This window comes from Neoarius graeffei, chromosome 17, assembly GCF_027579695.1.
Source record: "Neoarius graeffei isolate fNeoGra1 chromosome 17, fNeoGra1.pri, whole genome shotgun sequence".
NCBI lineage: Eukaryota > Metazoa > Chordata > Actinopteri > Siluriformes > Ariidae > Neoarius > Neoarius graeffei.
The window spans coordinates 2,426,733-2,487,680 of NC_083585.1; the positions used below are offsets into that span (position 1 = coordinate 2,426,733).

At 43.7% G+C, this 60,948-nt stretch overlaps 4 non-coding genes and 2 pseudogenes across 4 annotated transcripts; 4 read left to right on the forward strand and 2 right to left on the reverse strand.

The window, feature by feature from the left end:
• The first annotated feature begins 12,796 nt into the window (after positions 1 to 12,796).
• Positions 12,797 to 12,911, forward strand: LOC132865127 (U5 spliceosomal RNA). Its single transcript, XR_009650297.1, has one exon. It is a non-coding gene; the product is annotated as a U5 spliceosomal RNA (small nuclear RNA).
• Positions 12,912 to 14,998: 2,087 nt separating this feature from the next.
• LOC132864555 (uncharacterized) lies at positions 14,999 to 17,689 on the forward strand (annotated as a pseudogene).
• Positions 17,690 to 38,040: 20,351 nt separating this feature from the next.
• On the forward strand, positions 38,041 to 38,155 carry LOC132865133 (U5 spliceosomal RNA). The gene has a single exon (XR_009650303.1). It is a non-coding gene; the product is annotated as a U5 spliceosomal RNA (small nuclear RNA).
• A 121-nt stretch (positions 38,156 to 38,276) lies between these two features.
• LOC132865114 (U2 spliceosomal RNA) lies at positions 38,277 to 38,447 on the forward strand (annotated as a pseudogene).
• Positions 38,448 to 40,845: 2,398 nt separating this feature from the next.
• Positions 40,846 to 41,027, reverse strand: LOC132865112 (U2 spliceosomal RNA). Its single transcript, XR_009650289.1, has one exon. It is a non-coding gene; the product is annotated as a U2 spliceosomal RNA (small nuclear RNA).
• Positions 41,028 to 41,144: 117 nt separating this feature from the next.
• LOC132865136 (U5 spliceosomal RNA) lies at positions 41,145 to 41,259 on the reverse strand. Its single transcript, XR_009650305.1, has one exon. It is a non-coding gene; the product is annotated as a U5 spliceosomal RNA (small nuclear RNA).
• Between the last annotated feature and the right edge of the window lie 19,689 nt (positions 41,260 to 60,948).

Sequence of the window (60,948 nt, forward strand, 5' to 3'; positions counted from 1 at the left end):
AACCTACTACGCCACAGCCTACACCTAGCTCTTCCCATTTACCTACCCAGCCACCACACTTTTGACGTACATACCATCATGCATCAAATTGCAAAGAAAAATTAAAGCATTGGTCCATCGTAGCACAATGTCCCGTGCTTTTTATAGGGGATTCAAATTTAAACAGGATCCCCACATTTCCCAACCTTAGAATCCAAAGTGACAGCTACCCCAGTGCTACCATTTACCATTTCCTCAAATTACTGGAACAAACTGCCCCTCTCTCCCAAGTGGAGTTGGTGGTCTTGTCAGTGGGGATTAACAATCTAGATCACGACCCCAAAAACACAAGCACAAAACAGTTTTCATTACTCTATAAACAGGCCTCCACAATATTTCCCAATGCTATCATACATATCCCACTGAGTAACTTTTCATCCCTTCTTACACCACCGCAAGCACGTAACCTTACCCAGATGAACACGTACATTAGCAGACATTTCCCCCATATACCCACTTTTCCACCAGAAACATTTTACGCCACACATGACAAAATACTCCGGACATCCACTACTGCACATACCATTTTTACACACTGGTGCAATTACCTAAATTTAACCTATTTCCCACCATACCCCTGGATCCCCCAAGCTACTTCCCATCTGCACCCACCCTCCTCCCACAAGACCCTGACACCACAAGACAGCTTAATCATGAACCTTTCCACCTCCTTCCACCTCACCCTTTCCAAAGCATCCCTCATGGAGAGGGGGGTTGAAATTCATTCCACACACTTCACACCTCCACCGGGTGGAGCTGCATAGGGACATCCACGATTACTATCGCAGACTTAAATTAATCAATTACTTCTCCTCAGATAACACCCATACCCTCACCCCATTCATTTTCCCCTCTATCTGGGAACCAACGCAGTCCCAGATAAATGGGAAACTCTGTCGCCTTATCCAACAGGACACAAACACACTTTTCCATTTCCTCAGGAACCCCCCCCCTTCCCACACACACACACGATTCACCATAACCTTTCAATTTCTGAACAACAGGCCATCAAACAACTTCAACACAACAAAAATATAGTCACAAAACCATAAATATAAATAAAGATAAAGGTTCAAAAATCATAATTATGGACATCCACCACTATCTACAAGAAGCTAACAGACAGCTATCCAATCAGAAATATTATCAATCCATCTCTCATTCCACACAACTCGTAGCACAATATCAAATCAGTCAATTAATCACCTCCCTTCACCAGCAACACAATTCACAGGATTCTAACTAGACCAAAATATCTACGTAGTGGCACCAGTCATAATCAGACAGCTATCAGACATAATCAGACAGTCATAATCAGTCATAATCAGACAACTATCCAATCAGAAATATTATCAATCCATCTCTCATTCCACGCAACTCATAGCACAATATCAAATCCGTCAATTAATCACCTCCCTTCACCAGCAACACGATCAATTCACAGGGTTTTAACTAGACCAAAATACCCGCATAGTGGCACCAGTTATAATGGCCAGGGGTTTGGGGGCCACCTCAGGCCCCTGAAAGCTCACGGGTTCTACATGCTCGGAAATGCATTCTAGCATATTTCCTGGGACTTGCAGGCCTCCCTGAAAGTTACTCTTTTTTTTGGTAATATTAGATTTTTTGCCAAAAGTCGCTGTGATTTGTTTTTGATTGAAGACTTATTACAATTAATATTCAACTATATAAGTGACATTTATGAAATAAAAATAAAACAACCAGTTCACCAAGTGTCACATACATTAGCAGACATTTCCCCCATACACTGAGTGCAGAATTATTAGGCAAGTGAGTATTTTGACCACAACATCCTTTTAATGCATGTTGTCCCACTCCAAGCTGTTTAGGCTTGAAAGCCTACTACCAATTAAGTATATCAGGTGCTGTGCATCTGTGTAATGAGAGGGGGTGTGGTCTAATGACATCAACACCCTATATCAGGTGTGCATAATTATTAGGCAACCTCTTTTCCTCTGGCAAAATGGGTCAGAAGAGAGATCTGACAGACTTTGAAAAGTATAAAATTGTGAGATGTCTTGCAGACGGATGCAGCACTCTTGAAATTGCGAAGATGTTGAAACGTGATCACCGAACAATCAAGCGTTTCATTGCAAATAGTCAACAGGGTCGAAAGAAGCGTGTGGGGAAAAAAAAGGCGCAAAATAACTGCACATGATCTGTGGAAAATCAAGCGTGAAGCTAACAAGCAGCCATTAGCATCCAGTTCTGCCATATTCCAGAGTTGCAACATTCCTGGAGTGTCAAAGAGTACAAGGTGTGCAATACTGAGGGACATGGCCAAGGTAAGGAAGGCTGAAAAACGACCACCACTGAGTAAGGCACACAAGATAAAACGTCAAGACTGGGCCAAGAAATATCTTAAGACTGATTTTTCTAAGGTGCTGTGGTCTGATGAGATGAGAGTGACTCTTGATGGGCCAGATGAATGGGCCTGTGGCTGGATCAGTAATGGGCACAGAGCTCCACTCCGACTCGGACGCCAGCAAGGTGGAGGTGGAGTACTGCTATGGGCTGGTATCATCAAAGACGAGCTTGTTGGACCTTTTCGAGTTGAGGATGGACTCAAACTCAACTCCCAGACCTACTGCCAGTTCCTGGAAGAAACCTTCAAGCAGTGGTATAGGAAAAAGTCAGCATCTTTCAAGAAGAACATGATTTTCATGCAGGATAACGCTCCATCTCATGCGTCCAAATACTCCACTGCGTGGCTAGCCAGTAAAGGTCTGAAAGGTGAAAAAAATAATGACATGGCCCCCTTGTTCACCTGACCTAAACCCCATAGAGAACCTGTGGTCCATTATAAAACGTGAGGTCTACAAAGAGGGAAAACAGTACACCTCTCTGAACAGCGTCTGGGAGGCCGTGGTTGCTGCTGCACACAATGTTGGTCGTGAACAGATAAAGAAATTGACAGAATCTATGGATAGAAGGCTTTTGAGTGTCCTCATGAAGAAGGGTGGCTATATTGGTCACTGATTTGTTTTTGTTTTATGTTTGAATGTCAGATATGTTTATTTGCAAATCTGGAGTTGTCATATCAGTGTACCTGGTGAAAATAAATAAGTGAAATGGCTACATATTTGGTTTTTATTAAGTTGCCTAATAATTCTGCACAGTGAAAGTTACCTGAACACATACATATTCTCCTAAAATGGCCAAAACTAAAAACACCCCACTCTAACTTCCATACATATTCAGCTTTGATATTTATGAGTCTTTTTGTTTGATTGAAAACATAGTTGTTGTTCAATAATAAAACTAATCCTCAAAAATACAACTTGCCTAATAATTCTGCACTCCGTGTATACCCACTTTTCCACCAGAAACATTTTACACTACACATGACAAAATACTTTGGACATCCACTACTGCACATACCATTTTTACACACTGGTGTAATTATCTAAATTTAACCTAGTCCCCACCATACCCCTGGATCCCCCCCAATCCACTTCCTCTCTGCACCCACCCTCCTCCCACAAGGCCCTGACACCACAAGACAGCTTAATCATGAACCTTTCCACCTCTTTCCACCTCACCCTTTCCCAAACATCCCTCTTGGAGAGGGGGTTGACATTCATTTCACACACTTCAAAATAAATACTACTATTGACCTTTAAAGCACTGAATGGTCTTGCACAACAGTACCTGAGTGAACTTCTGGTCCTCTATGACCTGCCACGCCTACTTAGATCAAAAAGTGCAGGCTATCTGCTGGTACATCGTACAGTGAAGGCTACATCAGGTGGCAGAGCCTTTTCTTCCAAAGCCCCACAGTTATGGAACAGCCTTCCAAGTAGTGTTCGGGAATCAGACACAGTCTCAGTGTTTAAGTCTAGGCTGAAAACATATCTGTTTAGTCAAGCCTTTTGTTAATGGTGTTTATGAGGTAAAGGTGTAGCTCTGGAGGGTCCTCAGACATAGTGTGTTTTGGTAAACTGGGATGTATGGATACTGTCAATCCCAACTCGCTTGCTCACTTGAGTTTGTTGACTGTGTAGTGGCTGGCTGCTTTATATCCTGGGGCTCCCTCATGCCTGTGTTACCTTCTGGCTCTCCTCTTTTAGTTATGCTCTTATAGTTAGTTGCCGGAGACCCTGCTTGTACTCAGTGCAATATGTATACTGTTCCTACTTATTCAGGTGACATTGGGCATACCTAACAACCTATGTTTTCTCTCTCTTCTCCCCCCCCTCCCAAATCTGTCCCTCTGAGTTACATGTCAGTCCTGGGATCGAGAGTCTGACCTCTTCTGCTCCTCGAACCTGCCTGATCCGTCCTGGTGCCCTGTGTCTGGCTGGAGTCTCATCGCATCGCTCCTGTGGAGGGCAGCCCCATGTGGACAGTTGGAGGACAATCTGGACTCTTGCAGTGGTGCTTTTGTGGCTGGGGACTGCAGTTGACTTGCTGACTTTGGGACTGCAGTTGTCGTGGGCAGTTTTGTACTCGGGTTTCCGTCGGTGGGGGGTTTATAGCATCAACGAAGCTGACTTTATGTTAGGACTGTTAATGTTATAGTTATATTGTCTGTTGTTGCCCAAATGAGGATGGGTTCCCTTTTGAGTCTGGTTCTTCTCAAGGTTTCTTCCTCATGTCATCTGAGGGAGTTTTTCCTTGCCACTGTCGACACAGGTATGCTCATTGGGGATAGATTAGGGATAAAATTAGCTCATATTTTAAGTTGTTCAAATTCTGTAAAGCTGCTTTGCGACAATGTTTATTGTTAAAAGTGCTATACAAATATACTTGACACCTCCACCAGGGGGAGCTGCAAAGGGACATCCACAATTACAGTTGCAGACTTAAATTAATTGATCACTTAATCAGATAACACCCACACCTCCACCCCATTCACTTTCCCCTCTACCTGGGAACCAACCCAGTCCCAGTTAGATGGGAAACTCCGTTGCCTTAAGGCCTCTGCATGCTCTTGTGACAAGGCTTTCGCAGATAGCTTTTCGCAGACAGTTGTAATTTATCGTTGAGGGAGTAATAGGCGTGCGCGATGTTATTCACCGCCACAACGCAATGGGGTGCGAAGTCGTGAAATCGCTAGGAGTAGTTGGTGGGTGTGGTTAGTGGAGTGTTTATCCTCCAGTTACTTATAATAACTAGAACTGGAGTTGTATAGATGTACGTACTTCCTCACTTCCTCAATCAACCGCTCTTTGTGCTGCTCCATCTTCGCTCGTGTTTTTAAAAATGGCAGTCGTGAAAACAAACCAAACCGGGAAAGTAGGGAAGCGGAAGTGCGTGTACAGCGGATGTAGAGTGGACCAATCAGAGCCCTCTTGTCTGCGACACTGTCTGCGAGGCTTCTGCGGTGGTCACAATTTTTGGGAGGTGCGCGCAGAGCGTCTGCGAAGGTGGGGGGGCTACACAGACACTGTCTGCGACGCTATCTGCGAGGACTGGGTTGTCAGCATAAATTGGCCTTTATCCAACAGGACATACACATACTTTTCCATTTCCTCAGGACCCCCGCCCTCCTCACCATAACCTTTTCAATTTCTGAACAACAGGCCATCACACAACTTCAACAAAACAAAAATATAGTCATAAAACCAGCAGATAAAGGTTCAAAAATCATAATTATGGACATCCACCACTATCTACAAGAAGCTAACAGACAGCTATCCAATCAGAAATATTATCAACCCATCTCTCATTCCACACAACTCATAGCACAATATTAAATCAGTCAATTAATCACCTCCCTTCCAGGGCCGTAACCAGGATTTTTCAAATACCGAGGTCAAGCATGGCTGACAGCACCGAAGCCCCCACCACCACCACCACCACCACCGGCACAACTTAAATAAATAAATAAATAAATAAATAACAAACCAAGGATAGATTTGGTGGCGGACACATTTATTTTAACAATTCTAAAACTGTGGCACCATAACTGTGGTGTTTTATCTGACATAAAAGTAGAAAGGTAGTGAACTCTTGGACTGAGTATACATACCTAAAGTACCATTTACCTAAAGTATTGGCATTATTTACATTGCAGCATACACATGACAGAAAGGGTGTGAACTGCTGAATTGTAAGCTTTAGTATTACACCTTATAATAATAGTGTGAGTGTGTGTGTGTGTGTGTGAGAGAGAGTGAGTGAGTTTGTGTGTTATTTGTGGGTATCTGTATGTGGAGAGACATTCTGAGCAGTAATGTAAAGGCATCAGTCTATCTGGCTGTCTTGAATTGAGATCTATTTGCATGCATTCTCTGAAACAGAGTGTTCTCACCATTGCCTGTAATGTAAGTTTGGCTCACAACACATCTAAAACTGTGCCATCATAACTGTGGAGTTTTGTCTGACATAAAAGTCAAAACTGAACTGAACTGAGTGTATTGCTCAGCTACCTGAAGTATTGGCATTATTTACATTTCATTATCTTAAATTACATTAGAATGTAGGGCTATTAGTTCTGTGTGAAGACTATGTTTTAGAGAGAGTGTGTGAGAGTGTATTATTTGTGTGTATGTGTGTGTCTATTTGTGTGTCTGTGAGTGAGTGAGTGAGTGAGTGAGTGAGTGAGTGAGTGAGTGAGTGAGAAAGAGAGAGAGAGTTATGTGTGCTCTATAATGCGATGTGACTATTAGCCTATGTTAGGTTAGGTAGGCGTATGTGATAGAGCGTAGACTACACCCTGCCTGTTTTATCCAAAACCCAACTTCCCCGGCCGACACTAGTATAGGCTACGTCACGTGATGCTGGGTTAGACAGGGCAACGATAGAGATAGAGGCTGAGAGATTTCAGATGACATTAGATGAATGTGAATTTTATTGGGGGGAAATACAGATGACATGTGGATGTTGACGCTGCATTTTACATTGATCACTGCTCGAATTCAGCATAGACCAATTTGAAATTTCTGAAAAAAATACCGAGGACATGACCTCGGAGTACTCAATGGTAGTTACGGCCATGCTCCCTTCACCAGCAACACTATCAATTCACAGGATTCTAACTAGACCAAAATATCTACGTAGTGGCACCAGTCATAATGGCCAGGGATTCGGGGGCTGCCTTAGGCCCCGAAAGCTCATGTGTTCTACATGCTCGGAGATGCATCCTAGTGTATTTCCTGGGACTTGCAGGCCTCCTTGAAAGTCACTCTTCTTTTGGTAATATTATTTTTTTTTTTTTGCCAAAATTTGCTGTGATCGTTTTTGATTGAAGATTTATTATAATTAATATTCAACTATACTGGTGACATTTATGAAATAAAAATAAAACAACCAGTTTATCTTCACCAAGTGTCAGCTGTATTTTCAGCTTCAGCCATTCAATTACAATACCATGTAAAAAAAAAAAAATAGCCGGGGACCAGCACATGCATGGAGTGCAAGCGTTTCTTAACACGGATGGCACTTTACAGCAAACACAGCATAAGGAAGGAGGTAAATCGGACTAGCATGATCAGTAACAATCTCCATGCAGAACTACTCAGGCAGCTATGCACTGTGACATTTTCGAGTCCATCAAGGAGAATAGTATGATCAATGGTGTCAAAAGCTGCGCTAAGGTCAAGCAGCACATCCCTGATCAGGAGCCGATAGTCAGTCATTTACTACTTTAACCAGTGCTGTAGCTGTGCTATGATGAGGTCTAAATTCTGATTGATAACTTTTATGTATGTTACTCCCATGTAGATATGAGCATAAGTGTTATGCCACAGTTTTTTCTTGGCGCTTGGAGATAAAAGGGAGGTTTGATATTGGCCTATAATGGAACAGCTGACAAGGGTTGAGGTTAGGTTTTTTAATCAAGGGTCTGACAACTGCTAGGTTAAAGGATTTACAGTGCTGCTTGAAAGTTTGTATACCCTTTAGATTATTCTATATTTCTGCATAAATATGACCTAAAACATGATCAGATTTTCACACAAGTCCTAAAAGTAGATAAAGAAAACCCAGTTAAACAAATGTGACAAAAATATTATACTTGGTCATTTATTTCTTGAGGAAAATGATCCAATATTACATATCTGTGAGTGGCAAAAGTATGTGAACCTTTGCTTTCAGTATCTGGTGTGACCCCCTTGTGCAGCAATAACTGCAACTAAACGTTTGCGGTAACTGTTGATCAGTCCTGCACACCAGCTTGGAGGAATTTTAGCCCATTCCTCTGGACAGAACAGCTTCAACTCTGGGATGTTGGTGGGTTTCCTCACATGAACTGCTTGCTTCAGGTCCTTCCACAACATTTTGATTGGATTAAGGTCAGGACTTTGACTTGGCCATTCCAAAACATTAACTTTATTTTTCTTTAACCATTCTTTGGTAGAATGACTTGTGTGCTTAGGGTCGTTGTGTTGCTGCATGACCCACCTTCTCTTGAGATTCAGTTCATGGACAGATGTCCTGACAATTTCCTTTAGAATTCGCTGGTATAATTCAGAATTCATTGTTCCATCAATGATGGCAAGCCGTCCTGGCCCAGATGCAGCAAAACAGGTGCAAACCATGATACTACCACCACCATGTTTCACAGATGGGATAAGGTTCTTATGGTGGAATGCAGTGTTTCCCTTTCTCCATACATAACACTTCCATTTAAGCCAAAAAGTTTGATTTTGCTCTCATCCGTCCACAAAACATTTTACCAATTGCCTTCTGGCTTGTCCACGTGATCTTTAGCAAACTGCAGACAAGCAGCAATGTTCTTTTTGGAGAGCGGTGGCTTTCTCCTTGTAACTCTGCCATGTACACCATTGTTGTTCAGTGTTCTCCTGATGGTGGACTCATGATCAATTAACCAATGTAACCTCCTTTGTTCGTGCCATGATACACTTCCACAAACATGTGTTGTGAAGAGCACTGATAGATCCCTGTTCTTTAAATAAAACAGGGTGCCCACTCACACCTGATTGTCATCCCATTGATTGAAAACACCTGACTGTAATTTCACATTTAAATTAACTGCTAATTCTAGAGGGTCACATACTTTTGCCACTCACAGATATTGGATCATTTTCCTCAATAAATACAACCCTGATTCCAAAAAAGTTGGGAGAAAGTACAAAATGTAAATAAAAATGGAATGCAATGATGTGGAAGTTTCAAAATTCCATATTTTATTCAGAATAGAACAAAGATGACATATCAAATGTTTAAACTGAGAAAATGTATCATTTAAAGAGAAAAATTAGGTGATTTTAAATTTCATGACAAAAACACATCTCAAAGTTGGGACAAGGCCATGTTTACCACTGTGAGACATCCCCTTTTCTCTTTACAACAGTCTGTAAATGTCTGGGGACTGAGGAGACAAGTTGCTCAAGTTTAGGGATAGGAATGTTAACCCATTCTTGTCTAATGTAGGATTCTGTCTTAGGTCTTTTTTGTCATATCTTCTGTTTTATGATGCACAAAATGTTTTCTGTGGGTGAAAGATCTGGACTGCAGGCTGGCCAGTTCAGTACCCGGACCCTTCTTCTACGCAGCCATGATGCTGTCATTGATGCAGTGTGTGGTTTGGCATTGTCATGATGGAAAATGCAAGGTCTTCCCTGAAAGAGACGTCGTCTGGATGGGAGCATATGTTGCTCTTGAACCTGGATATACCTTTCAGCATTGATGGTGTCTTTCCAGATGTGTAAGCTGCCCATGCCACATGCACTAATGCAACCCCATACCATCAGAGATGCAGGCTTCTGAACTGAGTGCTGATAACAACTTGGGTCGTCCTTCTCCTCTTTAGTCCGAATGACACGGCGTCCCTGATTTCCATAAAGAACTTCAAATTTTGATTCGTCTGACCACAGAACAGTTTTCCACTTTGCCACAGTCCATTTTAAATGAGCCTTGGCCCAGAGAAGACGTCTGCACTTTTGGATCATGTTTAGATACGGCTTCTTCTTTGAACTATAGAGTTTTAGCCGGCAACGGCGGATGGCATGGTGAATTGTGTTCACAGATAATATTCTCTGGAAATATTCCTTAGCCCATTTTGTGATTTCCAATACAGAAGCATGCCTGTATGTGATGCAGTGCCGTCTAAGGGCCCGAAGATCACGGGCGTCCAGTATGGTTTTTCGGCCTTGACCCTTACACACAGAGATTCTTCCAGATTCTCTGAATCTTTTGATGATATTATGCACTGCAGGTGATATGTTCAAACTCTTTGCAATTTTACACTGTCGAACTCCTTTCTGATATTGCTCCACTATTTGTCGGCACAGAATTATGGGGATTGGTGATCCTCTTCCCATCTTTACTTCTGAGAGCCGCTGCCACTCCAAGATGCTCTTTTTATACCCAGTCATGTTAATGACCTATTGCCAATTGACCTAATGAGTTGCACTTTGGTCCTCCAGCTGTTCCTTTTTTGTACCTTTAACTTTTCCAGCCTCTTATTGCCCCTGTCCCAACTTTTTTGAGATGTGTTGCTGTCATGAAATTTCAAATGAGCCAATATTTGGCATGAAATTTCAAAATGTCTCACTTTCGACATTTGATATGTTGTCTATGTTCTATTGTGAATACAATATCAGTTTTTGAGATTTGTAAATTATTGCATTCCATTTTTTATTTACAATTTGTACTTTGTCCCAACTTTTTTGGAATCGGGGTTGTAAATGACCAAGTATAATATTTTTCTCTCATTTGTTTAATTGGGTTCTCTTTGTCTACTTTTAAGACTTGTGTGAAACTCTGATGATGTTTGTCATATTTATACAGAAATATAGAAAATTCTAAAGGGTTCACAAACTTTCAAGCACCACTATAGGTACATAGCCACTGCTAAAAGAATAACTGATTGCTTTTCAAAGAAATGTGATTGCTTCTGGTGTTCTGTTTGAAGAATCATATAGGTAATGGGTGAAAAATAATTGTATCGGTAAGTACACAAGTTGAAGATTTTGATAAGGAAATAAATGAAATTAGTTCAGTCTCTCTCAGGGCTGTAAAACACAAATCATTGCTCTGGTGTAGTTCTATTGTTCTCTACAGGGATACTTATCAAATTGCCTAGTTTCAAATTAATAGTTTGATATTTTTGTCTGATATTTTGAATTTTGCCATTGAAAAAACTACATAGTCATCGCTACTACATATTGAAGGTGTGCATGTTACTTTGGTGGTCTTATTCCTAGTTCATTTTGCTAAAGTATTACATAAAAACAGGAACGGGGACATGTGGAGCAGGAAAAGACTTGCAGCAGAGCGTTCTTCATTTCTGGAGAAGTGAAAGGACAAGAATACCAGAAATTGAACATGAAATGCAACAAGATTATAAAATCTAACACTAACCCAATGTAAGGGAGCATTTTTACTGAACCGCAAACATTCAAGAGTCTACATGAATCAAGACTGGAACAAAAAATAAGTTTAAGGACTAAGATATAGCAGCCTCTAACTACAGTGGTACTTGAAAGTTTGTGAACCCTTTAGAATTTTCTATATTTCTGCATAAATATGGCTTAAAACATCAGATTTTCACACAAGTCCTAAAAGTAGGTAAAGAGAACCCAGTTAAACAAATGAGACAAAATATTATACTTGGTCATTTATTTATTGAGGAAAATGATCCAATATTACATATCTGTGAGTGGCACAAGTATGTGATTAGCAGTTAATTTGAAGGTGAAATTAGAGTCAGGTGTTTTCAATCAATGGGATGACAATCAGGTGTGAGTGGGCACCCTGTTTTATTTAAAGCATATACGCAGAGCCATGGCCTCACTTTCGTTTATAAACGCCTTGAGACCTCAAGAATGGCATAGGAATAGTTTTAAGCATCAACAATAAATCTAATATAGTAATTTTTATGATTCAAGTGATTTCTATAGGTAGCGGTTTGCGTGAATGACCTTCACGTCCGTAACGTGAAGTCTATTGGTCTCATGGCCATTTCCGCTATACTAAAACACAGAGCTGACTGCAACTCCAATCCTCCATTTTGAGCCAATTGATCACCATGCCATGTAGATGTGTTTCTGGCTGGTGCAGCAACATGACAGAAGCTGGATGGGTCAAGAATGTTCGAACTTAATTTTTTTTTGGCCAAGTCATACACTGCTGAGTATCTGAAGTGTTTCAAGGGACTAGAAGCCTATAACCAGATGTGCTGTAGCTGGGTCAGGGAACGAAAAGCATGGAAATTTGGTGACAAATATCTGGTGAAAACAAAGGTGTGTACTGTGTACATTACATGTACAGTGATATACTGTAGATCATGAGTGCACATCCCCTGTGGGCCTACCTCAGCTGACAGCAGATGGCTGATTGTGATTTTTAACTTTAGCTTACTCTCAAGAGAACATACAGAAGCACCATCACGGCTAGACAGGAGAAATATGGTGTTATGTTTAATTTTAAGTCATAGATCAAAACTTGAAAAAAAAAAACCTCATACCTGATACAAAGTGAACTGAACACACTCTTATGTTGTGCGGATTTTTGTCAGTCAGATCCTGGTTTAGTGTGGCAAGCCAGAGATGATGACACTCCTCTGACAATTTTCTGGTTTCCTCCAGCTGATTTTTGATTATTTTAGGTAATCGGTAGAAGTGCAGATGTTTCTCACAATCTGAGCAATTGTGGCAACCCAAAACTGTGCAGTAATTCACCATTATTTGGTTTGTTTATCGAAACATTCACAAAGATTGCTTTGCTGTTGATGTGTCCAATGCCTCCAATATGGCCAACTTCCGGTTTGATGACGTCACGTGAAAACACTCTATACAGTTTCACTAGCCTGATCCAGTGTTAAGTGTAGCTCAGGTTTCTCTTCATTGAAGCATAAATCTTTCGCCTTTTACGAAAGATTTCTGTGGAGAGGAATGTTAATGAGATCAACTTATTTTTGCAGGCTTTGCTCTGATAGAGCTGTAAATTTTTGGTGGTCAAATGTTAAGCTAGCCGCACACTACGCCGATTTTCAGCGTACCGAGCCAACTGAAGTCGCGAGTCAGGCATAAAGACTAGTTTTCGATGGTACCGATTCATCTCACAGCCGATTCAAAAAACTAATCGGGAGCAGAGGCGCATCTTGTCACCAGTCAAGGCAGGCAGCTGCTTGGGGCCCCTGATCCACTAGGTGGTGAAAGAGAGTCGAGATTTGACACTTGTGTTTTGAAAAGTCATTGCGCGTATTAACCTGCAAATAGAAAATTGTGCCTGTCGTACATAAACCAGCTATTCTTCTAATTACGACGTCAAGAAGAAAATGAAGAGGAGCTATCCACCCAGGAATGTAAAAAGAAAAAAGAAAAAAGAGGAAGAGGAGAGAAGAAAGCAAGACAGTGGTAAGTCAGTCGAAATAATAATGAATGATGTAGTGCTATATAATGGTGCTAGTCTAGTTTCACTCATGTTAGCATGGCCATACTTTTCTTTTGTTGATTTTAATGACTACTACAGTCACTGCCTGGTTTAATTTGACAGCAAAGTTAGTTAACTTAAGTTGGCTCTCCAACAGACCGCACGGTGTGCCATGCATGCCCATACAGTGTGATTGGTCAGCCAATGAGGACATGGTCACCGCATTTGCACAAGCCAAGGCCCGGAAACAGATACTGTGAAGATATCCCTTACACAAAGGCTAAAAGCCTTTAAAGTTTTTTGTTTTGTTTGTTTGTTTTAATATAATTGGCAATTACCTTGCACTGTCTGTTAAAATGAACAGAAACTTACAGTAACTTAAGAAATATAGAAAACGCTGCTCACAAATTGTTGTTTTTATGAAACATTTATGAAAATGCTGACATCTGTTTGTAACTTTTTGTAACTTCACTTTTTGTAGTGTGTGAAATAAAAAAACATTCCTGTTCACAATTTGTTGTTGATTTATTGAACTGCATGTGTTCGTAACTTCACAATTTGTAACTTGTGAAATAAAAAACTATATTGCTTAGAATTTGTTGATGTTTTATTAAAATAAAGAGTTTGCCCTAGTGAATTTTTGTTGTGTGGGGTGGGATGGGGGGGGATTTCTGCTTGGGGCCCCACCAGACCCTAGAATCGCCTCTGATCGGGAGCCAGACTGATCGGCAAGAGTCGCTAGCAATAACCAATCATATCTTTCGCATATAACACGTGACATCATTAAACACAATTTCTAGCGCGAGAAATACGTGTTGGTAGCACCTAATGCAGGTATATACTGTAATTCCATAGACTGAAGCTTTATCCATAGACACAGTGGGCTGGAAAGCCACTCTGCTCAAGTTGTGTGGCTGAATTCCAAATCGCTTTAACTCCCTTATATAAGTGCACTATTTAAGGTTCGAAATAATAGCTCATGCAACCTAGATAGTGCGCTACATATTCCATGTTGTGTCATTTGTAATTCAGCCTGTAGCATCTTCAAGTGTTGGATTTAACAGTAACTATATCCAATAGCCAATCACAAAGCTATTAAGTTGTCACGTGATATTTAGCGGAATGTTTGTTATGATGCTTAGTTTGCATAATCTCGTTTGGTGTCGCTTCAATCGCGACTGTACTCGTCAACAGTCGTGAGTTAGTCGGGGATATGTGCGTACCCTGTCGGGAGTCGGCTCTGAAATGGGTCGGTTCAGTACTGCGTGGATCGGCGTAGTGTGCGGCTAGCTTTAGAAATATCAAGCTTTTTGCATGGACCCCCCCACACACACACATACACACAAAAGCCCCTTTCACCATATTTTTTTTTTATATGAATTTGATCTATAGCTGTCAAAGGCCTCTGCCTTAATACTGGTTACCGCTGTGACGTCACGCACTCAGGGCTGGTTGGCTGGCTCAGTGGGGCAGCTCGAATGCCAACTTTGTGGTCAATTTTAACTCTCAAAAATATATATATTTTTATTCCCATTTTTGCAACAAACAAAAGGCAAGGATGGAGATATTATCCACTCAGAAATGTATTTAAAAATAAAGGTTCTGCGTATCTCCTTTAAACATGGTAGAGGATTTTTGTTTTTTTTTAAATTAACATGAAAACGTCTACAGAAGTAAAATTGTGCAATCTGAAACAGTGCAGGAAGTTTTAAGATTTTTAGACAAAAAAAATACACAATCATGGTGTATTAGTCAAGGACTTTACTATTTTAGAATTGCAAAACTGTCTTCAAGTTTTTAAACAAGGAAAGTCTCCAGGAGGTGATGGACTCCCTCTGGAATTTTATCAAACCATTTGGGATGTTTTAGCAAATGACATTTTGACTGATTTTAAAGAATTTGAAAGACTGGCTCGATTTCCAGACAGTTTTAGGATAGGGATAGTTGCTTTACTGTGCAAAAAAGGTGACAAGACAGACTTGAGGAACTGGAGACCGATCATCCTTTTAAATTTTGATTGTAAGCTTTTTAGCAAACTATCATGACATATGCCGACAGTTTTAGATGTGATCCACCCAGATCAAGCCTGTGCCATCCTCCTGAGGAAGATCACGGACAGCCTAGTGCTTGTTCAAGACGCCATCTGTTTTGAGAGGGACAGAAACTTTTGGCTATTAGTTATAAATTTAAACTTTGAGAAAGCCTTTGATAAGGTCTCACACCAGTACCTTTTTCAGGTACCGGAAAAGATGGGTTTTCCAGGGAGGTTTTTAGAGTGGGTGGGTCTGCTGTATCAAGATATTTGCAGCAGAATTTTGGTAAATGGGCGCCTCACAAAAGTGATTGATGTTCGCTCTGGTGTCCACCAGGGGTGCCCGTTATCTCCACTCCTGTTCATAGCCTGTATTGAGCTGCTGGTGCAGATCTTGAGAAAAGACAAATTGATCAAAGATCTAGACTTGCCAGGTGGACTAACTGCAACCTGTACTTTGTACATGGATGACATCAATCTTTTATGTTTGGACATTTTATCAGTTCAAAGAGCTCTGGACTTGACTGAGTGGTACGGAAAAGCCTCAGGCACTAAGCTCAATAGGAGCAAGTCTGAGGCCCAGGTCCTTGGACCATGGGGTAACTTACAGACCAACCTGGATCTGGACTTTAAAGAAAAAGATATTAAAGTTTTAGGAATCAAATTTGATGAGGACGGCCGTGGACATGGCAACTGGACTGACATGTGAGGGAAAGTCAGACAATGGCTAGGGTTTTGGGGACTGAGAAAGCTATGGAGGGAAAGGTTTTAATAATAAAAGCTGTTATTTTACCTTTGTTTTTACTCATCTATTCTGTTTTTAGTCCCCTGAGACAATTTCTTTTAGATCTGGAGAGGGCATTTTTTTACTTCCTGTGGGAGTCCAAGTGGGGGAGACTGCGGCAAGTGGTAGTGAAGAAAAGACCAGATAATGGTAGGAAAGGCCTCCCAGACCCCCACCTGTTTTTAGGTTCCAAATTCATCGCCCTGCACATCAGTTATGCCAACTTCCCATCCAGAGACAGTAAAACAGCAGCTATGGTCAAGTTCTGGATGGGGTCACATCTTAAACGGCTGAACATTTTAAAGCCAGATCTTAAAATGCCAGTTGTTTTTGTATTGAGCCAAGAATATGCTTTTACTGAAAAGTTTTTAAAGAAATATGATTTTGAAAAGGAAGACGTCACCGTGGGTGTCACCGTGGGTGTCACCGTGGTGTAGCGGTTAGTGCTGTCACCTCACAGCAAGAAGGTCCGGGTTCGAGCCCTGTGGCTGGTGAGGGCCTTTCTGTGTGGAGTTTGCATGTTCCATGTGTCTGCATGGGTTTCCTGTGAGTGCTCCGGTTTCCCTCACAGTCCAAAGACATGCAGGTTAGGTTAACTGGTGACTCTAAATTAGGTGTGAATGGTTGTCTATGTGTCAGCCCTGTGATGACCTGGTGACTTATCCAGGGTGTACCCCGCCTTTCACCTGTAGTCAGCTGGGATAGGCTCCAGCTTGTCTGCGACCCTGTAGAACAGGATAAAGCTGCTAGAGATAATGAGATGAGAAGATGTCACCATTTTAACTAATGCATTGTCTATCTTGTGCAGGACTGGGAGGAAGTGAGCCCCGTACCCGACCTCACACTATGTTTGGTGGAATGCAGCCCAACCCGCTCTTCAGAACAAGCACAGGGACCTGTCATGGATGGCTGTCCATGAGATCCTTCTGGTCAGGGCCATGATGCATTCCCAGGGCATGGCGGCAAATCTGATCTGCCCACGGCCAGGATGCAGCCAGCCCTAAACCATGTGGCATGTGCTCTGGGAGTGTAGTGTGGCAAGGGATCTGTGGGCCATAACCGGCCCCCTAGAATGCCCGAGCCTGCCAGCAGGGGAGGTTCATCTGCAAGTTTACTGGCTAGCAGTAAACAGGGTGGGCCAGGGCATCAAAAAGTTACCAGCAGCTGAACTTACCATGCTCTGGCTGACCCTGAACAGCATGCAGGCCGCCCTATGGACCTCCTGCAACCTGCTGGTGGGGAAGCAGGTGACAGTGCCCTTGCATGCACTCAAAAAGCTAATAAAACCTTTGCTGCAGGAGGCGCTGCATGCTGACAGTCAGAGGAGGGGGCCGGGGTCACACGCAGGGGGGTTCTGGACACCACGGTACTCGGCTCCCATAGAGGCTCACCAAAGATATGTGAAAAACCACAAGGATGGAGCAGCAGACAAAGGGCGAGGATCTCTGCTGGGTCCTGAACTGGCAACTATGCGCATTCTGGAGGTCAGGGAGGAGCCGGCTTGTGTGGCTCACCCTGGTCCTGTATGACCATAATCATACTGCACTAATACTACATAATTTTTACTTAAATTTGCAATATTTTTCTTGTTCTTAAGCCTTAATTTGTATAAAAAATAAAAAGAGAATTATTTGCTTATATTGAGTATATTTCACTTATTGTTGGACTGTATTAAGTTTGATTTCAAGTAATTTGATCTAAAAAAATCAGCATTTTTATCCTATTTTAATCCTTTTGAATACTTATCTGGGACTACTTATTTCTAGATTTAAAAATCTTATTTCAAGATTTCTAATCAAGTAAAATTAACTTGCTGCATGGACAGATAATTTCACTAGTTTTAAGTAATTTTCTCCTCAAATTTAGTGTTGATATGTTTAGGCTACCCTTTTTTGCAGTGCTTTTCCTGGTTTTCTCCATGCTCAACAAGCAACTGGACCATTAGTCTGCAGTAATTCTTTCCCCTACTTTTTCATTAGACAGATCACACAACACACAACTGTTCCTTTTCAAAATTCAACACCCCCCACCCCCTAACCCTTCTTTCAATCTATCAAAATTGCTCATTGGTCAGACATTTCTCTGTCTGTGTGCAATGGCTAACAAAGCTGTAAAGGTGTAAGAGATTGGCCCAGGGCACCTTACCTCATACCAGCTTTCTGTAGTTGAAGGAGAGGGTGTAAAGGCTGTTTGTGTTTGATGCAGTATTTGAAGAAGGAGGAGCTGCTATTTGTACAACAGTAGACACAGATGCTCGAGCTGTTTTAGCTATAGCATACTTGGATGAAATACCAAAAGGAGAAGAGAGAGGTCGTTGAGACAGTCAGGGATGAGAATTTTCCACCAATCGGCGGATTTCCGACTTTTTCAGACCAAAAAGATCGTTTTTGAGATCGATGTAAATCCATTGAGAACTTTTCAGGGGGTATGGTTAATGATCTGTGGTCACCTTAAAACGTCTTGATTCTAGGTGGGCTCTGGGTTAACACACTTGAGTCTTTCGACATGTTGTAATTAACATTCACTTTTGCGACAATGTTCAACTTATTTGCGGTATAATTTTTGGGAAATCCCATCACATGCAGTGTATAAACACAAGTACACATGATCTCCACATGTGGCTTGCAATCGCCATTCACCGACCATACACACTGTTTGACGATACGCATTGGTAACATTGGAAAGACACGTATTCAGGCGGGATATTTTAGCATATCGACAATGGCAAAAGTCCTAGATAAGAAATAAGAGGATCAAGTGAGGGAGATTGATAAAGGTGCAGGAATAAAGAACTGTTTTCGATGGGCTTGGTTAGAAAGAACACTGAATGTCGAGATCGACAAGCAGACTGTCACAACGAAGCTTGGTGATCACATACGGAAAATAGACATCCCAGGAAAAGTACTTTGCCCATTGTGTTCTGACATGATAAACTACGCTAGTAGAGGGGCAAGGACTATTGAACTTCACATATACACCAAAAAACACAAAGGTAGGTTGAAAATTATTTTGCCTGTTCAATGATTCATTATATTATTTATAATGTACATTGCACGAATCAATGCCATGGTGTATATAATATATATCTATCAAATACATGTTATATATAAGTGTGTATCTTTTATAAATGGGGTTAGCTTATCTAATGTAGCATGTTGGGGAGAATCATAGTATCATATTGTAGGAATCCCCGATGTGGGTGGAGCACAGAAGCATGGCAGGCAAGAGTTCGTGTTCACACACACGCACTTTATTGAGCTTTTCAGTGTTTGTTCGTTCTTTCATTCATTCATTCATTCATTCATGCACACACGCACGTGTTGTGGTCGGGGAGCGAATTCTTCTTCTCTCCTCTCCCCCTCCCTTTATACTCCATCCCTGCAACACACACACACACACACACAAATTGACATCAGGTGTCATGACCTAGCCACTTACCTTCCCTGACCCGCCCTCCATTCACAGACTGCTGCTTGGCCACGCCCCCGGTGCCACATACCCCCACTGCCCGACTCAGGCCGGGGGGCCATCCGGCCTGAAGCTGACTCCCCCCCCGATGGGACAGGAAGTCTGCCACCACCATCTGTTCCCCCGACCTGTGGATCACCTCGAACTTAAATGGCTGGAGAGCGAGATACCAATGGGTGATCCGCGCATTGGCATCCTTCATGCGGTGGAGCCACTGGAGGGGCGCGTGGTCTGAACAGAGAGTGAAAGGGTGTCCCAACAGGTAGTATCGGAGGGCGAGGACCACCCACTTGATGGCGAGACACTCTTTTTCAATTGTGCTATACTTGCTTTCGCGCACTGACAGCTTTCGGCTGATGTACAGCACCGGGCACTCCTCACCCTCCACCTCCTGGGACAGAATGGCCCCCAGCCCCCTGTCCGATGCATCAGTCTGCAAAATAAAGGGGAGAGAGAAGTCAGGGGAGTGTAAAAGTGGCCCCCCACACAGTGCAGCTTTTACCTCAGAGAAGGCCTGTTGGCATTGCTCCATCCACTGGACCGGATCTGGAGCCCCCTTTTTAGTGAGGTCGGTTAGCGGGCTGGTGATGTCTGAATAGTTAGGTATAAACCTACGATAATAGCCAGCCAGCCCCAAGAACCACCTCGCCTCCTTTTTGGTCTTGGGCCTCGGGCAGGCCGCAATCGCTGCAGTCTTGTTAATTTGGGGATGCACCTGCCCATGACCCAAGTGGAACCCTAGATACCGTACTTCCACCTGCCCAATTGCACACTTTTTCAGGTTAGCTGTGAGGCCCACTCACCTCAGCGACTTTAGAACAGCCCTCAGGTGTTCCAAGTGCCGCGGCCAATCATGACTGTAGATTATTATGTCATCTAGGTAGGCGGCCGCGTAGGCAGCATGAGGGCGGAGGACCCTGTCCATAAGCTGCTGGAACATAGCGGGCGCCCCAAATAACCCAAAGGGGAGCGTGACAAATTGGTGTAAACCAAACGGTGTGGAAAAGGCCGTTTTCTCTCGGGATAGAGGAGTCAAGGGGATCTGCCAATATCCCTTGGTTAGATCCAGTGTCGAATAAAAGTGAGCAGCGCCTAACCGATCAAGCAACTCATCAATATGAGGCATTGGGTACGCGTCAAATTTAGACACAGCATTGACCTTTCTATAGTCCACACAGAACCGGACCGACCCATCAGTCTTGGGAACCAGGACCACTGGGCTGCTCCAGTCACTGTGGGATTCCTTGATTATGCCCATTTCGAGCATGGCCTTGAGTTCATCCCGAACCACCTTTTTCTTGTGTTTGGGCAAGTGGTAAGGGTGGCTATGCACTACCACCCCCAGGGGCATTTCGATGTGGTGTTCTATGAGGTGGGTATGACCCGGAAGGGGCGAGAACACGTCGGAAAATTCCTCCTGCAACTTGGCTACCTCTGTGAGTTGGGTCGGCAAGAGGTGGTCTCCACAAGGGACCGGAGTGGCCTGAGATGTTATCTTTTTTACCTCCGGCCCCAGCTCCGCCTTCTCTGGGACTACCGACGCCAACGCCATGGGGACCCCCTCATTCCAGCATTTTAAAAGGTTGAGGTGGTAGACTTGCAGTGCCCCGCCCCTATCCGTTTGCTTTACCTCATAGTCGACGTCCCTGACTCGCCATGTGACCTCGAAGGGCCCTTGCCACTTGGCGATTAATTTAGAACTCGACGTGGGCAATAATACGAGTACTTTTTCTCCCGGCGTGAATTCTCTAAGGCGCATGCCCCTGTTATACAGCCGGCTTTGACGTACTTGTGCCTGCCATAAATTCTCCTGGGTTAATTGTGTGATATGTGTGGAGTTTTGCGCGCAGGTCAAGAACATACTGGATTTCATTTTTACTCTGTGAAGGTCCCTCTTCCCAATTTTCCCGCAGCACATCCAGAATGCCACGCGGCTTACGCCCATATAATAATTCAAAGGGAGAGAACCCTGTGGAGGCTTGCTGGACCTCTCATACTGCGAACAACAGGGGCTCGAGCCACTTATCCCAATTATGCGCATCTTCACTAACAAATTTCAAGATTATGTTTTTGAGTGTCTGGTTGAATCGCTCTACTAATCCATCCATTTGTGGGTGATAGACACTGGTGTGGATAGACTTAATCCCCAGTAACCCATACAGCTCGCGCAGTGTGCGTGACATAAATGTGGTGCCTTGGTCTGTCAGGATTTCTTTCGGAATCCCGACCCGGGAGATAATGCGGAAGAGTGCTTCCGCAATACTGCATGCTGAGATATTGCGGAGAGGCACTGCCTCCGGATATCACGTTGCATAGTCCACTAAAACTAAAATAAAGCGATATCCCCATGCTGACCGATCTAATGACCCGACGAGATCCATCCCAATTCGCTCAAACGGGGTCTCGATTAGAGGAAGAGGGTGCAATGGCGCTTTTGGAGTGGCCGTGGGATTTACTAATTGGCATTCACGGCACGCCGCACACCACCGACGGACATCCCCGCGAATCCCTGGCCAATAGAACCGGGACATTATTCAGGCTAGTGTTTTGTATTGCCCTAAGTGTCCGGCCATGGGATGAAAGAGAGCCGCATGGAATATGAGTTCCCTACGGCTCTTTGGGATTAACAACTGGGTTACTCGTTCCTTAGTTTGAGTGTCCTGCGTCACTCGGTACAATCTATCTTTAATAATGGCAAAATAGGGGAAGGTTGGTGCCGCGCTTGGCTGAAGAGTTTGACCATCAATTACTCTCACTTGGTCAAATGCATGCCGCAGAGTCTTGTCTCGCGACTGCTCTAACGGGAAATCCCCAAGGGACTCCCCGAGAGAGGGAGGAGGAGCGGGGTGCTCCTCACTCTGATGCGGTGTTGACGCAGATGGCTCTGTGACAGCTTCTCCAGCCAATGCCACACCAGGATCTTCCCATGACCTACTAGGGCAGGACCCACTACGTGTTAAATGCTCCATTAATTCTTTAAATCCCAGCCAATCAGTACCCAAGATCAACGAGTGGTTAAGGCGAGGATTAACTGCTTCCTTCATTTTATGCGTTTGGCCCCGGAATAGAATCTGGACTGACACTAGAGGGTAATGGTGAACATCCCCATGCACACACAACACCTTCACCGCTTGTGCTCCCCCCAATGCCTCACCTTGCACCAGGCGTTGGTGAATTGAGGTCTGATTGCAACCAGAATCCACCAAAGCGTGATATGTAGCCCCTTGAATACTCACCGGTATGCAATACGTTCCGGCCCGATCGGGGGTGGTTTCTGGCGCGTCGGGGATCCGGATGACAGCCCCCACCTCCCTTGCAGGGCTCTGAGTCTGGAGACACTCCGATTCCCCGCCGCGCCAGCACACCGGCCCAGGCTTTCCCTCTGCACTGGTGTTATGGGTGTCACTCACCTGAGGGAGAGATAACACAGACACAGAAGAAGGAGATGGGAGGACACCACGGGTGTGACGGGCCAGCTGGGGAGGAGCCAGCCGCCGCCTCCGTGGCAGGGGAACAGGGTGGGGAGGGGGACAAGAGACAGGGGGGAAGAGAGAGAAGAGAATCGAGGGGAGACGCCTCATCTGCCTACCGTTGGAGCCGCCTCCAGATGGTCCTCCGCCAGCTCAATGGCTCGTTCCAGCAATGCCGGGCGGCGACACTGGACCCATTCCGCCGTTCCTTCCGGAAGTTGAGAGATGAACTGCTTCAGTGCCACCAGATCGATGATCTCCTCTGCATCGCGGTCTTCCCCCCTCAGCCACTGCCGGCAGGAGTCCCGGAGTTGCTGGCCAAATGCAAACGGCCGGCCGACCTCCTCCAGTGTCAGCGTCCGGAAGCGCTGACGGTGTTGCTCCGGGGAGCGGCCAAGCCACTGCAGGATGGCTTTCCGCAGGTCTGCATAGACCAGCCGGCTGTCAGCAGGGAGCTGCTGTGCTGCAAGCTGTGCCTCGCTAGTCAGGAGCGGGAGGAGGCGCACCGCTCCAGCGGCCACCCCCACGCCTTGGCTGCTTGCTCAAAGAGAGCGAGGAACACTTCCGGATCGTTCTGCAGTCCCATCTTCATGAGGGTGGCGGCAGCGGTGGCCGGCGGCCCTGCTGATGTGAGCCGGTGCCGGAACGCCTGGCGATCTTCCTGCTGGGCCAGCATCAAGGCTTCGAAGCGCTGCTGCTGCTCCTTCCGGAGGGTGATCAGCTCTTGATGCTGGGTCTGCTGGGTGGTAGCGAGGGCAAGGATGAGCTCTTTGAACGGGGAGGACTCCATGGGGTGGTTCCCTTCTGTGCGTCCTGGGTTTCAGCACCACTGTAGTAATCCCCGATGTGGGTGGAGCACAGAAGCACGGTAGGCGAGAGTTCGTGTTCACACACGCACTTTATTGAGCTTTTCAGTGTTCGTTCGTTTGTTCATTCATTCATTCATTCATTCATGCACGCACGCACGCACACACGCACGCATGTGCTGTGGTCGGGGAGCGAATTCTTCTTCTCTCCTCTCCCCCTCCCTTTATACTTCATCCCTGCAACACACACACACACACACACACACACACACACACACAAATTGACATCAGGTGTCATGACCTAGCCACTTACCTTCCCTGACCCCGCCCTCCATTCACAGACTGCTGCTTGGCCACGCCCCCGCTGCCACACATATCTACGTATATTTCTGATAAAATTTTAGGTATGATTCCATGTATAACTACTTATTGCTCATTTCATAGGGGGACAGGGGAATTGCTGGCATGTGCCGCACGGGAGCGTCTGCCCAAATTTTTTAGGCCGAGATGAACTTATAGTTTTTGATTTAAAAAGAATTTCCAATATGTAATGCCCATTGTACATGCCTGTTCTTTAATTCAAAATCACCATCTAGATCTTCAAATTGACCATATGGTATATGTATTACATTACACAACATCCTGTCCAGATAAAACCTAGTTAGTACACACAACAGTTGAAAGGGAAGTGACAAGTGATGTTGAATGTTGCCTGCTTAATATGCAAGACCTCCTGCTACCATGATAACATCAGAAGAAAGCTTTAGAGAATTATGATAGAACATTTTTCTGGTTTGCACTTCATTTTAAAGGATTAGAGTATATCAACAAACAACATAAATTTCATATGATACTGATGATATCATTTTAGACAAACTGAAACTTCTGAGGACAAACTACCAGTTACCAGCATTACTTCAGACTAGTGATAGTAGCAGTGCATCTCATATACATCAACCACTGGTGAAAAGCACAGATGGCCACACTTCCACTGTAAAGCCTCTGATATCAGTAGCTGATCATGTGAATAATATTGTATTGTGAAAAGTATTGTAACCTTATCACTATTATGAAAAGAACTTCAGAGAAAGCAGCCCAGTCTCCATTTGGTAAGGAATTTTATATATTTAAAAAATTATACATTCATTCATTTACTTGATATCCACATGTTAAAGACATGAATAGCAAAAATGCAGAAATATGATACTGTAGAGCTCTTGTTTAGATTAAAAGGTGCATTGATTTTTTGAAATCATCAAATGTGAATTGATTAAAAACAAGTCTCATGTACCATATTAAAGGGATAGTTCGGGATTTTTGACATGAATCTATATGGTATCCCCGTCAGCAGTGTCGTGCATCCACACTGACTTACCCCCGACAGTGTTCTGTGAGCCTAGATATTGTCCAGTGTTGGTCAGTGCACAAGTAGTTCCGGCAGGTTTCCTGGGGTCTGCAAAGTAACACGTTTTTCTTCTCAAAACAGCTCGTGTTCGAATGAGTGATTTATTAGCATAACAAAACCCTTGTAGTCCAAAAAGTCACACCTTGTAATTGCTTGGGGCTACTTTCTCTCAATAGCGATCAGTGCACGCTACAGTCGCTAGTTGACAGGTAGCTAGGCTATCTGTTTCATTCACTTAGTTTAGTGCTTGGGAAATTGACTGCATCATGTCTGACTACAGCAGCGATGACGAAGACATTGATTTCAGCACACAGCCAAGGGGGTATCTTTATGAACCCGAATATACGGATGCTGAAATTCAACAGATGGAAGTAGAATGGGCAGAGAGAGAGAGAGAGATGGTGAGCAGAGAGGTTGAAGGTGAAGCCGCAGCCGCGAGACCTCGAGTGACGGACAAATGGTGGTGTACTTGTTTCAAGTGCGAAGTAATGCAGACCGAGGTTGAATGCTACTGTTGCCAAGAATGGGACCTCGTTATGCCACGGATGCAAGACATTTCGATTGACGAGGAGGCCGATGCGTCAGCATCTGTCTGCATCACCAACAATAAGGATTTACCTGTGCTCCTGACTGCGGGTGTCCTGGAGACATTTTTCCACATCCCGAAAATCAACTGGAAGAAGCGCCCCAGACCAGCTGGACCCGATGGCCAGTTGTCTGCAGAGTGAGTGTTATTACCCTACTGTACAAATGCTCAATTATATTGTATGGCGTAATATTTTATTAGTCTGAGCCCTGCAGTAGGTTACTGCAACCTACAGTCAAAACACGAATCATTGAATGAATCTAATGATAATCATATACATACCATAACATTTTATTGGTGACGCATATCTTTATTATTATTGTGTATCCCCAAGTCATTTATGTTGCAATTTCATGTTTGAAGCAAAGCTTTTATCCTGAGCATCACCTTGTCTCTATACCACTCTGCTCATGAATGTCCTTCAATCCTAAAGCGCTTAGGCCTACCTAATGCATATTATTTCAAGGGAGGCCTGAGGGTTACGTCCCTATGGCCCAAAGTGTACTTACAAGTGACATTTTCTCTGAATAAACAGAGATGAATAAAAATCCATTAGCATTCAAATTCTACAATAGCCTGAAATGCTGGTGCATAAATATAGAATGTCCTGACAAACTGTTGTGCTGTCAATGAATCAAAATGTATTTATATACCAATATAATCACAACTATGCAGTTTACTCAAGGTACTTTCAAATAGAGATACTTGATATATCAAATGTACACAAACTTATTTTGTGTTTCTATTTCAGACAGTACAGGCTGGTCGCCTATCGCATTATAATGGAATGGGCCCTGAAAGGAGAGAAGCTTGGTCCAGGCAACAGGAGAGCTCTTCCCTCTTGTGTGGTGGCGCTAATAAGAAAAACATATCCATCACCAAATGGACAATATGTAGGGTTCAAAGAGTCAAATGATGCCATGCAATTGTTTTAGATTTTAAAAGTACAAAACCTTTACTGTAAATTTCTACTTTTTCACTTTTTTTTTCAAATTTCTACTTTTTGAAAGAGTCTTACAAAACAATCCATATAATTAGTCAATAAAAAAACTTCTATGACACTATATATCCAGTCTCAATCATGTTTCTCAGCAGCAGGTTTCTTGGGAAAACGTGATGTATGTTCTGAAACCAAGTCAGCCTTGTTTGGCTTTGGTGTTGGGGCAATGTTGGCTGGTATGGTGACTGGAGGATGGATGTGGAAAGCTGGGTCTCCGAGCTTCACATTCGTGTCAAGCCGTCGTTGGATGACCTGCTCCACCAAGTCTTTCCGGAACTCCTGTGTTGTTGGCTCATACAGCTTTCTTGCAACCCACCGATTTGACTGCCTTGAGTGAATGGCATTGTATCTCTCTTGTCCTGGGAATGAGGAGGGAACACAAGATAGGATGGTGTATGACCATTACATATGAAACTGAATATGGTGATTTGTGTGGCCTGTGAGGCTGTGACAGAGCAATGATGAGATTACAAATAGCTAACTCTAAAATATAAAGGCAAACAAAGATGAAATTCATTTATCTGAAAATGTAACATTTCAGAAGAAAAACAATTATATATATATATATATATATATATATATATATATATATATATATATATATATACTGTTTTCAAAATGATGTTTTTATCACTTTTAGGAGCTGTGTGTGTGTGCATCTGTTTGCACACTTACCAGATTGAGTACGGTCATGCTGACGTCCAACGTTGTGGTTGTGGTCAATGATGCTGAGTTGGAGCCTTGCCTGCATGGAAACATATGTGAAGTGGCGCCTCTTCTCTGCGTACTTCAGCATTGAGCTATGTAACACTTCGAGGTCCCCTAAAAGACACAAAAACACATTTTCAGCTTTATTCATCTACAGAAGAGCCTCATATTATCACTTTTATTATGATCAATATTTTCTATCATTTGCAGGAAAAAGTACTTAGTTAGATTCACAAAACTGCTGCTTTGTCCCAGTAAAGATGTAGCACTAAATTACTCATGATTCCCTTAGAGTTGTGTAGGGAAAAATGTAGGCAAACAAGTGATCAACCTTCTGCCCATAAGTCTATCCAAACTGACCTGTATGTTTGAACAAAGTCATTTGACTAAGGTCCCTCAAGAGGTTCTTGTCTAGTACAACAGTTCTCAAAGCGTTCCAGGCAGCACATCCCTTCGTAAGCCATTTCTTTCGTCGTTGTTGCTCCTGGCTGATATTTTCGTGGCGACATGTGTACTCCTGCCCATCTTCTTCCCAGCGATGAATCCCACATACATGATGCAGGATGGACGTCCACCGGTGTCTCAGCTCCTATTTGAGGAGAAGTAGACATTGCTTAGCAAATGTGTCAAAGAAAATGTATACCACAAAGTATACACATTTGGACATGCGTTTGTGTAATGAAAATGAAAAACCAACCCAGTTTCAAGAAATAATAGCAACCATGGAAACACATTCTGAATATTCACTCTTCCAAAAAATGAAGCGTTCACGAAATCAACACAATGCAACTCCAAGTCAATTATGCTTCTGTGATACCAGCATGTCCAGTTAGAAATCAACACTGATTCTGAATACATCTAAAATGTTTGCTGGGTACTCCTAAGAGTGACAAGATATAAGAGTGTGCTTTCGATGTGTTATGCATAGCCAAAAGTTTACATGTCTATCACCTTCTCATCGCCTCCACAAGTGCTGCATGACCACCAGAAGTGATTGCCCACAGACTTGATCCATGGCTGCAGGTCCCGGTTTTCTTTCTTCCTCACCAATGCAGTTGCCTTCTTCTTCACACCTAAATAATGCATAAAAGATGAAAATGAAAAAGCAAGCCCTGATGAATAATTTTGCAAAGTGTCACACCATTACAATACACTCTTCTGCAACATCTTCACGTATTTCAGTTCTATATAAGCAGAGGTGTCAAAAGTAAAAGAACTTTTATGGTGTAATTACAATAGTAGCACATGATATTACTTAGGGCGACACGGTGGTGTAGTGGTTAGCGCTGTCGCCTCACAGCAAGAAGGTCCTGGGTTCGAGCCCTGGGGCCGGCGAGGGCCTTTCTGTGTGAAGTTTGCATGTTCTCCCCGTGTCCGCGTGGGTTTCCTCCGGGTGCTCCGGTTTCCCCCACAGTCCAAAGACATGCAGGTTAGGTTAACTGGTGACTCTAAAATTGACCGTAGGTGTGAATGTGAGTGTGAATGGTTGTCTGTGTCTATGTGTCAGCCCTGTGATGACCTGGCAACTTGTCCAGGGTGTACCCCGCCTTTCGCCCGTAGTCAGCTGGGATAGGCTCCAGCTTGCCTGCGACCCTGTAGAACAGGATAAAGCGGCTAGAGATGATGAGATGAGATATTACTTAGCTGTACTTACAGACTGTTCTTACTGAAAAACACTAAAAACCTAACAAGGGCCCAATACCAATTCAATGCAACCAGTGCAGAATCAGCTGACTGTAGGACAAGTACACTGGTCTACTTTTTACTCAGATAAGTTACCTGCGCTGGAAGGAAACTGTGTTCCTTTTTTTTACTTTTACATTTACTTTTGACACATCTGTCTATAAGACCTAATGCGTAAATAATCCCACCTTTTGCAACATGCCATGGGTCAAATTGATGTCTGAGCTCAGGATAGGATTCCCTCATGATCTTCCGTATCGATGGAGCCCGGTCAGTTGTAACAACATCAACACTGACACCAGAGTCCAGCAGACGATCTAGACCCCTCCGGAAACCAACAGGCTCCATTGCTGGTGAACTGGTAGCCTCCGAAACCTACATTGTTTACAGTAACAGGAAAGACAGAAAGACATACAGGGAGACCTACATAAAGAATATGTAAATAAAATGGGACTCAACTTACTTGGCAATACTATTTATATTTTACCTGAATTAGATCTGACATTACCACTTTCTTTGTTGCATCATCCATAAAACTGTAGCATGTATACTTGGCACTGTAACCGGGGGAGTCAGATCTGTAGATGACAAACAGGAAGTTACTTGTGGGGTGTCGACAACATGATTTCATTTGAATTGTAATGTAATGTAAGAGGACATTTGAGCACATATACTGTATGATCCATAATGGTAATATCAACCTTGCATCACCACAGATATCAGTGTGTCCACCAGCACCTGCTGTGTCCTTCAGTTCAGCTAAAATTTTGTCCTGCATGTCTGTGTAGGCTTTGTGAATAACAGGTATCATGTAGGTTGATTGCAGTGAATAGTAAGACGTCTTTTTTGGCAGCTGTAAATTTAGAACATCAGCCCATTCTGCAATTTCATTCTGTGTTGTTCCAGTTAATATAATGGCTGCTGAGGACACCAGGTTGTTCTCGGGTATTCCACGGACATCAGGACAGGACTGCCACACTCCTGTATGGTTATTGAGACATGTCCATTCTATTTTGATCTTGGATCCACGGGTGGTGATTGTCTTTTCAATAATGAATACACCACATGTGTGACAAGTTACAAACAGTTCCATCAGGGCTGACTCGTTGATTATCCACTTCCTCTCCGACCAGTCACCTCTCCTTTCTGCTCCTCCACTGTCCAAGACTGAGAAAGATGTTCTTGTGGATGTACATTCACTACTCAATGGCAGAAATGTGCTGTCGTCGTTGTCACAAGGTCCATCTGTAGAAGCCATGCTTGCATCAAGTGGCTCAGATGCAACCGCTGAGCTCGTGTCTGCTGTCTATGAATAACAAAAAAGAATACAGTGATGTCAAAGTACAAAGTGCAGTATGGGCCTACATTGGGTGACTGACTGCATTTTTGTGGATCTCATGTATGGTGTGCATTGAGCCTCATGGTCACACAATACTTTGACTATGTGAATATGTTAGCTTTTTAATCAGACATGTATATTTTAAAAAAATGCTTACCTGTGATGTTCTCCAGGTGGGAGGTAAAGCTAGGTATGTGCCAGAGGTAGATGGCTTTGTTCTTGCATTTGTTTCTGCTGGACTGGTGAGAACCATCTTCAATTGATCATGGCCAAATCTGGACTTTACAGGGGTTGACTGAGGGAGTCCAGCGAATGCTTGCTCCCTTAGACTGTATTGCTCCTCTTCTTCTGGGACTTCGACTTCTTCTGCAGACTGTGCTGATTCAGCCATTGCAGCAGGAGTGCAAACCTTTCAAAAAAACAATATCAATTTGTGCATTGTGGATTACAAGAATGTCATTCATGTTATAAACACATAATAACAGTAACATCAGCAATTATTTAGTTTCCACAATAATAATAATCACTAATGACTGACAGATATGTTTACAACTAGTCCACTAAGAAACATTCTCTGTTAGCAGGCAATACCTAGGCTAAAGTCAGAATATTTCATGAAGCGTAAGCTTCGACTTTTCATTTCATTTTTTGACTGATTTCAAAATTACACGGTCACTGACCATCATAACTTAGAAACTTGTATACAGCTTACATATTCTAGCCTATGGAGGATATCTCCTTACAGCCGAGGACGGCAGCAGAGTCAAGAGAAACTGACCCACCGATAACCGGAGCACTATGAGTAATCTTCCAAAGGATTATATTATTATTTCGGGAAGACGCAAAATAAAACATATGCTGGGTGCTGCCGTCATCCCTCGGTCTAGAATCTGAGAAGGGTAGCTGCTAGCTTAGTTTGTCTTCATTATGCTAGCCAACGCCGTGACTAGAGTCATGGACTTCTCATAGAAACCTAGAAACCATCCACAGTCCACATAGCTTCTGACGATTGTAATAAACAGTGTACATATTATGTATTATAAACTTCACTGGTGATATGACACCAATAGATGAATCTACTGTATGTTGCACTTGCATAGCCCACGGTGCATCACCAGAAGGCTATGCACGCATGCTATAGAAAATATTTGGTACAATTTTGTTTACCTGGGGTGCAGGGACAGCAGAGATCTTCAAAACCCTTCTCATTCTCTGTCCTGGAGAAAGGTAGTCGTCCTCGCTGAAGTGCACACTGCAAACACGAAGTTTTTTCATCTTGGTTAGGTTGGTGTCCACATGGAAGCCCAGAGAAAGTAGCCAAAGTTGCCTCAGTGCTACGTCCGTCACAGGGAATCAATGGAATGTGTGAGGAGACCCACTCTCATCTTTGTTGGTACAGCCAGGATAATCGCAAGTGTGCACCATTTCTTTCTTTCTTTTTTCAAATAAAGAATATTTCTGTAGAAGCTGATGAACTTCTCCTTCTAGCTCTCTAACTAGCTCGTTTGCGTCTGGTCTGAGCTCGCTGCTAAACACTGTCGAACAACTAATGAAAGTTGTTGGCTAGCTCGCACACACCTGTTAACAGTGACAGCGCGCACTGATCACTATTGAGAGAAAGTAGCCCCAAGCAATTACAAGGTGTGACTTTTTGGACTACAAGGGTTTTGTTATGCTAATAAATCACTCATTCGAACACGAGCTGTTTTGAGAAGAAAAACGTGTTACTTTGCAGACCCCAGGAAACCTGCCGGAACTACTTGTGCACTGACCAACACTGGACAATATCTAGGCTCACAGAACACTGTCGGGGGTAAGTCAGTGTGGATGCTTGACACTGCTGACGGGGATACCATATAGATTCATGTCAAAAATCCTGAACTATCCCTTTAAGGTAAAGCCTGGGCTCGTCTAGGATTTGAACCCAGGACCTCTCGCACCCAAAGCAAGACACATACCTCTAGACCAACGAGCCAAGCAACCCACAAAAAGGATACTTTTTAAACTTAAGGATGTTGTTAGGAATCTTCAGAACTTTTGCACATGCAAATAGAAAATAGTCACAATATTTCTGCTATTTGTTTTAGTCATGAGACAACCAAGTCTTGCTCGAGGGGATCTGAAACAATGTTTTGAAACACACACTGACTGTCAAAAGTTGCCAGTAAAAACACTTTTGTTTTTGGTTAAACAATCTATTGTGTCATTTTAAATACCCTAAAATCAAATGCTGTTTGGATTTAGGAATTGTGGGTGAAATTTGGTGTGTAAAAATCCCTGTAGGGTTTAAGCTCTCCAGTGCTTCATTTTCACTCCCCTGATGTGATGTATGCCAGGGGTTCTCAACCTTTTCTGCTTTGAGGCCCACCTATTCATACTTGTAACGAATCAAGGCCCATTAAAAAAGATCCCCAATTATTTTGTCTCATCTATTCTATTAGAATCTAATAATCTATTGTAAAGTGTATTAATGGGATGCAACAAATGAAGCTTGGCGGGGGATATAGAAATGGGTTCTGTCCATCCATCCGGCTGTCTAGCTGTTCATCCGGTGTTGTTGATGGTATTAAAGGCTCAAAGAGAGAGATTTGAGTGCAAGATGTTTTGAAGAAACTGCACCTTCCTCAGCAGCAGTGAGAAATCACAAGCAACAATACATGCACCACTTCTCTCAGGTCCCAATATTTTCAGATTGGAGCCTGAGAGGCTTCAGCTGGCATGCCGTTGCAAAAATAAGAACTTGAAAATATTTTGGAATGGAATGCTTAGAGAGTATTTGGAATCCTACTGCAATAAATAGAATTAGATCAGAATTAAATTCCTAGCATATACAAAATTACATGCTTGAAAGATTCATATTTTTCTATTCCATTCAGATTAAATTCATCTCATCTCATTATCTCTAGCTGCTTTATCCTGTTCCACAGGGTCGCAGGCAAGCTGGAGCCTATCCCAGCTGACAATGAGCAAAAGGTGGGGTACACCCTGGACAAGTGTACCCCGCCTTCAAGAACTGGCTCAAGATTAGGCACCAGCTCGGAACCAGCCCTCAGTGGAAAAGTGGTGACTTGGTGGACAAGTGGTACTTGAGGATCAGCAGAGGGTCCTGAAGGTTCTGCTTTGGGCTGAATCTATGATAGATAAGTGTCTACTTTATGCTCAGTGGTTAGAGCACTGGTCTTGTAAACCAGAAGTGTTGAGTTCAATCTTTATTGGAGCCTTAAACCTAATTTCTGAAGGGAGAGAGCTCTGATGTGAGATATTCCAACTGAGGAAAATGGTGCCTGTATCATTCATTGCTTGTAAGTTCTCACTGTTTTTTCAAAACAGTTCTGCTCAATTCTCTATCAGTGAGCCAGTTGATATCAACAAAAAGACTGCAGCTAAAACTCTAAAGGATTCTTATCAGGCTGCACATATTCGTAAGTTCCTGGTTACACAATTATAATTTTGGACTATGTAGTACTAGGAAACTTGGAACAAGTCTGTGAAATATGCATGGAAAAAGCGTGAGGTTGAGAAAATTACTTTTATTTTTTAAAGAACCAAAAACAGTGGTCAGCTTTTTTTGGTTGGTGTTCTCATCACCTGAAAACCACTGGCTGCTGCTTAGGATGGCCCCACATGAAGAGCCTGAAGATCAGTGAAGTCACTCATGGTGCTTATAACCATGTCTCTTGAGGGCGTGGCCTGTCCAGTGTTTTTGTTATCTCAGATGAGAAAGTAGCCAGAATGTACAGCCCACAGCTCACTCTATGATTGACACACCACATTATTTAAAATGTGTGTCCATTTTTTGCAAGGCAAATAGTAAACAGAAGCTAACTGCAGCGAGGAACTAAAGTTGTGAGTGACGTTATAGCAGTTTCTGTGGGCTGTTTTGACGATTGGCACAGGGGCTTCAAGGTTCTGCTGTGGCCCCAATCTTCAGCTGCAATGAAAGTCAGGGCTCAGTAGTAAGAGTGCTGGTCTTGTAAACCAGAGGTCATGAGTTCAAGCCTCACTGGGGCCTGTAAGGGACATTTTGAATGTAAAAAGGTGATCCAGACAAAAGAGGGGATATTGAGAGCACTGACACCAGAAAGTGAGGAAGTGCTGCTCATCATTTCTCATCACCTGAAGACCACTTTCTGCTGGTGAAGAATGGACCCATTTGGGCAGTTTGAAGCTCAGTGAGATTACTGTGGATGAGACTGAGGACCTGAAGGTGTCTTTGGTGTCCAATTTCTGCAAAACATGTTGCACTCAAGTCTCAATCAATGCACAGTTGATAACATCAACAAAAAAATACTTCAAGGTGGACCATGTGACGATGGCTGGCGAGAAGAGGTGTTTGGGCAGCATGCAGTCATCTTATTAGAGAAGTTTGCTTTTTATCCAGTTGTATTTAGGTTTAAACTTTTTTTTTTTGTTCTAAAAAAATTACTGAAGTCCAGACCTCAGTGACCTCATAGCTGGTGACGGACATGATGTTAAGACAGCCTAATTCCCAATAAAGCTATTCCCATTTACATATTTTTTCCTGTTTCTATTATCAGGCAACGGAACAAGTATGAAATAGTGACTAAAATGTGGCCCATTAAAACAACATGTTCACCAGCAGTCACATCCAAGCCATTTTCATGCTGCTGCTCTGCACTGAGAAAATTCCTATTTTATAAGCCCAGTGTCATCTGACAAAATCAGCATGCACGTAATTTTAAAGAAAACAACCGTGCAATGATAGTTACTATATTTCCATATAAAATGATTACTCAGAGAGAAAGTTTGAAGAGACAAGATGTTTTCCTTATTTTTTCTCTCACACAGTGCACAGCCTCTGTCTGCCTGGGAAACCAACCATAATAAGAATGTTTCGTTTTCAGTCAGGGATGATTAGACCTCATCTGCCCTGTAGGGAATAAACTTTTTAATCCTCTGGAGACAAAAATGTCGTTTATCGAAAGTAGCTAAGATTTGTCCAAAAACTCACAATATTTGTCGCTAGTCACTTTTTTTAATTTAAAAAATTCACTAAGTTGGCAATAATGCTTCAAGAACTGACTGTTCACTTGTTACCTCATATTTCCCACTTCTTGACAGGTGCCACTGTAACGAGATAATCAATGTAATCCACTTCACCTGCCAGTGGTGTTAATGTTATGGCTGATTGGTGAATATAAATGTACTATGTATGTATGACTGAATAACAGATTGAGCCTATATAATTGTGTAAAGTATTATTTATATAATGACAGAAGTCTATATCTCTGGGGGGTGTGTGCAGGATCCAAGTACTTGGCCCACATTACGATCTTATGCCATCTTGTGGAGAAAGGAGAAAGACTTTAATACACCAATGTTATTATCTATCTATCTATCTATCTATCTATCTATCTATCTATCTATCTATCTATCTATCTCGTCTCATTATCTGTAGCCGCTTTATCCTGTTCTACAGGGTTGCAGGCAAGCTGGAGCCTATCCCAGCTGACTATGGGCGAAAGGTCATCACAGGGCCGACACATAGACACAGACAACCATTCACATTCACACCTACGGTCAATTTAGAGTCAGCAGTTAACCTAACCTGCATGTCTTTGGACTGTGGGGGAAACCGCAGCACCCGGAAGAAACCCACGCAGACATGGGGAGAACATGCAAACTCGGCACAGAAAGGCCCTCGCCGGCCACGTGGCTCGAAGCCGGACCTTCTTGCTGTGAGGCGACAGTGCTAACCATGACACCGCCATGCCTAGGTGGTGTGTATGACTGGTAATTATTAACACTGGCCACTAGGCAGTGTGAAGGACTGGTAATTACTAACACTGGCCACTAGGCGGTATGTATGACTTGTAATTATTAACACTGGCCACTAGGCGGTGTGTATGACTGGTAATTGACATTGGTATGGTGGCTGGCACGCATGGGACTGAAAGCATCAGAAAACAACTTTGGGTTCTTTAGGTATCCACACTCGATGCCTATGGGGCTCCAGTCACACAGATCAAGAACACACGCCACTGAAGAGAATAGTATAGAGTCTGTGTGGACACAAAAGAAGGCACTGGTGCAAATGACATCACGTGTGCAGCGTCGCTGAACTGTAAATCACTGTGGTCCAGGGCCGTGCAAAGACCTTTGGAGCGGCAGGGGCTCAACATTCAAAAAAGGGCACTTGGAACAAATTTTTCACACAAGTTAACTTTATTCAAAACTAAATTTCAATTGCAAGTGAACATTCTGTGTGTCTTGATAGAATATGTTGTGGGCGTCGTCATTCAGCCTTAAGTTTTCGAAGCTGCTAGAATATGTTATTAACGCCGTTGTTAAAACTAAAGTTTCCGAATCTGCCACGTTAATGAAATGGATGGAGCAAACGGTTTAAATATAGCCTAGGCGGCTTCATTAAATGATAAACAACCCTACGCATTTACTGTTGTGTTCTAAGCTGCACAATATTGCATGTTCAGATAAGAAATGAAAGGAGACTTTCAGTGTGACCTCACCATGCCGTTCCTCGCACTGTCTCCCACTGCCAACCGCCTGCATGCGCTTTCTGCACGGAGGTTCACTGAATGCATGACGTCACGGATTGATGCCCGCATTTACATAGAAAAACGTTATTTTATAAACCTATAATTTCATATATTATTGTCAAATTGTAGAGAATATTGATGTTGGAGCTAACTTATCTTTTACAAATATTAAAAAAAAAAAAACAACAGTCCCTATGAAAAGGGCACTTTGGACAGCAAACAGAAAAGGGGCAGGGCTAGAGCACCTGTAGCACCGGTTCATTGCAAGTGGGTGCTGTGGTCTAATAATGGCGGACAAGCTTTGAGTGATTTTTGGAACAGAATTCAGACACAAAAATAATTTTTCAAACTAATTTTTTTATTAATCTGCCAACTTTACAACATATTTGAGCACATCACACACAGAAAACCAGGAATTTTCTGATGTAACTTTCATTAGACGAGCACTTTAAGAACGATGTAGCCAAGTGAAATCCATGAAGCCAGCAGTGCAGGTCGACCATTTAAGGTAAAAACTGGGTTAATTTGGGATTTAAACTCAGGACCTCTCACACCCTAAGTCAAAATCACACCCCAAGACCAACAAGCAAAACAACTCAAGGCAAAATAATAATAATAATTTGTCCACCTCTTTCTCTATGGCTATAGGTTCTAAATCATGCTCAAACAAAAAAACAAAGATTGAGGACGAATTTGAAGAGCCTTCGTGTCTTTTTCAAAAGACTCGGTCTCAGGAACCCACACCACTGCAGAGAATAGTGTAGAGTCCGTGTGGAAACAAAAGAAGGCACTGGCGCAAACGACGTCACGTGTGCAGCGCTGCCGACCTGTAAATCGCTGCAATCTAATAATGGCCGACAAGCTTTTAGTGATTTTTGGAACAGAATTCAGACAATATCCGGCAGGTTTCTCTTCACTGTCACATAAATCTTTCACCTTTTACTAAAGATTTCCAGGGAGAGGAATGTTAACGAGTTCAGCTTATTTTTGCAGGCTTTGCTCTGGTGGAGCTGCACATTTTTGATGGTCAAAAGGATCCAGCTGTTGGGGGTGGAGTCCAACTGTGTTTACCTTTCTGGATTGTAATATTTGGAAGTGGTATAATTATTTAAAGCCATTGAGTGCAATAAGTCATTATTTCTTGGTCTTTTGACTGATATCAAGTGTAGTATCTGTTCTTATCAGTTTAATATCTGATATATTCTCGAAATTAGAATATTATCTTAAAGATTTTTTTGGGTTAGGGAGCTAGAATGAGGGCTTGTTTTTTCTGCTTTGTATATCAAGTTGGTGGTGTAGTAGTTAGTGCTGTTGCCTCACAGCAAGAAGGTCCGGGTTTGAGCCCCGTGGCCAGCAAGGGCATTTCTGTATGGAGTTTGCATATTGCCTGTGTGGGTTTTCTCTGGGTGTTCTGGTTTCCCCCACAGTTCAAAGACATGCAGGTTAGGTTAACTGGTGACTCTAAATTGACTGTGAATGTGAGTGTGAATGGTTGTCTGTGTCTATGTGTCAGCCCTGAGATGACCTGATGACTTGTCCAGGGTGTACCCTGCCTTTCTCCTGTAGTCAGCTGGGATAGGCTCCAGCTTGCCTGCGACCCTGTAGAACAGGATAAAGTGGCTAGAGATAATGAGATGAGTTAGTTTGATATGCTCTCTAAATAAAGATGGCAAAGGGATGTTTTTACACAGAAGGCTGATTTTAGGATTTGCTTTTTTTGTTCTATGCATCTTTATGGCATTATAGTAGCTTTGCAGTGCGTTCTGGATACAGATTCTTTTGAAAAAGATCGAAGAGCAACAACTGCAGCAGCTGTTGTCTGGAACCCGGGAAGTTCATGGCACTTTTTAATTTTTTTTTTACTGATTTGATGTTCAACTTTCACAGTTATGATAAAGCAGTGTCTCTTTGTAATTGTCATGTTTGTATACATGCTATAATGATATAATCTATGGGGGTTTTTTTCAAGACAGTCTAGGTTATAATAATATTTGCATATTTACATCAGGCTTTTCTATCAAGGAAAAACATTTTGTGTTTATGAATTTTCCATGTTCTTGAATGTATGCCACTATAGGAAGCATGGCAACCGAAATATCTTTTCATACTTGTGTGGATTGTCTGGAATCTGGCAACATAAATATCACGATAGTGGGATAGCCTACTGTATGTCTTAGCAATAATTTGTAAAAATATATCATGTACTGACATAACTACCTAATGTAAGCTACATTAGAATATCAGTCCAAAGTTGGAGACAAATTTTTGCTGTAAATTAAAGACTGGATTACTTGAGAAAGGCAAAAGGCACAGATGAGTACTTTATAGTATTCAAAATGGTAGGGACTGTTGTTTATTTTAATGTATGGTTTGTCATGTAAACGCAGGAGTTAGTGAAGTATTGTGCCGATAAGAACGGGTGTGGAGATGGACGCAGAGCTGTATGCAGAATATCATTAAATCTGATGTGAATTCATTGATGTTCATTTTATCGCAAACTGTTTATCACAGGAACTCGTGGGTAGCACCTTTGGAAAGCTCAAGTCATGTGGTTTCACGTGATATATGTGTGTTAATTGTGTGATGAGTGTTCCACCAGCAATTTAAGAGAAACAAATGGGTGTGATTTGGACGCATTGTTCGTATACGGTTATTCCGCTGTGCCAGATATATTACTGTTTCTGAAATGTGATCAGGAAATTTTACTGGGGCACAGCAGATATATATTGCGGCACATGCCCCAGTAAAATGGGTCTGGTGATGCCGATGGACAACTCATAAATTCAAGTAACAGGCTAAACACAAGCTTGACACTTACTGTACGGTGAGCTCTTTGGGATGGCGTTGCTGACTTTTGTTTCCAGATCATGGGAACTGCTTCATGTACCAGACATCACTCAAATCCTTCTATGTGAATCTGCCTCACAAATGTATCTTTTCTAAAATGTATGGAGCAGACACCAAACCATCCTGTCAGCTTGAAGTTACCTCTCTTTGTCAGTACAAATCAAACCCATTCATTCCGCAAGTGTCCTGCCGACTTTGGGCTACAATGGATCAAAATTCTGCATTTTTTATCAGCTACACTTGAACAGCCTTGAAGGACACACCCCTTAGGAGGCACGCTTTGGTTTTAGTTTTGTTGTGGAATTAAAAAAAAAAAGTTTAAAATGTGCTACACTTTGCAAAGCAGACAAAGCCAGAAATGCCACGAGCTTTCAAGCGTTTTGCATATGATGTCACTTCTTTGAATGAACAGTAACTTATCAGGAACGCGTTTGTGTAATGGCGGACTCAAAGAGCCAAACTTTACCAACTAAACAGAACATGTTCCTGTTCTCGTATTAAAATGCAATTTATGCAGTAAACTATTTAACATCTCATCTCATTATCTCTAGCCGCTTTATCCTGTTCTACAGGGTCGCAGGCAAGCTGGAGCCTATCCCAGCTGACTACGGGTGAAAGGCAGGGTACACCCTGGACAAGTCGCCAGGTCATCACAGGGCTGACACACAGACAACCATTCACACCTACAGTCAATTTAGAGTCACCAGTTAACCTAACCTGCATGTCTTTGGACTGTGGGGGAAACCAGAACACCCAGAGAAAACCCACACAGGCAATATGCAAACTCCATACAGAAAGGCCCTTGCCAGTCACAGGGCTCAAACCCACACCTTCTTGCTGTGAAGCAACAGCACTAACTACTACACCACCATGCCACCATCAAGTTGATACACAAAGCAGGAAAAACAAGCCCTCATTCTAGCTCCCTAACCCAAAACTATCTTTAAGATAATATTCTCATTTAGAGAATATATCGGATATTAAACTGATAAGAACAGATACTATACTTGATATCAGTCAAAAGACCAAGAAATAATGACTTCTTGCACTCAATGGCTTTAAATATACCACTGTCAAATATTACAATCCAGAAAGGTAAACACAGTTAGACTCCACCCCCAACAGCTGGATCCTTTTGACCACCAAAAATGTGCAGCTCCACCAGAGCAAAGCCTGCAAAAATAAGCTGAACTCGTTAACATTCCTCTCCCTGGAAATCTTTAGTAAAAGGTGAAAGATTTCTGTGACAGTGAAGAGAAACCTGCCGGATATTGTCTGAATTCTGTTCCAAAAATCACTAAAAGCTTGTCTGCCATTATTAGATTGCAGCGATTTACAGGTCGGCAGCGCTGCACGCGTGATGTCATTTGCGCCAGTGCCTTCTTTTGTTTCCACACGGACTCTACACTATTCTCTGCAGTGGTGTGGGTTCCTGAGACTGAGTCTTTTGAAAAAGACACGAAGGCTCTTCAAATTCATCCTCAGTCTTTGTTTTTTTGTTTGAGGATGATTTAGAACCTATAGCCATAGAGAAAGAGGTGGACAAATTATTATTATTATTATTATTATTATTATTATTATTTTGCCTTGAGTTGTTTTGCTTGTTGGTCTTGGGGTGTGATTTTGACTTAGGGTGTGAGAGGTCCTGAGTTCAAATCCCAAATTAACCCAGTTTTTACCTTAAATGGTCGACCTGCACTGCTGGCTACATGGATTTCACTTGGCTGCGTCATTCTTAAAGTGCTCGTCTAATGAAAGTTACATCAGAAAATTCCTGGTTTTCTGTGTGTGATGTGCTCAAATATGCTGTAAAGTTGGCAGATTAATAAAAAAATTAGTTTGAAAAATTATTTTTGTGTCTGAATTCTGTTCCAAAAATCACTCAAAGCTTGTCTGCCATTATTAGACCACAGTGATTTACAGTTCAGCGACGCTGCACACGCGATGTCATTTGCACCAGTGCCTTCTTTTGTGTCCACACAGACTCTATACTATTCTCTGCAGTGGTGTGTGTTCTTGATCTGTGTGACTGGAGCCCCATAGGCATCGAGTGTGGATACCTAAAGAACCCCAAGTTGCTTTCTGATGCTTTCAGTCCCATGCGTGCCTGCCACCATACCAGTGTCAATTACCAGTCATACACACCGCCTAGTGGCCAGTGTTAATAATTACAAGTCATACATACCGCCTAGTGGCCAGTGTTAGTAATTACCAGTCATACACACCGCCTAGTGGCCAGTGTTAGTAATTACCAGTCCTAAGTGGCCAGTGTTAGTAATTACCAGTCCTAAGTGGCTAGTGTTAGTAATTACCAGTCATACACACTGCCTAGGCGGCACGGTGGTGTAGTGGTTAGCGCTGTTGCCTCACAGCAAGAAGGTCCGGGTTCGAGCCCCGTGACCGGCGAGGGCCTTTCTGTGCGGAGTTTGCATGTTCTCCCCGTGTCCGCGTGGGTTTCCTCCGGGTGCTCCGGTTTCCCCCACAGTCCAAAGACATGCAGGTTAGGTTAACTGGTGCCTCTAAATTGACCGTAGGTGTGAATGTGAGTGTGAATGGTTGTCTGTGTCTACGTGTCAGCCCTGCGATGACCTGGCGACTTATCCAGGGTGTACCCCGCCTTTCGCCCGTAGTCAGCTGGGATAGGCTCCAGCTTGCCTGCGACGCTGTAGAACAGGATAAAGCAGCTAAAGATAATGAGATGAGATGAGATGAGATGAGAGACACACCGCCTAGGCACGGCGGTGTCATGGTTAGCACTGTCGCCTCACAGCAAGAAGGTCTGGGTTCGAGCCCCGTGGCCGGCGAGGGCCTTTCTGTGCCGAGTTTGCATGTTCTCCCCATGTCTGCGTGGGTTTCTTCTGTGTGCTGCGGTTTCCCCCACAGTCCAAAGACATGCAGGTTAGGTTAACTGGTGACTCTAAATTGACCATAGGTGTGAATGGTTGTCTGTGTCTATGCGTCGGCCCTGTGATGACCTGGCGACTTGTCCAGGGTGTACCCTGCCTTTCGCCCATAGTCAGCTGGGATAGGCTCCAGCTTGCCTGCGACCCTGTAGAACAGGATAAAGCGGCTACAGATAGTGAGATGAGATAGATAGATAATAACATTGGTGTATTAAAGTCTTTCTCCCTTCTCCACAAGAAGGCATAAGATCTTAATGTGGGCCAAGTACTTGGATCCTGCACACACACCCCAGAGATATAGACCTCTGTCATTATATAAATAATCATCTCATCTCATTATCTCTAGCCGCTTTATCCTGTTCTACAGGGTCGCAGGCAAGCTGGAGCCTATCCCAGCTGACTACGGGCAAAAGGCAGGGTACACCCTGGACAAGTCGCCAGGTCATCACAGGGCTGACACATAGACACAGACAACCATTCACACCTACGGTCAATTTAGAGTCACCAGTTAACCTAACCTGCATGTCTTTGGACTGTGGGGGAAACCGGAGCACCCGGAGGAAACGGGGAGAACATGCAAACTCCGCACAGAAAGGCCCTCGCCGGCCCTGGGGCTCGAACCCAGAACCTTCTTGCTGTGAGGCGACAGCGCTAACCACTACACCACCGTGCCACCAACTATATAAATAATACTTTACACAATTATATAGGCTCAATCTGTTATTCAGTCATACATACATAGTACATTTATATTCACCAATCAGCCATAACATTAACACCACTGGCAGGTGAAGTGGATTACATTGATTATCTCGTTACAGTGGCACCTGTCAAGAAGTGGGAAATATGAGGTAACAAGTGAACAGTCAGTTCTTGAAGCATTATTGCCAACTTAGTGAATTTTTTAAATTAAAAAAAGTGACTAGCGACAAATATTGTGAGTTTTTGGACAAATCTTAGCTACTTTCGATAAACGACATTTTTGTCTCCAGAGGATTAAAAAGTTTATTCCCTACAGGGCAGATGAGGTCTAATCATCCCTGACTGAAAACGAAACATTCTTCTTATGGTTGGTTTCCCAGGCAGACAGAGGCTGTGCACTGTGTGAGAGAAAAAATAAGGAAAACATCTTGTCTCTTCAAACTTTCTCTCTGAGTAATCATTTTATATGGAAATATAGTAACTATCATTGCACGGTTGTTTTCTTTAAAATTACGTGCATGCTGATTTTGTCAGATGACACTGGGCTTATAAAATAGGAATTTTCTCAGTGCAGAGCAGCAGCATGAAAATGGCTTGGATGTGACTGCTGGTGAACATGTTGTTTTAATGGGCCACATTTTAGTCACTATTTCATACTTGTTCCGTTGCCTGATAATAGAAACAGGAAAAAATATGTAAATGGGAATAGCTTTATTGGGAATTAGGCTGTCTTAACATCATGTCCGTCACCAGCTATGAGGTCACTGAGGTCTGGACTTCAGTAATTTTTTTAGAACAAAAAAAAAAAGTTTAAACCTAAATACAACTGGATAAAAAGCAAACTTCTCTAATAAGATGACTGCATGCTGCCCAAACACCTCTTCTCGCCAGCCATCGTCACATGGTCCACCTTGAAGTATTTTTTTGTTGATGTTATCAACTGTGCATTGATTGAGACTTGAGTGCAACATGTTTTGCAGAAATTGGACACCAAAGACACCTTCAGGTCCTCAGTCTCATCCACAGTAATCTCACTGAGCTTCAAACTGCCCAAATGGGTCCATTCTTCACCAGCAGAAAGTGGTCTTCAGGTGATGAGAAATGATGAGCAGCACTTCCTCACTTTCTGGTGTCAGTGCTCTCAATATCCCCTCTTTTGTCTGGATCACCTTTTTACATTCAAAATGTCCCTTACAGGCCCCAGTGAGGCTTGAACTCATGACCTCTGGTTTACAAGACCAGCACTCTTACTACTGAGCCCTGACTTTCATTGCAGCTGAAGATTGGGGCCACAGCAGAACCTTGAAGCCCCTGTGCCAATCGTCAAAACAGCCCACAGAAACTGCTATAACGTCACTCACAACTTTAGTTCCTCGCTGCAGTTAGCTTCTGTTTACTATTTGCCTTGCAAAAAATGGACACACATTTTAAATAATGTGGTGTGTCAATCATAGAGTGAGCTGTGGGCTGTACATTCTGGCTACTTTCTCATCTGAGATAACAAAAACACTGGACAGGCCACGCCCTCAAGAGACATGGTTATAAGCACCATGAGTGACTTCACTGATCTTCAGGCTCTTCATGTGGGGCCATCCTAAGCAGCAGCCAGTGGTTTTCAGGTGATGAGAACACCAACCAAAAAAAGCTGACCACTGTTTTTGGTTCTTTAAAAAATAAAAGTAATTTTCTCAACCTCACGCTTTTTCCATGCATATTTCACAGACTTGTTCCAAGTTTCCTAGTACTACATAGTCCAAAATTATAATTGTGTAACCAGGAACTTACGAATATGTGCAGCCTGATAAGAATCCTTTAGAGTTTTAGCTGCAGTCTTTTTGTTGATATCAACTGGCTCACTGATAGAGAATTGAGCAGAACTGTTTTGAAAAAACAGTGAGAACTTACAAGCAATGAATGATACAGGCACCATTTTCCTCAGTTGGAATATCTCACATCAGAGCTCTCTCCCTTCAGAAATTAGGTTTAAGGCTCCAATAAAGATTGAACTCAACACTTCTGGTTTACAAGACCAGTGCTCTAACCACTGAGCATAAAGTAGACACTTATCTATCATAGATTCAGCCCAAAGCAGAACCTTCAGGACCCTCTGCTGATCCTCAAGTACCACTTGTCCACCAAGTCACCACTTTTCCACTGAGGGCTGGTTCCGAGCTGGTGCCTAATCTTGAGCCAGTTCTTGAAGGCGGGGTACACTTGTCCAGGGTGTACCCCACCTTTTGCTCATTGTCAGCTGGGATAGGCTCCAGCTTGCCTGCGACCCTGTGGAACAGGATAAAGCAGCTAGAGATAATGAGATGAGATGAATTTAATCTGAATGGAATAGAAAAATATGAATCTTTCAAGCATGTAATTTTGTATATGCTAGGAATTTAATTCTGATCTAATTCTATTTATTGCAGTAGGATTCCAAATACTCTCTAAGCATTCCATTCCAAAATATTTTCAAGTTCTTATTTTTGCAACGGCATGCCAGCTGAAGCCTCTCAGGCTCCAATCTGAAAATATTGGGACCTGAGAGAAGTGGTGCATGTATTGTTGCTTGTGATTTCTCACTGCTGCTGAGGAAGGTGCAGTTTCTTCAAAACATCTTGCACTCAAATCTCTCTCTTTGAGCCTTTAATACCATCAACAACACCGGATGAACAGCTAGACAGCCGGATGGATGGACAGAACCCATTTCTATATCCCCCGCCAAGCTTCATTTGTTGCATCCCATTAATACACTTTACAATAGATTATTAGATTCTAATAGAATAGATGAGACAAAATAATTGGGGATCTTTTTTAATGGGCCTTGATTCGTTACAAGTATGAATAGGTGGGCCTCAAAGCAGAAAAGGTTGAGAACCCCTGGCATACATCACATCAGGGGAGTGAAAATGAAGCACTGGAGAGCTTAAACCCTACAGGGATTTTTACACACCAAATTTCACCCACAATTCCTAAATCCAAACAGCATTTGATTTTAGGGTATTTAAAATGACACAATAGATTGTTTAACCAAAAACAAAAGTGTTTTTACTGGCAACTTTTGACAGTCAGTGTGTGTTTCAAAACATTGTTTCAGATCCCCTCGAGCAAGACTTGGTTGTCTCATGACTAAAACAAATAGCAGAAATATTGTGACTATTTTCTATTTGCATGTGCAAAAGTTCTGAAGATTCCTAACAACATCCTTAAGTTTAAAAAGTATCCTTTTTGTGGGTTGCTTGGCTCGTTGGTCTAGAGGTATGTGTCTTGCTTTGGGTGCGAGAGGTCCTGGGTTCAAATCCTAGACGAGCCCAGGCTTTACCTTAAAGGGATAGTTCAGGATTTTTGACATGAATCTATATGGTATCCCCGTCAGCAGTGTCAAGCATCCACACTGACTTACCCCCGACAGTGTTCTGTGAGCCTAGATATTGTCCAGTGTTGGTCAGTGCACAAGTAGTTCCGGCAGGTTTCCTGGGGTCTGCAAAGTAACACGTTTTTCTTCTCAAAACAGCTCGTGTTCGAATGAGTGATTTATTAGCATAACAAAACCCTTGTAGTCCAAAAAGTCACACCTTGTAATTGCTTGGGGCTACTTTCTCTCAATAGTGATCAGTGCGCGCTGTCACTGTTAACAGGTGTGTGCGAGCTAGCCAACAACTTTCATTAGTTGTTCGACAGTGTTTAGCAGCGAGCTCAGACCAGACGCAAACGAGCTAGTTAGAGAGCTAGAAGGAGAAGTTCATCAGCTTCTACAGAAATATTCTTTATTTGAAAAAAGAAAGAAAGAAATGGTGCACACTTGCGATTATCCTGGCTGTACCAACAAAGATGAGAGTGGGTCTCCTCACACATTCCATTGATTCCCTGTGACGGACGTAGCACTGAGGCAACTTTGGCTACTTTCTCTGGGCTTCCATGTGGACACCAACCTAACCAAGATGAAAAAACTTCGTGTTTGCAGTGTGCACTTCAGCGAGGACGACTACCTTTCTCCAGGACAGAGAATGAGAAGGGTTTTGAAGATCTCTGCTGTCCCTGCACCCCAGGTAAACAAAATTGTACCAAATATTTTCTATAGCATGCGTGCATAGCCTTCTGGTGATGCACCGTGGGCTATGCAAGTGCAACATACAGTAGATTCATCTATTGGTGTCATATCACCAGTGAAGTTTATAATACATAATATGTACACTGTTTATTACAATCGTCAGAAGCTATGTGGACTGTGGATGGTTTCTAGGTTTCTATGAGAAGTCCATGACTCTAGTCACGGCGTTGGCTAGCATAATGAAGACAAACTAAGCTAGCAGCTACCCTTCTCAGATTCTAGACCGAGGGATGACGGCAGCACCCAGCATATGTTTTATTTTGCGTCTTCCCGAAATAATAATATAATCCTTTGGAAGATTACTCATAGTGCTCCGGTTATCGGTGGGTCAGTTTCTCTTGACTCTGCTGCCGTCCTCGGCTGTAAGGAGATATCCTCCATAGGCTAGAATATGTAAGCTGTATACAAGTTTCTAAGTTATGATGGTCAGTGACCGTGTAATTTTGAAATCAGTCAAAAAATGAAATGAAAAGTCGAAGCTTACGCTTCATGAAATATTCTGACTTTAGCCTAGGTATTGCCTGCTAACAGAGAATGTTTCTTAGTGGACTAGTTGTAAACATATCTGTCAGTCATTAGTGATTATTATTATTGTGGAAACTAAATAATTGCTGATGTTACTGTTATTATGTGTTTATAACATGAATGACATTCTTGTAATCCACAATGCACAAATTGATATTGTTTTTTTGAAAGGTTTGCACTCCTGCTGCAATGGCTGAATCAGCACAGTCTGCAGAAGAAGTCGAAGTCCCAGAAGAAGAGGAGCAATACAGTCTAAGGGAGCAAGCATTCGCTGGACTCCCTCAGTCAACCCCTGTAAAGTCCAGATTTGGCCATGATCAATTGAAGATGGTTCTCACCAGTCCAGCAGAAACAAATGCAAGAACAAAGCCATCTACCTCTGGCACATACCTAGCTTTACCTCCCACCTGGAGAACATCACAGGTAAGCATTTTTTTAAAATATACATGTCTGATTAAAAAGCTAACATATTCACATAGTCAAAGTATTGTGTGACCATGAGGCTCAATGCACACCATACATGAGATCCACAAAAATGCAGTCAGTCACCCAATGTAGGCCCATACTGCACTTTGTACTTTGACATCACTGTATTCTTTTTTGTTATTCATAGACAGCAGACACGAGCTCAGCGGTTGCATCTGAGCCACTTGATGCAAGCATGGCTTCTACAGATGGACCTTGTGACAACGACGACAGCACATTTCTGCCATTGAGTAGTGAATGTACATCCACAAGAACATCTTTCTCAGTCTTGGACAGTGGAGGAGCAGAAAGGAGAGGTGACTGGTCGGAGAGGAAGTGGATAATCAACGAGTCAGCCCTGATGGAACTGTTTGTAACTTGTCACACATGTGGTGTATTCATTATTGAAAAGACAATCACCACCCGTGGATCCAAGATCAAAATAGAATGGACATGTCTCAATAACCATACAGGAGTGTGGCAGTCCTGTCCTGATGTCCGTGGAATACCCGAGAACAACCTGGTGTCCTCAGCAGCCATTATATTAACTGGAACAACACAGAATGAAATTGCAGAATGGGCTGATGTTCTAAATTTACAGCTGCCAAAAAAGACGTCTTACTATTCACTGCAATCAACCTACATGATACCTGTTATTCACAAAGCCTACACAGACATGCAGGACAAAATTTTAGCTGAACTGAAGGACACAGCAGGTGCTGGTGGACACACTGATATCTGTGGTGATGCAAGGTTGATATTACCATTATGGATCATACAGTATATGTGCTCAAATGTCCTCTTACATTACATTACAATTCAAATGAAATCATGTTGTCGACACCCCACAAGTAACTTCCTGTTTGTCATCTACAGATCTGACTCCCCCGGTTACAGTGCCAAGTATACATGCTACAGTTTTATGGATGATGCAACAAAGAAAGTGGTAATGTCAGATCTAATTCAGGTAAAATATAAATAGTATTGCCAAGTAAGTTGAGTCCCATTTTATTTACATATTCTTTATGTAGGTCTCCCTGTATGTCTTTCTGTCTTTCCTGTTACTGTAAACAATGTAGGTTTCGGAGGCTACCAGTTCACCAGCAATGGAGCCTGTTGGTTTCCGGAGGGGTCTAGATCGTCTGCTGGACTCTGGTGTCAGTGTTGATGTTGTTACAACTGACCGGGCTCCATCGATACGGAAGATCATGAGGGAATCCTATCCTGAGCTCAGACATCAATTTGACCCATGGCATGTTGCAAAAGGTGGGATTATTTACGCATTAGGTCTTATAGACAGATGTGTCAAAAGTAAATGTAAAAGTAAAAAAAAGGAACACAGTTTCCTTCCAGCGCAGGTAACTTATCTGAGTAAAAAGTAGACCAGTGTACTTGTCCTACAGTCAGCTGATTCTGCACTGGTTGCATTGAATTGGTATTGGGCCCTTGTTAGGTTTTTAGTGTTTTTCAGTAAGAACAGTCTGTAAGTACAGCTAAGTAATATCTCATCTCATCATCTCTAGCCGCTTTATCCTGTTCTACAGGGTCGCAGGCAAGCTGGAGCCTATCCCAGCTGACTACGGGCGAAAGGCGGGGTACACCCTGGACAAGTTGCCAGGTCATCACAGGGCTGACACATAGACACAGACAACCATTCACACTCACATTCACACCTACGGTCAATTTTAGAGTCACCAGTTAACCTAACCTGCATGTCTTTGGACTGTGGGGGAAACCGGAGCACCCGGAGGAAACCCACGCGGACACGGGGAGAACATGCAAACTTCACACAGAAAGGCCCTCGCCGGCCCCAGGGCTCGAACCCAGGACCTTCTTGCTGTGAGGCGACAGCGCTAACCACTACACCACCGTGTCGCCCTAAGTAATATCATGTGCTACTATTGTAATTACACCATAAAAGTTCTTTTACTTTTGACACCTCTGCTTATATAGAACTGAAATACGTGAAGATGTTGCAGAAGAGTGTATTGTAATGGTGTGACACTTTGCAAAATTATTCATCAGGGCTTGCTTTTTCATTTTCATCTTTTATGCATTATTTAGGTGTGAAGAAGAAGGCAACTGCATTGGTGAGGAAGAAAGAAAACCGGGACCTGCAGCCATGGATCAAGTCTGTGGGCAATCACTTCTGGTGGTCATGCAGCACTTGTGGAGGCGATGAGAAGGTGATAGACATGTAAACTTTTGGCTATGCATAACACATCGAAAGCACACTCTTATATCTTGTCACTCTTAGGAGTACCCAGCAAACATTTTAGATGTATTCAGAATCAGTGTTGATTTCTAACTGGACATGCTGGTATCACAGAAGCATAATTGACTTGGAGTTGCATTGTGTTGATTTCGTGAACGCTTCATTTTTTGGAAGAGTGAATATTCAGAATGTGTTTCCATGGTTGCTATTATTTCTTGAAACTGGGTTGGTTTTTCATTTTCATTACACAAACGCATGTCCAAATGTGTATACTTTGTGGTATACATTTTCTTTGACACATTTGCTAAGCAATGTCTACTTCTCCTCAAATAGGAGCTGAGACACCGGTGGACGTCTATCCTGCATCATGTATGTGGGATTCATCGCTGGGAAGAAGATGGGCAGGAGTACACATGTCGCCACGAAAATATCAGCCAGGAGCAACAACGACGAAAGAAATGGCTTACGAAGGGATGTGCTGCCTGGAACGCTTTGAGAACTGTTGTACTAGACAAGAACCTCTTGAGGGACCTTAGTCAAATGACTTTGTTCAAACATACAGGTCAGTTTGGATAGACTTATGGGCAGAAGGTTGATCACTTGTTTGCCTACATTTTTCCCTACACAACTCTAAGGGAATCATGAGTAATTTAGTGCTACATCTTTACTGGGACAAAGCAGCAGTTTTGTGAATCTAACTAAGTACTTTTTCCTGCAAATGATAGAAAATATTGATCATAATAAAAGTGATAATATGAGGCTCTTCTGTAGATGAATAAAGCTGAAAATGTGTTTTTGTGTCTTTTAGGGGACCTCGAAGTGTTACATAGCTCAATGCTGAAGTACGCAGAGAAGAGGCGCCACTTCACATATGTTTCCATGCAGGCAAGGCTCCAACTCAGCATCATTGACCACAACCACAACGTTGGACGTCAGCATGACCGTACTCAATCTGGTAAGTGTGCAAACAGATGCACACACACACAGCTCCTAAAAGTGATAAAAACATCATTTTGAAAACAGTATATATATATATATATATATATATATATATATATATATATATATATATATATATATAATTGTTTTTCTTCTGAAATGTTACATTTTCAGATAAATGAATTTCATCTTTGTTTGCCTTTATATTTTAGAGTTAGCTATTTGTAATCTCATCATTGCTCTGTCACAGCCTCACAGGCCACACAAATCACCATATTCAGTTTCATATGTAATGGTCATACACCATCCTATCTTGTGTTCCCTCCTCATTCCCAGGACAAGAGAGATACAATGCCATTCACTCAAGGCAGTCAAATCGGTGGGTTGCAAGAAAGCTGTATGAGCCAACAACACAGGAGTTCCGGAAAGACTTGGTGGAGCAGGTCATCCAACGACGGCTTGACACGAATGTGAAGCTCGGAGACCCAGCTTTCCACATCCATCCTCCAGTCACCATACCAGCCAACATTGCCCCAACACCAAAGCCAAACAAGGCTAACTTGGTTTCAGAACATACATCACGTTTTCCCAAGAAACCTGCTGCTGAGAAACATGATTGAGACTGGATATATAGTGTCATAGAAGTTTTTTTATTGACTAATTATATGGATTGTTTTGTAAGACACTTTCAAAAAGTAGAAATTTGAAAAAAAAAGTGAAAAAGTAGAAATTTACAGTAAAGGTTTTGTACTTTTAAAATCTAAAACAATTGCATGGCATCATTTGACTCTTTGAACCCTACATATTGTCCATTTGGTGATGGATATGTTTTTCTTATTAGCGCCACCACACAAGAGGGAAGAGCTCTCCTGTTGCCTGGACCAAGCTTCTCTCCTTTCAGGGCTCATTCCATTATAATGCGATAGGCGACCAGCCTGTACTGTCTGAAATAGAAACACAAAATAAGTTTGTGTACATTTGATATATCAAGTATCTCTATTTGAAAGTACCTTGAGTAAACTGCATAGTTGTGATTATATTGGTATATAAATACATTTTGATTCATTGACAGCACAACAGTTTGTCAGGACATTCTATATTTATGCACCAGCATTTCAGGCTATTGTAGAATTTGAATGCTAATGGATTTTTATTCATCTCTGTTTATTCAGAGAAAATGTCACTTGTAAGTACACTTTGGGCCATAGGGACGTAACCCTCAGGCCTCCCTTGAAATAATATGCATTAGGTAGGCCTAAGCGCTTTAGGATTGAAGGACATTCATGAGCAGAGTGGTATAGAGACAAGGTGATGCTCAGGTTAAAAGCTTTGCTTCAAACATGAAATTGCAACATAAATGACTTGGGGATACACAATAATAATAAAGATATGCGTCACCAATAAAATGTTATGGTATGTATATGATTATCATTAGATTCATTCAATGATTCGTGTTTTGACTGTAGGTTGCAGTAACCTACTGCAGGGCTCAGACTAATAAAATATTACGCCATACAATATAATTGAGCACTTGTACAGTAGGGTAATAACACTCACTCTGCAGACAACTGGCCATCGGGTCCAGCTGGTCTGGGGCGCTTCTTCCAGTTGATTTTCGGGATGTGGAAAAATGTCTCCAGGACACCCGCAGTCAGGAGCACAGGTAAATCCTTATTGTTGGTGATGCAGACAGATGCTGACGCGTCGGCCTCCTCGTCAATCGAAATGTCTTGCATCCGTGGCATAACAAGGTCCCATTCTTGGCAACAGTAGCATTCAACCTCGGTCTGCATTACTTCGCACTTGAAACAAGTACACCACCAATTGTCCGTCACTCGAGGTCTCGCGGCTGTGGCTTCACCTTCCACCTCTCTGCTCACCATCTCTCTCTCTCTCTCTGCCCATTCTACTTCCATCTGTTGAATTTCAGCATCCGTATATTCGGGTTCATAAAGATACCCCCTTGGCTGTGTGCTGAAATCAATGTCTTCGTCGTCGCTGCTGTAGTCAGACATGATGCAGTCAACTTCCCAAGCACTAAACTAAGTGAATGAAACAGATAGCCTAGCTACCTGTCAACTAGCGACTGTAGTGCGCACTGATCACTATTGAGAGAAAGTAGCCCCAAGCAATTACAAGGTGTGACTTTTTGGACTACAAGGGTTTTGTTATGCTAATAAATCACTCATTCGAACATGAGCTGTTTTGAGAAGAAAAACGTGTTACTTTGCAGACCCCAGGAAACCTGCCGGAACTACTTGTGCACTGACCAACACTGGACAATATCTAGGCTCACAGAACACTGTCGGGGGTAAGTCAGTGTGGATGCATGACACTGCTGACGGGGATACCATATAGATTCATGTCAAAAATCCCGAACTATCCCTTTAAGGTGGGGTTGAGAGATACTGATTTCCTCGGAGGCCATCTATCTAAGATATTGTTTAATGCTATGTTAAAATCCCCCCCTAAGATTAAAGAGGCATTAGGATATTTGGTTAACTAGTCAGAATTGTTTTCTTCTAAGGTATCAAAGAGGATAGTATTCTCCATGAAAGAGTAGTATCCATAGATATTAATTATAATAATGTTAATATTATTTATGGCTATTATCATAATAATAAAGTGACCTGAGGAATCTATATTGGTCCCAATAAAATTTCCATTAAAGTTATATTTAAAAATTCCTACTCCAGCTGAATGCTCAGATCTGTGAGCTAACCAAATATCATTTCTGCACTGTGACCTCCAAAAGCTTAAATCACTGGGTGTTGAGTGACATTCTTGAAAGAAAGAAAAATCTGCCTTGTACTTATTTGCAAACTAAAATAATGCCTTATGTTTCGAATTATTTTTAAGACCCCTAGCATTGATAGACAACAAAGATAAAGACATTAAATAATAATATGAAAAAAATTCTGAAAACGAGAGAATTTCAACTTTTTCTTACAACACTTGATGCAAATGAACTCTACAACAGATCAATGAACCTACAGTATAGCCTGAGCAGTAAGGGCAAGTAGGTCAATGCATATACGGTAACTTATCTTCAATAAGTAAAAATTCAACCATTTGGTAGAAATCCAAACACTATTTAACCCTCTCAGAAAAAAAAAGATGACCATATAACTTGAATATAAAAGTAACACTGTAGTATTGGATCAGGTGGGTGGAGCACAGAAGCACGGCAGGCCAGAACTGACTTCTCAATGAACTATTTATTGTTAGCTTTTCAGCCTTTTATCACTTCCCAGCCACGCACGCACGCATGCACGCACACACATATACACACACACACACACACACACACGTGTTCTGGTTGGGGAGAGCTCCCTTTATCTGCTCTCCTCTCCTTTTAAAGGGTGCAGTCACTGGGGAAGACACACAAACACAGGTTAATCCCCATCAGGCGCAATGATTCCACCACTTACCTTCCCTGACTCCGCCCTCCATTCACAGACTGACGCTTGGCCATGCCCCCAAGGCCCGACTCAGGCCGGGGAGCCATCTGGCCTGTAGCCGACTCCCCCCCCCCCCTTGACGGGAGAGGAAATCTGCCACAACCATCTGCACCCCTGGCCTGTGGACCACCTTGAACATAAACAGCTGGAGTGCCAGATACCAATGGGTGATCCATGCATTGGCATCCTTCATGTGGTGGAGCCACTGCAGGGGTGCGTGGTCCGAACAAAGGGTGAAAGGGTGCCCCAGCAGGTAGTAGCAGAGGGTGAGGACCACCCACTTGATGGCGAAGCACTCCTTTTCGATCGTGCTGTACCTGCCCTCGCGGACCGACAGCTTCCGGCTGATGTACAGCACTGTGTGGTCCTCCCCCCCACGTCCTGGGACAGAACAGTCCCCAGCCCTCTGTCTGACGCATCTGTCTGCAAAATAAAGGGGAGAGAAAAGTCAGGGGAGTGTAACAGTGCCCCCCCCCCACAATGCAGCCTTTACCTCCAAGAAAGCCCGCTGGCATTGCTCTGTCCACTGCACCGGATCTGGTGCTACTTTTTAGTGAGATCAGTCAGCGGGCTGGTGACGTCCGAATAATTAGGTATAAACCTATGATAGTAGCCAGCCAGCCCCAGAAACTGTCTCACCCCCTTTTTGGTCTTGGGCCGGCCACAATCACTGTCTTATTAATTTGTATTTATTAATTTAAGTTGTGGGCGGCATGGTGGTTAGTGCTGTTGCCTCACAACAAGAAGATCCAGGTTCGAGCCCCGTGTGTTAGGGTTTTGCTAGGATTCAAACCTGGTTCGCTGGTGTAATAATCCAGCAAACCCCCACTAGGCCACCAGGGGAATGACTCAAGTGCAGAGCCATGAGGCGGAAGTAGAAAAGTATCAAAAGGTTTATTTACAATATTTACAGTCCAAAAAAATATAATCCAAAAAACGCTCAGAAGATGAAGGGAAAAATAAAATATCCAAAAGCTCAAAGTCAAATACAAAAGCCAAAAAACTAGAAACGAAAAGGCAAAAATACCAATGCTCAGAAGATCCAAAAAACAGTAAATACAAAGTCCAAAAAGTCCAAAAAGAAAAGCAAAGTGCAAAACCAAAAAGACAAAGGCAAGGAACATGGAACAGAGGTAACTGGAGCTAAACATAACAGCACAAAGACTCCATGACAAGAGGACTGAACTCAGGGGTATAAATACACAAACTAATTAAGGACAGGGCGGGGCAGGAAACAGGCAATAAGACAAAAACAAAACACAGAACACAGTGGTGACCTCTAGAGGCCCAAAACAAACATGACCAGAAAAGGAAATAACAGTGGCCTCTAGAGGCCAAAACAGTCCCAGTCCTAACAGGACCCCCCCCCCAGGAGCATCTCCTGACGTTCTCAGGACGATCAGGGTGGGCCAAATGGAAGTCCCGACAAAGTTCTTTATCAAGTATGTCCCGAGCTGGGACCCAGCAGCGCTCCTCAGGGCCATAGCCCTCACAGTCCACAAGATATTGGAGGCCCCCGCGAACCCGGCGGGAGTCCAGCAGGCGGTGCACGGTGAACACAGTCTGACCCTGGATGATGCGGGGGGGCTGGGGATTCCTAGGGGCAGGGGCATACGTGGACGTCAGTACGGGCCGCAACAGGGAAACATGGAATGTGGGGTTGATCCTTACTGTATGTGGTAACTGGAGCCGGTAGGAGACAGGGTTAACTCTGTGTACAACCTTGAAGGGACCAATGTAGCGAGGAGCAAGCTTGCGGTTCTCCACCCACAGTGGAAGGTCCTTGGTGCACAGCCAAAACCACTGCCCAGGGTGGAAAGTGTGGGCAGGTCTCCTATGGCAGTTGGCCTGAGTCTGGTTGGTACTGGAGGTCTGGATGAGTGTCCTCCTGACCTTGCTCCAGGTCTTGCGACACCGTCTCACGTAATGGTTGACCGAGGGCACCCCAGCGTCCTCCTCCTAGTCCGGGAACAGAGGTGGCTGGAACCCAAATTGGCACTGGAACGGCGACAGCTTGGTGGCCGATGACTGCAGGGTGTTGTGGGCGTACTCTGCCCATGGCAGCCAGGTGCTCCACGATGTCAGGTTATCCATAGCCAGGCCTCGCAGGGTGGTTTCCAGGTCCTGGTTGAGCCTCTCCATCTGGCCGTTGGACTGGGGGTGGAACCCAGAGGAGAGGCTGGCAGTGGCTCCGATGCTTTTGCAGAAGCCGTGCCATACTCGGGAGGAGAACTGGGGCCCCTGGTCAGAGACGATGTCCTGAGGGAGACCAAAAACTCGGAAGACATGAGTGAACAACAATTTAGCAGTGTCAAGGGCAGAGGGGAGTTTGCACAGAGGAATAAAGCGGCAGGCCTTGGAGAATCTGTCCACTATGACCAATATGACAGTGTTACCTTGAGACTCAGGGAGACCCGTGATGAAGTCGACCACCACATGGGACCAGGGACACTGGGGAATAGGCAGAGGATGCAGGAGACCCTGGGGACGCTGTCGCGGGTTCTTGGTTCTGGTGCAGACCTCACAGGACAGGACGAATGACCTCACTTCCTTCTCCATGTTAGGCCACCAGAAGCGTCTTTTCAGGAAGTCCAGGGTCCTCCGAGCTCCCGGGTGGGCAGTGAGAGGGGAAGAGTGACCCCACTGGAGAACCTTGGCCCGGGCTTGACGAGGGACGTACAGGAGGCCCGATGGCCCCGTCCCAGGATCAGGGTCCCGGCGTTGAGCTTGTCGAACGGTCTCTTCAATACCCCAGTGGACAGGAGCCACAATCCGGGATACAGGGATGATAGGCCCAACTTCACTCTCCCTGTTATTGGGCAAGAACAGCCTGGAGAGCGCGTCCGGTTTGGTGTTCTTAGAGCCCGGGCGGTATGATAGGGTGAAGCTGAAACGGCTGAAAAACAAAGCCCACCTAGCCTGTCGTGGGTTCAGCCTCTTGGCTTGCTGGAGGTACTCCAGGTTCTTATGGTCCGTCCACACCAGGAATGGATGTTGCGCTCCCTCCAGCCAGTGCCTCCACTCCTCAAGGGCTCGTTTGACCACTAGCAGTTCCTGATCCCCCACATCATAGCGGGACTCCGCAGGGCTCAGGCGGTGGAAGAAGTCAGCACAGGGGTGCAGCTTCCCTTCCGAGCGTTGAGAGAGCACCATGCCGACACCACTGTCCAAGGCGTCCACCTCCACGATGAATGGTTGGGAGGTGTCTGGGAGAACCAGAATGGGTGCCATGCAAAAGCAGTGTTTTAGGTCATTAAACGCCTCTTCTGCCTGAGGGGACCAGACAAAGGAGCCACCAGTCCTTTTGGTGAGGTCCGACATGGGTGCAGCAACGAAACTGAAGTTCCTGATGAACTTGCGGTAGAAGTTAGCAAATTCTAAGAACTGCTGAACCTCCTTAACGGACTTGGGAGTAGGCCAGTCCCGGACGGCCAGGGTCTTGGCTGGGTCCCTTTGGAGTTGCCCCATTCGTACGATAAATCCCAGGAAGGAGACCTCGGGGACATGAAACTCGCATTTCTGGGCTTTAGCAAACAGATTATTCTGCAAGAGTCTCTGGAGTCCTTGGTGGACATGGTGGCGGTGTTCCTGTAAGGTCTTGGAGAATATAAGGATGTCGTCAAGGTAGATGAAAACGTATAGATTAATCATATCCCTCAAGACGTCGTTGATAAGGGCCTGAAAAACAGCTGGTGCATTGGTGAGTCCGAAGGGCATCACCTGGTACACGTAGTGCCCTGACGGGGTGTTAAAGGCGGTCTTCCACTCTTCTCCCTGTCGGATACGGATGAGGTGGTATGCGTTCCGTAAGTCCAACTTGGTGAAGATGGTGGCGCCTTGGAGCAGGTCGAATGCTGTGGACATCAGCGGAAGGGGATAGCGGTTGCACACGGTGATCTTGTTCAGGCCCCTATAATCAATACATGGCCAGAGCCCCCCATCCTTCTTGCCGACAAAGAAGAAGCCGGCACCAGTGGGTGAGGTGGAGGGTCGAATGAACCCAGAGGCCAAGGCTTCCTTGATGTACTCCTCCATGCCCTTGCGTTCTGGCTGAAAGAGGGAGAACAGACGGCCCAGAGGAGGAGTAGTCCCAGGGAGCAAGTCGATGGCACAGTCATAAGTGCGGTGCAGAGGAAGAACGGTGGCCCTGCTCTTGCTGAAGACCTCCTTGAGATCCCAGTACTCTGTGGGAACTTGAGATAACTCGGTGAGATCAGGGGGCTCAGCAGGAGACACAGGAGAGCTAGAGAGCAGATAAGAGGCATGGCATGCAGGGCCCCATTCCATAACCTGGCTTGTTACCCAGTCTATGTGAGGGTTGTGGCGAGTAAGCCAAGGAAGGCCTAGAATAACTGGGAACTCTGGTGAATGAATAAGGTGCAGGGATATTTCTTCTTTGTGACCTTGAGACTGGAGAAAGACTGGACAAGTAACTTGGGTGACTCTTCCATCACCTAACGCTTGGCCATTGAGGGCAGACACAGACAGTGGGACTTCAAGAGGCGCAGTCAGGACATTGATGCTTTGGGTGAAGTGGATATCCATAAAGTTTCCAGCCGCTCCTGAGTCTAACAAGGCTTGACAAGAGTGGACGGACTCACCCCAGGAGATGGAGACCGGGATGTAGATTCCTTGGCCAGGGAGTCTGGGAGAGAGGGTAGGCCCCGTCACAACCCTCCCTCGGCTGGACGGGGCGGTCCTTTTCCTGAGAGTTCGGGACATGATGCTCGGAAGTGACCAGGCTTGCCACAGTAGATGCAGCACTTGTCCCTCCTTCTGCGCTCCCTCTCAGATGTGGAGAGGCAAGTACGACCCACTTGCATGGGTTCTGGACAGTCACTGGAGGAGGTAGACGGGCTCCAGGTAGAGGCAGGGAGGCCGGGGAGGCTCAGGACTTGGCAGCGTTCTCTCATCCTGTTGTCCAGATGAGTAGAATGTGAGATCAGTGTTTCGAGGTCACTTGGGCATCCGATAGAAGCCAGACCATCTTTGATGGGGTCAGACAGACAATGGAGCAGTCTCGTTCCATCCACTTACTGCTGCGAGCATCTGGAATGAGATGGCGTAGTCTGTGACGCTTCCCCCTTGCCAGATGGACATGAGCTTTCTGGCTGCGTCTTTACTGATGTCTGCTTGATTGAAGACACGCAGCATCTCCTCAGTAAACAGCTGGAAATCAGAGCACTCAGGTCCCTGTCTCTGCCATATAGCAGTAGCCCAGGCTCGTGCCTTACCAGCTAACAAGGTTATCACAAAGGCAATCTTGCGGCGATCCGTAGTGTAAGTGGTAGGCTGAAGCTCAAAGGTGAGTTGATACTGGGTAAGGAACTCTCAACACTCACTGTGCTTGCCATCATACCTCTGTGGTGCAGGAAGGCTGGGTTCGCAAGGTGAAGAAGGCAGCATGGCAGGAGGCACTGGAGCAGGAGTGGATGGTGGAGCAGGAGCAGAATCAGGCAGAGGAGATGGGGCAGAGAAGTCAGCTGTGCCAGGGTTCTCCCAATCTGCTGAAGCAGTACCTCGTGGTGAGCAAGGGTCTCACATTGGCTTGCGAGAGTCCGTCCATGAGTGTCCATGGTGGATCCGAGGCGTGTTAATGCAGCCATCATTCCCTGAAGGTTGGCCGGGTAGACAGATGAAGAAGCA